The sequence below is a fragment of the Ooceraea biroi genome, chromosome 13 (genome assembly GCF_003672135.1).
Source record: "Ooceraea biroi isolate clonal line C1 chromosome 13, Obir_v5.4, whole genome shotgun sequence".
Lineage (NCBI taxonomy): Eukaryota > Metazoa > Arthropoda > Insecta > Hymenoptera > Formicidae > Ooceraea > Ooceraea biroi.
Window position 1 is genome coordinate 670,539 of NC_039518.1, and position 69,829 is coordinate 740,367.

The window sequence follows — 69,829 nt, forward strand, 5'->3', positions numbered from 1 at the left end:
GAATAAATTTTATTCAGTGATGTATTGGCCATTTTGTTCCACTACCTTTCGCCATCTTTCTGGCAACTTTAAGATTTCACGCTCATAGAAGTCCTTCTCCTTATTGACAAAAAATTGAAGCAAGTGATTTTTGACGCCTTCATTTGAATCGAAGTTTACATTGTTCAAAGAATTTTGTAGAGACCGGAACAAATGGTAATCGGATGGTGCCAGATCAGGAGAGTATGGTGGGTGTGGTAGCACATCCCATCCAAGCTGTAAAAGCTTCTGGCGAGTGACCAAACTTGTGTGTGGTCTGGCATTGTCGTGATGGAATACGACACCTTTCCTATTCGCCAATTCTGGTCGCTTCTGCTTGATGGCAGCATCCAATTCATCCAGCTGACGACAATACACTTTCGAATCAATAGTCTGATTGCTTGGTAGTAGCTCGAAAAATACGATTCCCTTCCAATCCCACCATACGGAAAGCATGATCTTCTTTTGATGAATATCTGCCTTGGATGTCGATTGAGCAGGTTCATCTTGCCTGCACCATGATCGTTTTCGCTTAACACTGTTGTAAACAATCAATTTTTCATCTCCAGTTATGATTCGCTTCAAAAATGGTTCATTTTCTTCACGTTTCAACAATGAATCGCAGATGGTAATGCGTCGAATCAAGTCAATTTCCTTTAAATTGTGTGGAACCCAATCGAGCTTTGAAACGAATCCAAGGCGTTTCAAATGATCGTAAACAGTCGAATTCGATAAATTTAACTTTTCAGCAATTTCGCGTGTTGTTATGCGACGGTTTGCATCCACCAGAGCCTTTATTTTCTCGTCATCAGCTTTAATTGGCCGACCTGAACGTGGTGCATCTTTCAAATCGAAATTTCCAGTACGAAATTTCGAAAACCAATTCTGACACTGACGTTCACTCAATACACCTTCTCCGTACACGGCACACAATTTTTTTCTCGCTTGCACTGCATTTTTACCCTTTCGGTAGTAGAAAAGCAAAATATTACGAAAATGCTCACTTTGATTTTCCATGTTTGATGTGATGCCAAAAAAATTACTTGACAGATCGCAACACAATAAGATACTATTGGGTTGTTCGGAAAGTTATTTCGTTTTTTCAAGGAAAAATGAAAGGCGGTTTTTTCATATTTAGAATAAATTTTATTCAGTGATGTATTGGCCATTTTGTTCCACTACCTTTCGCCATCTTTCTGGCAACTTTAAGATTTCACGCTCATAGAAGTCCTTCTCCTTATTGACAAAAAATTGAAGCAAGTGATTTTTGACGCCTTCATTTGAATCGAAGTTTACATTGTTCAAAGAATTTTGTAGAGACCGGAACAAATGGTAATCGGATGGTGCCAGATCAGGAGAGTATGGTGGGTGTGGTAGCACATCCCATCCAAGCTGTAAAAGCTTCTGGCGAGTGACCAAACTTGTGTGTGGTCTGGCATTGTCGTGATGGAATACGACACCTTTCCTATTCGCCAATTCTGGTCGCTTCTGCTTGATGGCAGCATCCAATTCATCCAGCTGACGACAATACACTTTCGAATCAATAGTCTGATTGCTTGGTAGTAGCTCGAAAAATACGATTCCCTTCCAATACCACCATACGGAAAGCATGATCTTCTTTTGATGAATATCTGCCTTGGATGTCGATTGAGCAGGTTCATCTTGCCTGCACCATGATCGTTTTCGCTTAACACTGTTGTAAACAATCAATTTTTCATCTCCAGTTATGATTCGCTTCAAAAATGGTTCATTTTCTTCACGTTTCAACAATGAATCGCAGATGGTAATGCGTCGAATCAAGTCAATTTCCTTTAAATTGTGTGGAACCCAATCGAGCTTTGAAACGAATCCAAGGCGTTTCAAATGATCGTAAACAGTCGAATTCGATAAATTTAACTTTTCAGCAATTTCGCGTGTTGTTATGCGACGGTTTGCATCCACCAGAGCCTTTATTTTCTCGTCATCAGCTTTAATTGGCCGACCTGAACGTGGTGCATCTTTTAAATCGAAATTTCCAGTACGAAATTTCGAAAACCAATTCTGACACTGACGTTCACTCAATACACCTTCTCCATACACGGCACACAATTTTTTTCTCGCTTGCACTGCATTTTTACCCTTTCGGTAGTAGAAAAGCAAAATATTACGAAAATGCTCACTTTGATTTTCCATGTTTGATGTGATGCCAAAAAAATTACTTGACAGATCGCAACACAATAAGATACTAAATGACGTCTGAAATGTCAGTTGTCAAAATATAAAACGAATTTGCCCCGTTAAATATCGAGGAACGCGACTAACGACATCTCTTTGTGAAAAACGAAATTACTTTCCGAACAACCCAATAGCTAGAAAAATTTTAATGACTGGACGAAAGGGCGCTGGGATAATGCTCCCAGCGTGCATCTCACATAGTGGCGTCCCTGAGACAGCGTTCGGCGGCTCGGCCTCGCGCGTCGAGCGGTAGTGGGGGAATGATAGGCGTCGCTTCTGAAATCGGCCCGAAAAGGGCAACTAATTCCGAGCACTGCGCTAGACGGACGCTCAATCGCGGAACAAGTTCCAACCTCGAGCCTCGCGCTTCACTTTGCTTCGCCGCATCGCAATCCGCTCGAAAGCCGCCGCACTCGCGACGCACTCGCGGGCGAGATCTCGGCGATTTCCGCGCGGAACGACGCGACGAAGACTTTTGAACCGCCGACCATTATACGCTCGCGGCTTTTTGCGCACGCGCGGTAGTCGCTTCGGTGCGCGGTAACTGCACGCACCGCGCATGCGCGCTAGGTTGGCTGCTCGCGCGTGAGGTTACCGGCGACGGTTCGTCAAACGTAAACAAATAAGCATTCTGTCCACGTAAGTAAACGAGATTTCGTATCGTTCTTCAGAGAAATTTCACGAGGGCCACAAAATCACGCGCCCTACCGGCGACGATGCCGCGAGGTTAAGGGCCTTTGTCTTACGATGTATACGTGGATTTCGGAGACTTCGCGCGGTGCAGCCAGATTCCGTGTGACCTCTCGTTCGATCGTTTACGTGCAGTCTTCCCGTGCGTAACTAGACGTACGAAGCGTTATTTCTCGTTTACGAGTCGCGTCTCGCGTCGATTGTTTTGCGCCTCGTAGGTTATGTTTTGGTCTCGGAGCCCAAGCTGGACCTATTCAAGTGGGATCGCTTTATGATCCTTCTTAGCAACGAACTGTTTGCAGTATAAATGCCAAGCGTCAAGGATGAGTCGGAGGGGGAAGGAGAGGAGATGTCGCACGACAGCAATGACAGTAACCAGAGCTCCGCGTCCTGCGACAGCAGTCCGGAGCACACTGACAGCGATGACTCTTCGGAGATGGACGAGGACGAGTGCGAACGAAGGCGTAACGAGTGCATGGACAACTTGGTGGACCTGGAAAGGCAGTTTACTCTTCTCAAAGAGCAGTAAGTACTTGTCAAGCTTCTGCGATGCAAATTGCTGCGTTGTTTTTACCACTCTCGAGTGATACAAAGCACTCCAAAGTGTCTAACGCGAGCCTGCACATTTACGTGCTTCGTTCATTCCAGGTTGTATCGAGAAAGGATCACGCAGGTGGACAGCAAACTCGGGGAGGTGCGCGTCGGGAAGTCCGAGGAGTACCTGATACCGCTGGAACGATTGAAAGAGAACATGAAGACGAAGACGGAGGTGGCGGGGATACTGAAGCAGTACAGGCTGCAGAACATCCAGAACAAGTTCATGGCTGAGGAGCAGGCCGCCCTGCAGAACTTCGAGAGCGAGAAGGGACTGGTCTGGGACTGCATACACAACGATCTGCAGGATAAGATACGCCGGTTGGAGGAGGACAGGAACAACGTCGACATACACGCGGATCTGTGGCTCAACACGACCGGCAGGAGGCGCAGAAATCACACGGAGAGGAGGCGGGCGGTCTCCGTGGCAGGTCCGTACATCGTTTACATGCTCAATGATGCGGACATACTGGAGGACTGGGCGCTGATAAAGAAGAGCTTGAGTAGCCGGAAACGGAAATAATGTGAACTCGAGATGCGTTATCGAGCCGCTGAGAAATTGCTTCTCGTGTAAGCTCAGCGTTACGCTGCGGTTCAAGTGACCCAAAATGAGATAGCACGTTTTCAACCGTGGCATTCAGCGCACGCTTTGTACAGAGTGCCTTGCAAAGAGAGAGACGTCGAGACATAGTTTTTATGTCTTTGTGATCAGTAGTGCGCGACAATTATGTTGGTAAGTTACACGCGACATGTATTATACATCTAATTCTAATTAATAAGGACGAAAATATTAACAAAAACGACAATAGTCATGTACATCCATTTTGTCAAAGGGGCTGATTGATAAAATTTTACGCCTGCGATGCGCTTTCTTCTTCGTCGTATCCTTGACTTTCTACGCCTGTATCATCCTTCTGTAGTTTCTCTTAAAAAGTTACCCTTATCTCTTTATTTCTCCGTGCAAGCCTAATTTATTGCCTACCTTATCCTTCCTCGAAGTCACGAAAAGGAGTAGCCTATCTCTTCACAATATTTTATTTTACGTATTACCATGTATTATCAGTTCTTTGGCCTCCTGGAATAATCGAGTAAGTGCTTTAAGATATTTAATATTTTGATGGCACGATTTCATGATTTCCCTCTTCTCCGAGTAATAAAAATAACATAAGTAATAATAAATCGAACTTGAATGCTGAAACGATTTAGGAAGTTTATGGCAAGAAATTAAAGGTAACGGTATTTGAAGGTGGAAAAGGAGGAGAGAGTGAAAGTCAAGGAAATAAAGGGTTTAAGGTACATAATGCAGGAGAACAGGAGGGCAAACAACCCGATGATGGAAAGATTCAAAAGAGTGACGATTGCTGTAAAAAAAGGCTTAGGAGAAGTAAGAAAACTATCCTAAGAAAAGGATTATATAAATAAATAATAAATAGTAATAAACAATGTTTTTAATAATAATAACTAATATGATAAGAATTAATATCTTTCTTCAGTATTAATTTAAAATTCAACAAAATTGTTTTGTTGCACTAACTCCGTAACTGCATATTTGTGAACGATTTTCCAACCATTTTCAGTGTTTCGATGAATCTTTCTCGATCTCGCGCGAAAGAGCCACAAAAAGACCCGGGAATAGGGCGGGGATAATTTTAAATGTAATTTTTATTTAGGCTATGTACAACACATACGTACAATACGTTACCCTTGCTTAAAACTATGTTACGCTCGTCCGGTATGCATTTCCACTTAATTTTTAATCTTTCCCTTCGCGACACACACGAACGCGTGAGATGCGTGCGAATCCGTGCTCGGTGCGCGCTCACGCGTGTCGTTTTACCTGTATGCTCATGTATACGCGTGTACGTGTGCCTGTGTGCGTGTGGTGTGTATGCCTGCGATATGCCTCGCGTGTGTACGATATGTTACAAACTTTTTTTAGGAACATTTCTCGTGGAATGCCGCGAGCGGTAATAATAAGATTCGCAGCGAAACTACACGAAAACAATGCGCAGCCGTGTCTGCAGCTTCATCCTCGAGTCGATATATTGATTAGACAGTTATCGAAAAATGACACCAATATAGACGATTGTTGACTGGACAGACTCCGAATATTACGATTGAAAGGCGCCAGGGAGAAGTCGCGGGTCGAGTTCCGATCGCCCCGGATGTTCCTGCAGAGCCGCCGAGAACTGCACTCCCGCACAGAACACGTTTTCCTAGCGCGAGACGGGCGAGATTGCGTGCAATTTTACAGAAACGCACGAGCGCATACCTGTGTCCGAGTATCTCGCGCGACGAATTCAAAAAACCCACCCTGGCCAACCAGCCCGTCGTGCGGCAGCTCGCGCGAGTACTTCCTCGGATCGCTCGGCGTGCATCGCAACGCCTGCCCCGAAAATGACGCGAATCTATTAGGAGTGTGATTTAGTTTTGAGGGTTTTGCAACAGACGGCTGTAGTGCCAGTTTGTTCCAATAGCTGTTTCCGATAACTGTTCTTTCTTACAGTGTTGACATTATCCATGACATTTAGTAGCATTATAGCAATAGATGCAATGACAGTCGTGTTTATATCATCGTAACAATGCAACTTCCGAAAGCTCTTTAGCATTTTCGACGTGCGTTGCTTTTGTTTTTTAATCAAAAGAAAACTGCGGTTGAGGGTTATAGAATTCTTGTGGAAACTTATGGTGATTCTGCCCCATCAATTAAGACGTGTGAATACTGGTTTGGACGCTTTAAAAGTGGTGATACTGACGTGAAGGACAAAGAACGCTCGGGACAACCAAGAAAGCTTGAAAATGCAGATTTGCAAGCATTATTGGACGAAAATCCAACACGATCCGCTTCAGAACTTGCCAGAGCATTAAATGTTGATCGTACAACAGTTACCAAACATTTACATGAAATGGAAAAAATTCAGAAAGAAGGGAAATGGGTTCGACATCAATTATCGGAAAGTGCCATTTGAACATTTGCATTTCGTTGATCGCCAGGAAAAAAAAGAAGAGTCTTGTCTCGGATTGTTACTGGGGATGAAAAGTGGATCTATTTTGATAATCCGAAACGCAGAAAATCATGGGTGGATCCAGGCGAATCATCAACATCCACTCCGAGACGCAATATTCACGGTTGAAAAGTAATGCTCTGTATTTGGTGGGATAGTGTACTATGAGCTGTTAAATCCGCATGAGACTGTCACGGCTGATCGTTATCGACACCAATTGTACAAGTTGAAGCACGCATTGGACCAAAAACGAGCACCAATTGCGAGTAAACGACGGAAAGTGATTCTTCGTGACAACGCTCGACCTCACGTTGCGTTATTAGTGAAACAAACACTATTAGAGCTTGAATAGCAAGTCTTACCGCACCCCGCGTATTCTCCGGACATTGCTCCATGCGATCATTATTTGTTCCGGTGGATGCAACACGCTTTAGAGGATACACACTGTCATAATTTCGAAGAAGTGCGAAAATTCGTCGACGAATGGATCAACTGAAAAGAAGAGTGATTTTATCGTGGTGGAATCCATCTCTTGCCAGAAAGATGGGAAAAAGTTATAGAAAACGAAGGAAAATATTTTGATTAAGGTATTCATTCATTATCATATTTAAATACATGCGTTTTTGAGCAAAAAAACCCTCAAAACTAAATCACACCCCTAATAGTTTTGAGGGTTTTGCAACAGATGGCTGTAGTGTCAGTTTGTTCCAATAGCTGTTTCCGATAACTTGTTTCTTACAGTGTTGACATTATCCATGACATTTAGTAGCATTATAGCAATAGATGCAATGACAGTCGTGTTTATATCATCGTAAAAATGCAACTTCCGAAAGCTCTTTAGCATTTTCGACGTGCGTTGCTTTTGTTTTTTAATCAAAAGAAAACTGCGGTTGAGGGTTATAGAATTCTTGTGGAAACTTATGGTGATTCTGCCCCATCAATTAAGACGTGTGAATACTGGTTTGGACGCTTTAAAAGTGGTGATACTGACGTGAAGGACAAAGAACGCTCGGGACAACCAAGAAAGCTTGAAAATGCAGATTTGCAAGCATTATTGGACGAAAATTCAACAGAATCCACTTCAGAACTTGCCAGAGCATTACATGTTGATCGTACAACAGTTACGAAACATTTACATGAAGTGGGAAAAATTCAGAAAGAAGGGAAATGGGTTCGACATCAATTATCGGAAAGTGCCATTTGAACATTTGCATTTCGTTGATCGCCAGGAAAAAAAAGAAGAGTCTTGTCTCGGATTGTTACTGGGGATGAAAAGTGGATCTATTTTGATAATCCGAAACGCGGAAAATCATGGGTGGATCCAGGCGAACCATCAACATCCACTTCGAGACGCAATATTCACGGTTCAAAAGTAATGCTCTGTATTTGGTGAGATAATGTACTATGAGCTGTTAAATCCGCACGAGACTGTCACGGCTGATCGTTATCGACACCAATTGTACAAGATGAAGCAAGCATTGGACCAAAAACGAGCACCAATTGCGAGTAAACGACGGAAAGTGATTCTTCTTCGTGACAACGCTCGACCTCACGTTGCGTTGTCAGTGAAACAAACACTATTAGAGCTTGAATGGCAAGTCTTACCGCGCCCCGCGTATTCTCCATGCGATTATTATTTGTTCCGGTCGATGCAACACGCTTTAGAGGATACACACTGTCATAATTTCGAAGAAGTGCGAAAATTCGCCGACGAATGGATCAACTCGAAAGAAGAGTGATTTTATCGTGGTGGAATCTATCTCTTGCCAGAAAGATGGGAAAAAGTTATAGAAAACGAAGGAAAATATTTTGATTAAGGTATTCATTCATTATCATATTTAAATACATGCGTTTTTGAGCAAAAAAACCCTCAAAACTAAATCACACCCCTAATAAAAATATAAACGACGCGTAACGACGCGTGCCATCAACGTGCTCGTCGTCATCCCGCGATAACGATGACTCTTTGTCCGCGGGTCTACGTCGCACGTAGTGATCTCTAAGTCAAATACATACGTACAGTTATGCTATACTTATTACAGAGAGTCAAGCGTTTTGCGCGTCTCCCTCTCGCGCGACGCGAAACGCAAGAGGGGTAGAGAGTCACAACACCTTTTTTTTCCTCCACGTCACTTGCGAAGAGAAGATGAGATGACGACGCACATTGCATTGCGAGGGCGGAACTTCGGTGAAGTCCACCGCGCAAAGGGGTGAGTTCCTCTTCCAGGCAGGTCCAGGATTGCCGCGACTCGGGGATCCCCCTGGCACCGCTCAAATTTCGAACGCAAAAACACTGTCAGATACTGCCGTCCCACCGCGCTTTCCCTCCCTCCTCCCCCCGCCTCCCCATCGCGGTCCATCGTTATCCAAAATCGTGGTCAACGTAAGCACACAAATCAATGCCTAATATCATTCACTAAGGGTACGCTTACACTTTTAAAAGGACATTGAAAAATCGCATATGCTAGAGTATCTGCCGATATTACGCTCTCTATGTATCTATATCTTCACCCTTTATGTACAGTCCCGTTCCTCTGCCTCCCCCACTTTTCCCGCCGATTCCCGACGAAAGTGCGGCACGAATCGTTGTTGAAGAGACTGACGGAATGTGGGGTGTGCGTGCCTGTGGTGCGCTTGTGCGCGCGTCGTGCGGCGCATAACGAAAAGCATCGGGATCCGAGAAAAAAAAGAACGGACGTGTTACGTGCGTAGAAAATATACGGATCTCGGCGCGCGACGAACGCCGAGGCGCTCTACGTTCTGTACACGCTAATCGCTAGGACTCACCCTATCGCGAATCTGAAATATGGAACGTCCCGAACATCGTGCACTTCCGTTTGATGAAGGAACATCCCTCTCTCGTGCGGCGTCGTAAAGAAAATTAAATATATTGGGTTGGCCAAAAAGTAATTGCGTTTTTTTCCAATAGATGGACATACATATCTTGAAATGTAACTAACTTCATTCTAAACCGCAAATTCATTATGTAGGTTAACAACTCACAGTTCAAGCTTGTTTTAGAAAAAGAAAGTACACGATTTCGTTAACAATTGTTTGTTTGCCGTCGATTTCAAAATGGAAAATCAAAAAGAACATTTTCCTCATATTTGTTTTATTACTTCCGAAAAGGGAAAAACGCTGTGCAAGCTCATAAAAAGTTACGTGATGTATATGGCGAAGATGCTTTAAAACTGCGGCAGTGTCAAAATTGGTTTACTAAATTTCGATCTGCAGATTTTAATGTAAAAGATGCACCACGCTCAGGAAGGCCAATCGAAATTGATGCTGGCAAAATAAAGGCACTGATCGATTCCAATCGGCGTTTAACGACACGAGAGATTGCTGAGAATCTTAACGTATTGAAATCGAGTGTTGAAAACCATTTAAAATGACTTGATACATTAGTAAGCTCGATATTTGGGTACCACATGAGCTCAAAGAAATTCATCTCACTGAGCGTATTGACATCTGCGATTCTCTTTGAAACGTGAGGAAAATGATCCGTTTTTGAAACGTATGATAACAGGCGACGAAAAATGGATCGTCTACAACAACGTCAAACGAAAAAGATCGTGGAGCAAGCGTGATGAACCTGCTCAAAGCATTGAAAAGCAGATATTCACCAAAGAAAGATTACGCTGTCAGTCTGGTGGGACTTTAAAGGTATTGTGTATTTTGAGCTGCTTGCAAGGAATCAAACCATTAATTCAGACGTATACTGTCGTCAACTGGATAAATTAAATGATGCCATCAAACAGAAACGTCGAGAATTGGTGAATCGCAAAGGTGTTGTGTTTCACCATGATAACGCTAGACCACGTACAAGTCTGGTCACTCGTGAAAAATTGTTGCAGCTTGGATGGGACGTGTTACCACATCCACCATATTCGCCAGACCTGGCACCATCGGATTACCATTTGTTTCGTCTTTGCAAAACGCCTTGAATGGTAAAACCTTGACTGCTGATGAGGATATCAAATCGTTTGGAATTGTTTTTTGTTGAAAAAGATAAGAACTTTTTTGAGCGCGGAATCATGAAGTTGCCTGAAAAATGGCAAAAGATAATCAAACAAAGTGAACAATATATTGTTTAATAAAGTTTTTGCTTCCCATGAAAAATTCGCCTTTTATTTATATGAAAAAAAACGCAATTACTTTTTGGCCAACCCAATATATGGCGAAGATGCTTTAAAACTGCGGCAGTGTCAAAATTGGTTTACTAAATTTCGATCTGGAGATTGTTAATGTGAAAGATGCACCACGCTCAGGAAGGCCAATCGAAATTGATGATGCAAAATAAAGGCACTGATCGATTCCAATCGGCGTTTAACGACACGAGAGATTGCTGAGAATCTTAACGTATTGAAATCGAGTGTTGAAAACCATTTAAAACGATTGGATACATTAGTAAGCTCGATATTTGGGTACCACATGAGCTCAAAGAAATTCATCTCACTGAGCGTATTGACATCTGCGATTCTCTTTTGAAACGTGAGGAAAATGATCGTTTTTGAAACGTATGATAACAGGCGACGAAAATCGATCGTCTACAACAACGTCAAACGAAAAAGATCGTGGAGCAAGCGTGATGAACCTGCTGAAAGCACTTGAAAAGCAGATATTCACCAAAGAAAGATTATGCTGTCAGTCTGGTGGGACTTTAAAGGTATTGTGTATTTTGAGCTGCTTGCAAGGAATCAAACCATTAATTCAGACGTATACTGTCGTCAACTGGATAAATTAAACGATGCCATCAAACAGAAACGTCGAGAATTGGTGAATCGCAAAGGTGTTGTGTTTCACCATGATAACGCTAGACCACGTACAAGTTTGGTCACTCGTGAAAAATTGTTGCAGCTTGGATGGGATGTGTTACCACATCCACCATATTCGCCAGACCTGGCACCATCAGATTACCATTCGTTTCGTTCTTTGCAAAACGCCTTGAATGGTAAAACCTTTACTGCTGATGAGGATATCAAATCGTTCTTGGAATTGTTTTTGCTGAAAAAGTAAGAACTTTTTGAGCGCGGAATCATGAAGTTGCCTGAAAAATGGCAAAAGATAATCAAACAAAATGGACAATATATTGTTTAATAAAGTTTTGTTTCCCATGAAAAATTCGCCTTTTATTTATATAAAAAAACGCAATTACTTTTGGCCAACCCAATATATGGCGAAGATGCTTTAAAACTGCGGCAGTGTCAAAATTTACTAAATTTCGATCTGAGATTTTAATGTGAAAGATGCACCACGCTCAGGAAGGCCAATCGAAATTGATGATGACAAAATAAAGGCACTGATCGATTCCAATCGGCGTTTAACGACACGAGAGATTGCTGAGAATCTTAACATATCGAAATCGAGTGTTGAAAACCATTTAAAACGACTTGGATACATTAGTAAGCTCGATATTTGGGTACCACATGAGCTCAAAGAAATTCATCTCACTGAGCGTATTGACATCTGCGATTCTCTTTTGAAACGTGAGGAAAATGATCGTTTTTGAAACGTATGATAACAGGCGACGAAAAATCGATCGTCTACAACAACGTCAAACGAAAAAGATCGAGCAAGCGTGATGAACCTGCTGAAAGCACTTGAAAAGCAGATATTCACCAAAGAAAGATTATGCTGTCAGTCGGGACTTTAAAGGTATTGTGTATTTTGAGCTGCTTGCAAGGAATCAAACCATTAATTCAGACGTATACTGTCGTCAACTGGATAAATTAAATGATGCCATCAAACAGAAACGTCGAGAATTGGTGAATCGCAAAGGTGTTGTGTTTCACCATGATAACGCTAGACCACGTACAAGTTTGGTCACTCGTGAAAAATTGTTGCAGCTTGGATGGGATGTTACATCCACCATATTCGCCAGACCTGGCACCATCAGATTACCATTTGTTTCGTTCTTTGCAAAACGCCTTGAATGGTAAAACCTTTACTGCTGATGAGGATATCAAATCGTTTTGGAATTGTTTTTGCTGAAAAGATAAGAACTTTTTTGAGCGCGGAATCATGAAGTTGCCTGAAAATGGCAAAAGATAATCAAACAAAATGGACAATATATTGTTTAATAAAGTTTTTGTTTCCCATGAAAATTCGCCTTTATTTATATAAAAACGCAATTACTTTTGGCCAACCCAATACATTTCTCGAGTCCGGAGAATTTTTGATAGCTGAAACGGTCAGAAAATCAGTAAGGTTGGATCCAGCGGAATCATCAACATCCACTCCGAGAACGGCATATCACGGTTGAAAAGTAATGCTCTGTATTTGGTGGATAACGTCTATGATGCTGTTAAACTGCGCATGAGATCTGTCACGTGAGTCGTCTGACACATTGAGAAGTTTGAAGCACGCATGAGCCAAAACGAGCACCATTATGCGAGTAAAAGATTAAGAAAGTGGATTCTGTGACAACGCTCACCTTACGTTGCTGTATTAGTTGAACAAACACTATAGAGCTGAAATAGCAAGTCTTCCCACCCCGCGTATTCTCGCGACATTGCTCCAGTTGCGAATCATTATTTGTTCGGTGGATGCAACACGTCTTTGGATACACCTGTAATAATTTAAGAAGGCGAAAATTCGTCGACGAACTGGATCAACTGAAAAGAGCAGTATTTATCGTGGTGGAACCCATCTCGCCAGAAAGATGGGAAAAAGTTATAGAAAACGAAGGAAAATATTTTGATTAGGGTATTCATTCATTATCATATTTAAATACATACTGCGTTTTTTGAGCAAAAACCTCAAGAACTACAATAACACACCCTTAATAGTTTTGAGGTTTTGCAAACAGATGGCCGATAGTGTCAGTTTGTTCTGCAATAGTTGTTCTGATAACTTGTTTCTTACAGTGTTGACATTATCCATGACATTAGTAGCATATAGAAGTAGATGCAATTTATGTAAAGTCGTTTATCATCATTGTAAAAATGCAACTTCTGAAAGCTCTTTAAGCATTTTCGACGTGCGTTGCTTTTGTTTTATCAAAGAAATGCGTGAGGGTTATAGAATTTTTGGTGGAAACTTATGGTGATTCTGCCCTATCAATTAAGACGTGTAATATAGTTTGGACGTAAACAGTGGTGATACTGAGTGAAGGACAAAGAAACGCTCGACAGACCAAAAAGCTTGAATGCAGATTTGCAACATTATTGAGACAAAATTCAACAGAAATCCACTTCAAGAACTGCCAGAGCATTACAGTTGATCGACAACAGTTACGAAACATTTATGCCATGAAGTGGGAAAATTCAGAAAGAAGGGAAATGGCTCGCATCAATTATTCGAAAGTGCCATTTGAACATTTGCATTTCAAGGATCGCCAGGAAAAAAGAAGAGTCTTGTTCTCGATTGTTACTGGGATGGAAAACGGATCTGATTTTGATATCCGAAACGCGGAAAATCATGGGTGATCCACGGCGAACCATCAACATCCACTTCGAGACGCCATTCACGGTCTAAAAGACACTCTGATATTGCGGAGATAATGTACTATGAGTGTTAAATCCGCATCGAGACTGTCACGTGCTGATCCGTTATCGACATCCAATTGTAACAAGATGAAGCAGATTGGACCAAAACGAGCACCACATGGAGTAACGGACGGAACATGATTCTTCTGTGACAACCTGAGCTTACGTTGGTCGTTTCAGTGAAACAAATACACTATTAGAGCTTGATGGAAGTCTTACTCGCTCCACGTATCTACCATGCGATTATTATTTGTTCCGGAGATGACGTAATACGCTTAGAGGATAACACACCGTCATATCTCGAAGAAGTGCGAAAATTCGCCGCACGCAATGGATCAACTCTGAAAGAGAGATTTTTATCGTGGTGGAATCTATCTCTTGCCAGAAAGATGGGAAAAGTTATAGAAAACGAAGGAAAATTTTATTATTGAGCGTATTCATTCATTATCATATTTAGAAATACATGCGTTTTGAGCAAAAAAACCTCAAACTAAATCACACCCTAATTAAAAATTAAACGAAGCGTCAATCGACGCGGTAAGCATCACGTGCTGCCGTCATCCCGATAACGATGACTCTTGTCCGCGGTCTACGTCGCACGTAGTGATCTCAAGTCAAATGACGCAGTTATGCTATACTTACTTACAGAGAGTCAAGCGTTTTGCGCGTCTCCCTCCGACGCGACGCGAAACAGAGGGGGCAGACACCACACACCAGTTTTTGTTTCCTGCCACTCCAATGTGGAGAAGATGAGATGCGACGACCTTGTCACATCGAGTGGCGGAGGCACTTCGCGAATCGCAACCGTTGGCTGAAAAGCGGGGTGAGTTCCTTCACGAGCGTATGTCACAGGATTGCCGGCGACTCAGATCCTCTGGACACCCGCTCAAATTTCGAACAGCAAACACATGGCAGAGACCAGCTACGGCCACCGCGCTTTCCTCCTCCTTCCCAGCCTCTCCACGCGAATTCCAGTCGGTCTGATCAAGTGGTTCACGGCTTCGAGCAAAACGGTTTCAAATGCCGTGTACATGATTATACGAGGTATCGCTTACACTTTGTAAAAGGACACTTTGTAAAATGCGTCATATAGAGTATCTGCCGATATAACGCCTTCTATGTATCTATATACTTCACCTTAATGTACACGTCCCGTCTTCGGCTCCCTCCCACTACTTTTCCCGCGTTCCGACGAAAGTGTGGTCACGATATCGTTGCTTGAAGAGACTGACGGAATGTGCGTTGATGCGGCGCTGGGTGCATCGGCTGCGCGCGTCGTGCGGCGCATGAACGAAACATGGGATCCGAGAAAACAGAACGACGTGTACGTCGTAGGAAATATACGGATTCGGCGCGACGAACGCCGAGGCGTCTCTACGTTTGTGTACTACGCTAAATGTGCGCTAAGGATCCACCATTCGCGAATCTGACAATAGTGGAACGATCCCGAACACGTGCAAGCACTCTACGTTTTGCAACGGACATCCTCTCCGTGCGGCGTCAACAGAAAACTAGTATATTGCTTGGCTCAAAAGTAATTGCGTTTTTTTCCAATGATGGACATGACATATCTTTGAATAATAGCCTTTAAATCCAAGGCTCATTTCTAACTGATACTAGGTTACAATCCAGTGTAAGCATTGTTTTAGAAAAGAGACACGATTGTTGTATCGAGATTGTGTTGTTTGCCCGATTTCAAAATGGAAAACTAAAGAACATTTTCCCAATATTTTGTTTTAATTACTTTCCGAAAAGGAAAAACGCTGGGCACCAGCTTCATAAAAGGTTACGACTGTACTAGGAGAGAGATGTTAAAACTGCGCACACACATTGATATATAATTAAGTCCAGGCAACCACGTCTCGAGAGCACACGGCCAAAGCGCAATCGCACTGCTCGGCCAAACTTCACGCGAGCGACTTCACACACGTAAGCGCACCCCGGAGAGAAGTTGCGTGCGGATGAGAAATATTAACGTAATTTGGAATCGAGTGTCGCGAAAGACGCTTTAAAAAATGAACACTTGGAAACAGTCCGGGATATCTTTGAGGGTACACCCAACACAGAGCTCAAAGAAAATTCCATCTCAAACTGAGCCGTATTGACATCTGCCGATTCTCTTTTGAAACGTAGGAAAAATGATCCGTTTTTGAACCGTATGATAAAGGCGACGAAAAAATGGAATCGTCTACAAACAACGTCAAACGAAAAGTCGTGGAGGAAGCGTGAGAAACCTGCTTCAAAGCCATTGGAAAAGGCAGATACTTCACCAAAAGAAAGTTACAGCTGTCAGTCTGTGGGACTTTAAAGGTATTGTGTATTTTGGGATGCGTTATCGAGCCGCTGAGAAATTGCTTCTCGTGTAAGCTCAGCGTTACGCTGCGGTTCAAGTGACCCAAAATGAGATAGCACGTTTTTCAACCGTGGCATTCAGCCGCACGCTTTGTACAGAGTGCCTTGCAAAGAGAAGACGTCGAGACATAGTTTTTATGTCTTTGTGATCAGTAGTGCGCGACAATTATGTTGTAAGTTACACGCGACATGTATTATACATCTAATTCTATTAATAAGGACAAAATATTAACAAAAACGACAATAGTCATGTACATCCATTTTTGTCAAAGGGGCTGATTTGATAAAATTTTACGCCTGCGATGCGCTTTCTTCTTCGTCGTATCCTTGACTTTCTACGCCTGTATCATCCTTCTGTAGTTTTCTCTTAAAAGTTACCTTATCTCTTTATTTCTCGCGTGCAAGCCTAATTTATTGCCTACCTTATCCTTCCTCGAAGTCACGAAAAGGAGTAGCCTATTCTTCACAATATTTTATTTTACGTATTACCATGTATTATCAGTTCTTTGGCCTCCTGGAATAATCGAGTAAGTGCTTTAAGATATTTAAATATTTTGATGGCACGATTTCATGATTTCCTCTTCTCCGAGTAATAAAATAACATAAGTTAATAATAAATCGAACTTGAATGCTGAACGATTTAGGAAGTTTATGGCAAGAAATTAAAGGTAACGGTATTTGAAGGTGGAAAAGAGGAGAGAGTGAAAGTCAAGGAAATAAAGGGTTTAAGGTACATAATGCAGGAGAACAGGAGGGCAAACAACCCGATGATGGAAAGATTCAAAAGAGTGACGATTGCTGTAAAAAAAGGCTTAGGAGAAGTAAGAAAACTATCCTAAGAAAAGGATTATATAAATAAATAATAAATAGTAATAAACAATGTTTTTAATAATAATAACTAATATGATAAGAATTAATATCTTTCTTCAGTATTAATTTAAAATTCAACAAAATTGTTTTGTTGCACTAACTCCGTAACTGCATATTTGTGAACGATTTTCCAACCATTTTCAGTGTTTCGATGAATCTTTCTCGATCTCGCGCGAAAGAGCCACAAAAAGACCGGGAATAGGGCGGGGATAATTTTAAATGTAATTTTTATTTAGGCTATGTACAACACATACGTACAATACGTTACCCTTGCTTAAAACTATGTTACGCTCGTCCGGTATGCATTTCCACTTAATTTTAATCTTTCCCTTCGCGACACACACGAACGCGTGAGATGCGTGCGAATCCGTGCTCGGTGCGCGCTCACGCGTGTCGTTTACCTGTATGCTCATGTATACGCGTGTACGTGTGCCTGTGTGCGTGTGGTGTGTATGCCTGCGATATGCCTCGCGTGTGTACGATATGTTACAAACTTTTTTTAGGAACATTTCTCGTGGAATGCCGCGAGCGGTAATAATAAGATTCGCAGCGAAACTACACGAAAACAATGCGCAGCCGTGTCTGCAGCTTCATCCTCGAGTCGATATATTGATTAGACAGTTATCGAAAAATGACACCAATATAGACGATTGTTGACTGGACAGACTCCGAATATTACGATTGAAAGGCGCCAGGGAGAAGTCGCGGGTCGAGTTCCGATCGCCCCGGATGTTCCTGCAGAGCCGCCGAGAACTGCACTCCCGCACAGAACACGTTTTCCTAGCGCGAGACGGGCGAGATTGCGTGCAATTTTACAGAAACGCACGAGCGCATACCTGTGTCCGAGTATCTCGCGCGACGAATTCAAAAAACCCACCCTGGCCAACCAGCCCGTCGTGCGGCAGCTCGCGCGAGTACTTCCTCGGATCGCTCGGCGTGCATCGCAACGCCTGCCCGAAAATGACGCGAATCTATTAGGAGTGTGATTTAGTTTTGAGGGTTTTGCAACAGACGGCTGTAGTGCCAGTTTGTTCCAATAGCGGTTTCCGATAACTGTTGTTTCTCACAGTGTTGACATTATCCATGACATTTAGTAGCACTATAGCAATAGATGCAATGACAGTCGTGTTTATATCATCGTAAAAATGCACCTTCCGAAAGCTCTTTAGCATTTTCGACGTGCGTTGCTTTTGTTTTTTAATCAAAAGAAAACTGCGGTTGAGGGTTATAGAATTCTTGTGGAAACTTATGGTGATTCTGCCCCATCAATTAAGACGTGTGAATACTGGTTTGGACGCTTTAAAAGTGGTGATACTGACGTGAAGGACAAAGAACGCTCGGGACAACCAAGAAAGCTTGAAAATGCAGATTTGCAAGCATTATTGGACGAAAATCCAACACGATCCGCTTCAGAACTTGCCAGAGCATTAAATGTTGATCGTACAACAGTTACCAAACATTTACATGAAATGGAAAAAATTCAGAAAGAAGGGAAATGGGTTCGACATCAATTATCGGAAAGTGCCATTTGAACATTTGCATTTCGTTGATCGCCAGGAAAAAAAAGAAGAGTCTTGTCTCGGATTGTTACTGGGGATGAAAAGTGGATCTATTTTGATAATCCGAAACGCAGAAAATCATGGGTGGATCCAGGCGAATCATCAACATCCACTCCGAGACGCAATATTCACGGTTGAAAAGTAATGCTCTGTATTTGGTGGGATAGTGTACTATGAGCTGTTAAATCCGCATGAGACTGTCACGGCTGATCGTTATCGACACCAATTGTACAAGTTGAAGCACGCATTGGACCAAAAACGAGCACCAATTGCGAGTAAACGACGGAAAGTGATTCTTCGTGACAACGCTCGACCTCACGTTGCGTTATTAGTGAAACAAACACTATTAGAGCTTGAATAGCAAGTCTTACCGCACCCCGCGTATTCTCCGGACATTGCTCCATGCGATCATTATTTGTTCCGGTGGATGCAACACGCTTTAGAGGATACACACTGTCATAATTTCGAAGAAGTGCGAAAATTCGTCGACGAATGGATCAACTGAAAAGAAGAGTGATTTTATCGTGGTGGAATCCATCTCTTGCCAGAAAGATGGGAAAAAGTTATAGAAAACGAAGGAAAATATTTTGATTAAGGTATTCATTCATTATCATATTTAAATACATGCGTTTTTGAGCAAAAAAACCCTCAAAACTAAATCACACCCCTAATAGTTTTGAGGGTTTTGCAACAGATGGCTGTAGTGTCAGTTTGTTCCAATAGCTGTTTCCGATAACTTGTTTCTTACAGTGTTGACATTATCCATGACATTTAGTAGCATTATAGCAATAGATGCAATGACAGTCGTGTTTATATCATCGTAAAAATGCAACTTCCGAAAGCTCTTTAGCATTTTCGACGTGCGTTGCTTTTGTTTTTTAATCAAAAGAAAACTGCGGTTGAGGGTTATAGAATTCTTGTGGAAACTTATGGTGATTCTGCCCCATCAATTAAGACGTGTGAATACTGGTTTGGACGCTTTAAAAGTGGTGATACTGACGTGAAGGACAAAGAACGCTCGGGACAACCAAGAAAGCTTGAAAATGCAGATTTGCAAGCATTATTGGACGAAAATTCAACAGAATCCACTTCAGAACTTGCCAGAGCATTACATGTTGATCGTACAACAGTTACGAAACATTTACATGAAGTGGGAAAAATTCAGAAAGAAGGGAAATGGGTTCGACATCAATTATCGGAAAGTGCCATTTGAACATTTGCATTTCGTTGATCGCCAGGAAAAAAAAGAAGAGTCTTGTCTCGGATTGTTACTGGGGATGAAAAGTGGATCTATTTTGATAATCCGAAACGCGGAAAATCATGGGTGGATCCAGGCGAACCATCAACATCCACTTCGAGACGCAATATTCACGGTTCAAAAGTAATGCTCTGTATTTGGTGAGATAATGTACTATGAGCTGTTAAATCCGCACGAGACTGTCACGGCTGATCGTTATCGACACCAATTGTACAAGATGAAGCAAGCATTGGACCAAAAACGAGCACCAATTGCGAGTAAACGACGGAAAGTGATTCTTCTTCGTGACAACGCTCGACCTCACGTTGCGTTGTCAGTGAAACAAACACTATTAGAGCTTGAATGGCAAGTCTTACCGCGCCCCGCGTATTCTCCATGCGATTATTATTTGTTCCGGTCGATGCAACACGCTTTAGAGGATACACACTGTCATAATTTCGAAGAAGTGCGAAAATTCGCCGACGAATGGATCAACTCGAAAGAAGAGTGATTTTATCGTGGTGGAATCTATCTCTTGCCAGAAAGATGGGAAAAAGTTATAGAAAACGAAGGAAAATATTTTGATTAAGGTATTCATTCATTATCATATTTAAATACATGCGTTTTTGAGCAAAAAAACCCTCAAAACTAAATCACACCCCTAATAAAAATATAAACGACGCGTAACGACGCGTGCCATCAACGTGCTCGTCGTCATCCCGCGATAACGATGACTCTTTGTCCGCGGGTCTACGTCGCACGTAGTGATCTCTAAGTCAAATACATACGTACAGTTATGCTATACTTATTACAGAGAGTCAAGCGTTTTGCGCGTCTCCCTCTCGCGCGACGCGAAACGCAAGAGGGGTAGAGAGTCACAACACCTTTTTTTTCCTCCACGTCACTTGCGAAGAGAAGATGAGATGACGACGCACATTGCATTGCGAGGGCGGAACTTCGGTGAAGTCCACCGCGCAAAGGGGTGAGTTCCTCTTCCAGGCAGGTCCAGGATTGCCGCGACTCGGGGATCCCCCTGGCACCGCTCAAATTTCGAACGCAAAACACTGTCAGATACTGCCGTCCCACCGCGCTTTCCCTCCCTCCTCCCCCCGCCTCCCCATCGCGGTCCATCGTTATCCAAAATCGTGGTCAACGTAAGCACACAAATCAATGCCTAATATCATTCACTAAGGGTACGCTTACACTTTTAAAAGGACATTGAAAAATCGCATATGCTAGAGTATCTGCCGATATTACGCTCTCTATGTATCTATATCTTCACCCTTTATGTACAGTCCCGTTCCTCTGCCTCCCCCACTTTTCCCGCCGATTCCCGACGAAAGTGCGGCACGAATCGTTGTTGAAGAGACTGACGGAATGTGGGGTGTGCGTGCCTGTGGTGCGCTTGTGCGCGCGTCGTGCGGCGCATAACGAAAAGCATCGGGATCCGAGAAAAAAAAGAACGGACGTGTTACGTGCGTAGAAAATATACGGATCTCGGCGCGCGACGAACGCCGAGGCGCTCTACGTTCTGTACACGCTAATCGCTAGGACTCACCCTATCGCGAATCTGAAATATGGAACGTCCCGAACATCGTGCACTTCCGTTTGATGAAGGAACATCCCTCTCTCGTGCGGCGTCGTAAAGAAAATTAAATATATTGGGTTGGCCAAAAAGTAATTGCGTTTTTTTCCAATAGATGGACATACATATCTTGAAATGTAACTAACTTCATTCTAAACCGCAAATTCATTATGTAGGTTAACAACTCACAGTTCAAGCTTGTTTTAGAAAAAGAAAGTACACGATTTCGTTAACAATTGTTTGTTTGCCGTCGATTTCAAAATGGAAAATCAAAAAGAACATTTTCCTCATATTTTGTTTTATTACTTCCGAAAAGGGAAAAACGCTGTGCAAGCTCATAAAAAGTTACGTGATGTATATGGCGAAGATGCTTTAAAACTGCGGCAGTGTCAAAATTGGTTTACTAAATTTCGATCTGCAGATTTTAATGTAAAAGATGCACCACGCTCAGGAAGGCCAATCGAAATTGATGCTGGCAAAATAAAGGCACTGATCGATTCCAATCGGCGTTTAACGACACGAGAGATTGCTGAGAATCTTAACGTATTGAAATCGAGTGTTGAAAACCATTTAAAATGACTTGGATACATTAGTAAGCTCGATATTTGGGTACCACATGAGCTCAAAGAAATTCATCTCACTGAGCGTATTGACATCTGCGATTCTCTTTTGAAACGTGAGGAAAATGATCCGTTTTTGAAACGTATGATAACAGGCGACGAAAAATGGATCGTCTACAACAACGTCAAACGAAAAAGATCGTGGAGCAAGCGTGATGAACCTGCTCAAAGCACTTGAAAAGCAGATATTCACCAAAGAAAGATTACGCTGTCAGTCTGGTGGGACTTTAAAGGTATTGTGTATTTTGAGCTGCTTGCAAGGAATCAAACCATTAATTCAGACGTATACTGTCGTCAACTGGATAAATTAAATGATGCCATCAAACAGAAACGTCGAGAATTGGTGAATCGCAAAGGTGTTGTGTTTCACCATGATAACGCTAGACCACGTACAAGTCTGGTCACTCGTGAAAAATTGTTGCAGCTTGGATGGGACGTGTTACCACATCCACCATATTCGCCAGACCTGGCACCATCGGATTACCATTTGTTTCGTTCTTTGCAAAACGCCTTGAATGGTAAAACCTTGACTGCTGATGAGGATATCAAATCGTTCTTGGAATTGTTTTTTGTTGAAAAAGATAAGAACTTTTTTGAGCGCGGAATCATGAAGTTGCCTGAAAAATGGCAAAAGATAATCAAACAAAGTGAACAATATATTGTTTAATAAAGTTTTTGCTTCCCATGAAAAATTCGCCTTTTATTTATATGAAAAAAAACGCAATTACTTTTTGGCCAACCCAATATATGGCGAAGATGCTTTAAAACTGCGGCAGTGTCAAAATTGGTTTACTAAATTTCGATCTGGAGATTGTAATGTGAAAGATGCACCACGCTCAGGAAGGCCAATCGAAATTGATGATGGCAAAATAAAGGCACTGATCGATTCCAATCGGCGTTTAACGACACGAGAGATTGCTGAGAATCTTAACGTATTGAAATCGAGTGTTGAAAACCATTTAAAACGACTTGGATACATTAGTAAGCTCGATATTTCGGTACCACATGAGCTCAAAGAAATTCATCTCACTGAGCGTATTGACATCTGCGATTCTCTTTTGAAACGTGAGGAAAATGATCCGTTTTTGAAACGTATGATAACAGGCGACGAAAAATCGATCGTCTACAACAACGTCAAACGAAAAAGATCGTGGAGCAAGCGTGATGAACCTGCTGAAAGCACTTGAAAAGCAGATATTCACCAAAGAAAGATTATGCTGTCAGTCTGGTGGGACTTTAAAGGCATTGTGTATTTTGAGCTGCTTGCAAGGAATCAAACCATTAATTCAGACGTATACTGTCGTCAACTGGATAAATTAAACGATGCCATCAAACAGAAACGTCGAGAATTAGTGAATCGCAAAGGTGTTGTGTTTCACCATGATAACACTAGACCACGTACAAGTCTGGTCACTCGTGAAAAATTGTTGCAGCTTGGATGGGACGTGTTACCACATCCACCATATTCGCCAGACCTGGCACCATCGGATTACCATTTGTTTCGTTCTTTGCAAAACGCCTTGAATGGTAAAACCTTGACTGCTGATGAGGATATCAAATCGTTCTTGGAATTGTTTTTTGTTGAAAAAGGTAAGAACTTTTTTGAGCGCGGAATCATGAAGTTGCCTGAAAAATGGCAAAAGATAATCAAACAAAGTGAACAATATATTGTTTAATAAAGTTTTTGCTTCCCATGAAAAATTCGCCTTTTATTTATATGAAAAAAAAGCAATTACTTTTTGGCCAACCCAATATATGGCGAAGATGCTTTAAAACTGCGGCAGTGTCAAAATTGGTTTACTAAATTGCGATCTGGAGATTGTAATGTGAAAGATGCACCACGCTCAGGAAGGCCAATCGAAATTGATGATGGCAAAATAAAGGCACTGATCGATTCCAATCGGCGTTTAACGACACGAGAGATTGCTGAGAATCTTAACGTATCGAAATCGAGTGTTGAAAACCATTTAAAACGACTTGGATACATTAGTAAGCTCGATATTTCGGTACCACATGAGCTCAAAGAAATTCATCTCACTGAGCGTATTGACATCTGCGATTCTCTTTTGAAACGTGAGGAAAATGATCCGTTTTTGAAACGTATGATAACAGGCGACGAAAAATCGATCGTCTACAACAACGTCAAACGAAAAAGATCGTGGAGCAAGCGTGATGAACCTGCTGAAAGCACTTGAAAAGCAGATATTCACCAAAGAAAGATTATGCTGTCAGTCTGGTGGGACTTTAAAGGCATTGTGTATTTTGAGCTGCTTGCAAGGAATCAAACCATTAATTCAGACGTATACTGTCGTCAACTGGATAAATTAAACGATGCCATCAAACAGAAACGTCGAGAATTAGTGAATCGCAAAGGTGTTGTGTTTCACCATGATAACACTAGACCACGTACAAGTCTGGTCACTCGTGAAAAATTGTTGCAGCTTGGATGGGAGGTGTTACCACATCCACCATATTCGCCAGACCTGGCACCATCGGATTACCATTCGTTTCGTTCTTTGCAAAACGCCTTGAATGGTAAAACCTTTACTGCTGATGAGGATATCAAATCGTTCTTGGAATTGTTTTTTGCTGAAAAAGATAAGAACTTTTTTGAGCGCGGAATCATGAAGTTGCTTGAAAAATGGCAAAAGATAATCAAACAAAATGGACAATATATTGCTTAATAAAGTTTTTGTTTCCCATGAAAAATTCGCTTTTATTTATATAAAAAAAACGCAATTACTTTTTGGCCAACCCAATACATTTCTCGAGTCCGGAGAATGTAAACTCGCTTTCAATAAAGTTCTATTAAAAAATTGAAAGGTAAAAGTAGGAGATACAAAAAATTGGCCTGTTCGCGGATGAAAAGCAAGCAGTAGTAAATGGTCCTCATTTAAATGTACAACAATTTTGGTTTCAACAACAAGTCAACATTTATATCGAGGACAGAGCCGCGAGATTAGATTTGTCGACATCAAAGAGAAATGCACGGTATCAGGGGTAACCAGCATATCGATCGTAATGTCGCGGATGGTCGGGAAGTCGATAGGCGCGAATCTAAGCTTGCCGATTTCCGGAATCCGCAGTAAGCATTTACCTCCGCGTACGCGACAACAACTGTTGGAACCGTGTAGTTTGCATCCCGGATAAGCTCGAGACAAGCGCGGCTCTCTGTTTCTCCGTCATCGCGGCGTCATCATGTGCTGTCCAACGTTATTCTCAATGATAGTTCGCAATAGCTCGCGCGATGACGGGCGCAAGAGAGGGAAAAGTAATCGATGAGAGAGCTTTCGCAACGTTTGCTGGCGAGACGCGAGGACACGTCGAAACGCAAAGTGTCGGCCTTGATCGCGCCGAAGCCGAAGAGCGGATGATGAACGCGGAAATCGCGATCCGTGATTCCTCCCTCGTGTGATTCTTCCTCCCTTGCTCTCGCGAAACGGCGAAACGTCGATCGGGCTTCGTCGATCTCGTTGCTTCATTGTCCCTTCTTGCCCTCGTTCTCGTCTTGGACCTCGTCCTCGTCCTCTTCATCTTCCATTACCGCGGCAGCGGCCGGATCTTCCGATCGTGAACGCGCCAGCAGATTCCTGACGAGACCCTCGAGTCGCCATCTCACCTCCGTTTACAATTATGTCTGATACTGTAGCATCGGCGCGGCCAAGTTCGGGTGGTGCGCCGTATTCATTCTCAGAGCCGAGATGCTCTTGTTGTACCACTCGTCCTCCGCTGACATTCCTGAAAATGGAAGAGGAATCTTAGAATCTTTTCACGCGTGTTGCCAGCCCGGTCGTGTTCCCGGATCGAGTGAAATTTAGCATAATGTTTAATCAGGTTCTGAATTATGTACTCCCGTTAAATTAATTCCGCGGCAAAATGTTTAATTCTAAAGAACTGTAACATTAAATTTTAAGCTCAATTTCTTCTTTTTTTTAATAAAATCACGAGAGTGACGCGCCACTCTTTGCGTGGGAAGAGTGCAATCATGTATTTTTGTTCTGAGTGTAAAAATAGATTACATCGAGGTCAGACGTCATTAAGAGTGATTAACATGACACTCGCTGCCTATGCATGACGCTGACAAAGAATTGAACGTTACTCAGCGGTTTTCTTTTCTCTTCCGAAAGAATCCCGGAGTGATTCGATTTAACGACTCTCCGTGGAATACCATCGAGCCCGCTAATCGAGGCCGATTTGTTATCACATTAAGACGTTAAGGAGAGAGGCGTTAAATCGTTAAGGAGAAGCAGCGCAAGACTGCGAGAGCGCAGAGAAAGAGAGAGAGAGAGGCACGTTCTCGTAGCAATCGCGCGTTCACTCGCTCGCTCGCGCCGAGCGAATCCCGTCAGGCGGGCAATTCGCGAATAGTCTTGATTCGATTTAAAAGCGATATTCCATCTCGCGCCGGAAATGGTGTAAGACGGCGCTGGGACGGAAATGGAGAGAGCGTCTTGGAGGCTGCGATGGGGATGAATCGCGCGCACGCGTTCTCTCTCTCTCTCTCTATTCCGTGTACGGGCGTCGGATTCGTGCCATTTCCGCTCCGGATTTTTGCGGAATCATTCGATAATGTCGGGTCAGCGCCCGAGAACGACGCGGGTAGTAGTCGCCAAGAAGCTGGACGAGCAAGCGGACGAAAGCGGACGAGGCCGAAGAAATTAGTTTATGTTCGTTCCATAAGAGATCTCTGCGAAGATTTATTTCGAGAGGAAGAATTGATGCGCGCGTGATTGTCACCGAATAATAATAAAATACATAGTGCTCTTTTTTAACGAAACTAGTTCATCACTTAAAAAGTTGTTTTACTACAATAGTTTTCAAGTCGGATCTGTAAGAGATTTTCATGTTTTCATTTAAGGGGGGAGCCTGCTTTAGAACGTTGAAAATAAGGTATAATTTTACGAATTTGTTTGGAGAAACTATACAGCGGATCATTATAAAACTTTGATGCATTATTAGTACATGTTTAAAGATAAAAAAATTATTTTTTATTTGAATATATCGCCTGTAGAGGTCGTCCTGGAGGCATCTTAGTGCAGCCGGCATTGTAAATTGGTGAGCATTCTCCTGCCTCCAAATTTCATCCAAACTGAAAAATTGAAATATTTTCTCGTTATTTATGAATTCCCATCGTCGATGAACCTTTAATATTCATAAAAACATTAAGTTAAACAATTATTTTTGCATGAAACAGTTCAACAACTTTGCCTAAAAATCGTACTTTTGTGTTCTAAGCTCCACCATTTTGGCACTTTTCAACTTTTTTCTTCTCTCTTTGGTTCATCGACGATGGGAATTCATAAATAACGAGAACATATGTCAATTTTTCAGTTTAGACGAAATTTGGAGGCAGGAGAATGCTCACCAATTTGCAATGCCGGCGACGCGGCTGCACTAAGATTTCTCCAGGACGACCTCTACGAGCGATATATTCAAATCAAAAAATAATTTTGTTTATCTTTAAACATGTACTAATAAATGCATCAAAGTTTTATGATGATCCGCTGTATAGTTTCTCCAAAAACAATTCATAAAATATACCTTATTTTCAGCGTTCTAAAGCAGGCTCCCCCCTTAAGAAACCGCTTTATCCTTTCGCTAACTACAATCGTCATCGGCGAAATGGCTCACACATGTAATCTTGTTTCTTCGACGCAAATCACATTCATGTTTTTCTTACCGAAACAATACAAAGTACACCCACAGAAAAGATTTCTGGACTTAATGCTATTACTCTTTAATCTATCATAAAATAAAATCGCTATAACGACAATCATATTTATTATTGAAAAGAAGCATATTTTAATCTTGAATAGAAAATTCGAAAATCTAGATTCAAATAATCTTGGTGCTATCTCATTAATTTTCTCAGAAGGATTTAGATACAAATTTCTAGCAAGTTCAAAATATTCTTGATTTCAGAATATCGTGAGATCTAAACGACATCTTATTCTATTCTTCTAAGAGAATTTGTAGAATCTGCACAAAACGGCCAATATTTATGTGTTGCAATCGAAAATCGGGAAAGTGTTTCTGTTATTTACAATGAATAAGTGCAAAAGATATGGAAATGTCTTATCTCGAATCTTATTTCTCAAGTAAGTATATTGTATATACTTACTTACATTTCCATACCTTTTAATATTTCTTGTAGAGTATTGCACTTATTCATTGTAAATAACAGAAACACTTTCCCGATTTTCGATCGCAACACATAAATATTGGCCGTTTTATCCGAATAAAGGACGCAGAAGCGCCGAGTCGACGAACGACCGTGAGAAAATGATGCGTCGACATCGACAAAGCCTACTATAAAGTGGCGCTAATATCAAATTATTCTGCATACAAGAATATATAAGCATAAATGTGTACATGTTACTCTTGTCTGAAGACAGTAAGACAATCTTATTTAATTCGAGAGAGAAGAATCGAAATTACTGATTTAAATTAAAAATTGTTTTATTTTCATATTTTTTATACTTGTAATACGATTAAATTAGTCGAGAATATTTTTCGTCTTGTTATCAGAAATCCTTTCTGAGGGTGCACGGATTAATCGCGATGTAATCATTGATTATCACTTGGCCTTCCATTTTCATACTTACCATTGGCATCGATCATAACTCCAAGCTTGTTTGATTAAACTGTTTTGTCCTCCTGTTTTGTTTAGACATAGTTTACGCGATTACGTGACCAGTGTCTTTTATAACTGGTACACGACGCTCGTCAACCCTCTCGCTACACCCACAGAAAAGATTTCTCGACTTAATGCTATTACTCTTTAATCTATCATAAAATAAAATCGCTATAACGACAATCATATTTATTATTGAAAAGAAGCATATTTTAATCTTGAATAGAAAATTCGAAAATCTAGATTCAAATAATCTTGGTGCTATCTCATTAATTTTCTCAGAAGGATTTAGATAAAAATTTCTAGCAAGTTCAAAATATTCTTGATTTAAGAATATTGTGAGATCTAAAAGACATCTTATTCTATTCTTCTAAGAGAATTTGTAGAATCTGCACAAAACGGCCAATATTTATGTGTTGCAATCGAAAATCGGGAAAGTGTTTCTGTTATTTGCAATGAATAAGTGCAAAAGATATGGAAATGTCTTATCTCGAATCTTATTTCTCAAGTAAGTATATTGTATATACTTACTTACATTTCCATATCTTTTAATATTTCTTGTAGAGTATTGCACTTATTCATTGTAAATAACAGAAACACTTTCCCGATTTTCGATCGCAACACATAAATATTGGCCGTTTTATCCGAATAAAGGACGCAGAAGCGCCGAGTCGACGAGCGACCGTGAGAAAATGATGCGTCGACATCGACAAAGCCTACTATAAAGTGGCGCTAATATCAAATTATTCTGCATACAAGAATATATAAGCATAAATTTGTACATGTTACTCTTGTCTCGAGACAGTAAGACAATCTTATTTAATTCAAGAGAGAAGAATAGAAATTACTGATTTAAATTAAAAATTGTTTTATTTTCATATTTTTTATACTTGTAATACGATTAAATTAGTCGAGAATATTTTTCGTCTTGTTATCAGAAATCCTTTCTGAGGGTGCACGGGTTAATCGCGATGTAATCATTGATTATCACTTGGCCTTCCATTTTCATACTTACCATTGGCATCGATCATAACTCCAAGCTTGTTTGATTAAACTGTTTTGTCCTCTTGTTTTGTTTAGACATAGTTTACGCGATTACGTGACCAGTGTCTTTTATAACTGGTACACGACGATCGTCAACCCTCTCGCTACACCCACAGAAAAGATTTCTGGACTTAATGCTATTACTCTTTAATCTATCATAAAATAAGATCGCTATAGCGACAATCATATTTATTATTGAAAAGAAGCATATTTTAATCTTAAATAGAAAATTCGAAAATCTAGATTCAAATAATCTTGGTGCTATCTCATTAATTTTCTCAGAAGGATTTAGATACAAATTTCTAGCAAGTTCAAAATATTCTTGATTTAAGAATATTGTGAGATCTAAAAGACATCTTATTCTATTCTTGTAAGAGAATTTGTAGAATCTGCACAAAACGGCCAATATTTATGTGTTGCAATCGAAAATCGGGAAAGTGTTTCTGTTATTTGCAATGAATAAGTGCAAAAGATATGGAAATGTCTTATCTCGAATCTTATTTCTCAAGTAAGTATATTGTATATACTTACTTACATTTCCATATCTTTTAATATTTCTTGTAGAGTATTGCACTTATTCATTGTAAATCTTTCCCGATTTTCGATCGCAACACATAAATATTGGCCGTTTTATCCGAATAAAGGACGCAGAAGCGCCGAGTCGACGAACGACCGTGAGAAAATGATGCGTCGACATCGACAAAGCCTACTATAAAGTGGCGCTAATATCAAATTATTCTGCATACAAGAATATATAAGCATAAATTTGTACATGTTACTCTTGTCTCGAGACAGTAAGACAATCTTATTTAATTCGAGAGAGAAGAATAGAAATTACTGATTTAAATTAAAAATTGTTTTATTTTCATATTTTTTATACTTGTAATACGATTAAATTAGTCGAGAATATTTTTCGTCTTGTTATCAGAAATCCTTTCTGAGGGTGCACGGGTTAATCGCGATGTAATCATTGATTATCACTTGGCCTTCCATTTTCATACTTACCATTGGCATCGATCATAACTCCAAGCTTGTTTGATTAAACTGTTTTGTCCTCTTGTTTTGTTTAGACATAGTTTACGCGATTACGTGACCAGTGTCTTTTATAACTGGTACACGACGATCGTCAACCCTCTCGCTACACCCACAGAAAAGATTTCTGGACTTAATGCTATTACTCTTTAATCTATCATAAAATAAGATCGCTATAGCGACAATCATATTTATTATTGAAAAGAAGCATATTTTAATCTTAAATAGAAAATTCGAAAATCTAGATTCAAATAATCTTGGTGTTATCTCATTCATTTTCTCAGAAGGATTTAGATAAAAATTTCTAGCAAGTTCAAAATATTCTTGATTTAAGAATATTGTGAGATCTAAAAGACATCTTATTCTATTCTTCTAAGAGAATTTGTAGAATCTGCACAAAACGGCCAATATTTATGTGTTGCAATCGAAAATCGGGAAAGTGTTTCTGTTATTTGCAATGAATAAGTGCAAAAGATATGGAAATGTCTTATCTCGAATCTTATTTCTCAAGTAAGTATATTGTATATACTTACTTACATTTCCATATCTTTTAATATTTCTTGTAGAGTATTGCACTTATTCATTGTAAATCTTTCCCGATTTTCGATCGCAACACATAAATATTGGCCGTTTTATCCGAATAAAGGACGCAGAAGCGCCGAGTCGACGAACGACCGTGAGAAAATGATGCGTCGACATCGACAAAGCCTACTATAAAGTGGCGCTAATATCAAATTATTCTGCATACAAGAATATATAAGCATAAATGTGTACATGTTACTCTTGTCTGAAGACAGTAAGACAATCTTATTTAATTCGAGAGAGAAGAATCGAAATTACTGATTTAAATTAAAAATTGTTTTATTTTCATATTTTTTATACTTGTAATACGATTAAATTAGTCGAGAATATTTTTCGTCTTGTTATCAGAAATCCTTTCTGAGGGTGTAAGCAAAGAATGTATCGTAATTCTGTTCGGATGTGTAACATTACAGCGCCTCGTTCTGCCGTGGCGAAAGGATTGAAAGCGGATCCTCCGGAACACGGACTACCTTAGAATATAGCTTAGCTTTTACGCGGCATCAACTTTTAATCAGCACGCCGAAATATTCATCCCGGTGCAGCGCAAAGACGCGATATCGATCTCGCGCGGAAAAGTGGAGTCGCTTGGAGCGCGAGGTGCTCGCAGGCATCGTACTTGCGAGAATTAAGGGCGTTTGCATAATCCTTGACCCAAATGGGAGCACGACGCGCGGGCTATTCACGCCACATCGGCCGCATCCACGCATGCCACGCTCGCATCCAAAAGAGCGGTGGCGTTGCATTATTTATGACTCACCCATCGCATCTTGTCGCATACCGGTGACGGCCGACATGTTCGACGCTGAATGCGACATGGAGAACGGCTGGGTCATGCTCGGGTAAGACGTCGTGCCCATCTGAAACATCGTCCGTCACGATTAACGATCGCGTCGACAATCCGACGATCTGCAACGACTCTAATTACACCAGACGAAACGTCTACATAAGGAGCCGTCAGACCTAGCTACATCTCGCCGCGTTCCGGCATCATCCTTCTCGAGCGAGGGTGACATCAGTCAGTTCCGCGCTAGATTTGTCATGCAAGAACTCGGTCCTCGGTCTTCCCGAGGACTGGGCTTGTAATGTGCGGGCGGTGTTAATGCCGCGTGTAATTGATCTCAACGGGCGTGCGAAGGAAGGCTGGAAAACGAATCCCGCGATATCAATGGAATTACGTTGTTACGTGCGCCGAGTTTGAGCCGGCCCAGCTGGAACAACCGACCGGGAAAGTAACGCGGTAATTAGCGTGCGTGAAACGTAATTATCGGCTAGGAGCCGCCCTTACATTTCCGCACGCCGGCAGGGGATGATACGCGGAATCGCGCACGGCTTTATTATAAAAATTAACCACACGTTCGGCATCGCGATGGGAGTTATAATGCGACGCGGTGTCCATTTCCTGGCCGTAATCAATTTTTCAACGGCGCGATCCCGCTGTGAGACATCGCGATCCGACAACGAACGCCGGATTCTCGGACGGACTCTACAAAAGACCTCCTCATGACGTGTGCAAAGCGAAATTTGTTCTGCTCGATGCCTGCTCTGCGATCGTTATATACATATATACACGGAGAGTAATTGTTAATTACAAGATCCTTAACTATTAATTATGCATTTCTCTCCGCTTCTCTTTGTGACATGGTAATTGAACGCGGCCGGTATGAAAAATGTTTCGCCGTTTCTTTCGTCAAAATTCAACGAGAGAGCCGCGGACGAAATTTCGCAATTCGAGACCCGTGCGCGAGCTCCTTTTTTTCGGGGAAACCGACGCAAGCTCGTGGATTATTGGCTCAATTAAAGCGGTAGGCATTCGGTAATCCGGCCGACCCAACTAATTAGCCGAAATGCAATTTAGCTATATCGACCGATAGCGATGCGCCGGACGTACGCTCAGGTGCACTCCAATTTAATACCTCGGTTAAAATCATTAACGAGAAACGCGTCGAATTCATTCCCGATACGCGCGGGCCTCCGGAAGCGACTGAACCTACGGTTGCGTCGAAATCCTTGGGTAATTCTGTCCTTCGTGCACTGCATGCTTTCCGCTTTTCGAGGGAAGAAAAACAGCCATTATAACATTTATCCCACAGTAGCTCGAACTGCGAATCGCGCGTCTATTATTACGCTCTGTATCCGCGCGTCTCGAGTTTTTAACAATTTTAAACGAATTTCAAGCTTCGTATCTGATGCTCCCTTCGATGCGTAGCATTCTCACTTAAAGAAGCGTGTAAACTCTCGCGAGAAGATTTTACAGAATGCACTTTTGTGAGAACGTGACGCAAAGAGATATCGCTAAGCAGAAATATTCCTTGATATAGATTATTTACTTGCCGTTATCGAGGGTGTATCTTCGCGCTGGGTGTATTGGTGAGCGTGCAAAGCGGCGGGTATCGATAATAATGAAATTTCGGAAGCGTCCTGCGCGTCGTAAGGGAGCCTCACCTGGGGATAACGATTTATGCCATTTATGCTGTTGTGAGGATGGGGGTAGGGTTGATAACCTCTGCTAGCACCAGGATAGATGTTCCTCATCATGGCACCTTGGCAGGCGGGAATTGGTGTCAAAGCCTTCTGCAGCTGTTTCTCCTGTTTCCGGTATTTCGCTCTTCTGTTCTGGAACCAAACCTGCGAAAGGAATCGACGTAGCGTAAAGAAACGGGCATAATCGTGCATATTAATGTTCACATTATCGTTTAGATTAACATTTAAACAATTACCTTAATTTTGTATTTGATATATTTGCGGTTGTATATCATTTCTATTTGTAATTAAACCTTTTAACATTAACTGCATTCAATCAATTTTTAATTAAATTATACGTCGTATATTACCATCATGATGAGTTTCATGATTTGTTTATCACTTACAATTGCCTCAAAGTGGCTCGAATTCGCTATGAGTGATACAAACGTTTTATTATTATAAATGGTCCTTATTTAGAAACGGAAAATTTATCCGACTTCATTTTTCAAGGCTTTAAATGACATTGTTTTCTTTTTTACAATATTAATTTTATATATTTGCGTTTTTGTGTAAATTGCTAGGAATTCACTTTTATATTTAAATATGTTTGATACCTATATTTACAAATTCTGTAACAAAATGGCGACCAAGAGACCTGCGAAACTTAGGAATTCGGAGCTAAACAGCGCAGCTCCTCCAATCGAAGAAGGGCCACGGAACCTCTTGGCCCGACAAGCACCCTCGCCTTTTTTTCTCACTTCCAGGCCCTAAGTTTACCCCCGGCCTCGCCCGGCGACCCAGGGCGGTTTACCTATCGCCATTTTGCATCGGGCAATTTCCATTGTTTCGCGGGATTAGTAAACCCATATTGGGGCTTGCCCGAGCCGCCACCGACGGACTCACCCCGACACATCCACACCGGCGCGCGTCTCCGCACCCTCGCGTCCCCTCTGGGGCCCCCAACAATCTCTACCCTCGCGCCCCACCCTGCCGCCCAACCGAGCGACCCCTCTTTCCAGCAGCCCCCCCAGGAAAGAGAAAAGCCTGCGGCTTCTCGTCCCGGGTCGGGGTCGGGTTGTTTCCACCCCACACCGGTGACGTCACCGGCGCCACCCGATTGGCCGATGCCGCGGCGGTGACGTCACATCGGGCTCGCTCATTGGCCGACACGTTTTATCGACATTTCTACTGTACACCCTCTCTCATCTCGCCGCAGAAGTGGGTGACACGAACCGGGGTGGCTCGAACGGGTCCCGTTCTCTCGCAAACTCTCTCGTGCTCGCCCTCCCGTTCTCTTTCCCCCTGTCTCTCTTCTCTCCCCGTTCCTCTCTATTTTTCCCTCTCGCGCGCTTCGTATCTTTCCGTCTCGCGTTCTCTTCCCGGCTCTATCGCTCTTTGTGTGGAAGCATGGCGTTTCCGAAGAGTGCCTCGCGAAATATCCGCAGCGATGCTCTCGTATAAACCCGGGAATGGAGAGGAAACATTCACTCCTTCCCTCTCTCTCTCTTTCTCTTTGCAGTTTCGCAAAAAAGAGAGGAGGTTTTACTATAAAGACCCAAACGGTCTCGCGCGTTTATTATTTCTTGAAATGGACTTCGTCTAGTTTTGCGTCTCCATTTCGACTTGCATTAATTCAGTTCTTCTGGAAAGTCTGTATTAATAATTATGAGAGTAAGAATGATATTACCTCTTAATTGAGGAAAGAATTTTATAATTGTTTTAAGTAATCATCTCAGTTAATTATCAGGTAATCTTGTGACGATTCATTAATTAACCCAGTAGCCAAGCGATATCTGACGCGATAAAGGTCGTCACCTACGTCAAGATCTACTTCGCGTCAACCCACGCCGGAAGAAGACCAACGCCTACGCGACAGGAATTAACAGTTCATTAGCAGTGAGATTACTTGATGATCGTACATCATACAGCGTGTAATGACGTGCGATTAAACCATTAAACAAATCTAAACAAATCTCGTGTCACGAGAGACAATGCGAAAGAGACAATTGATTTGATGCACAGCCGCGCGCAAAATTCTGCTAAACTCTATTTCTGAAACTACTAATGAATAATAAACTAATGAAAGCAAAACAAATAGACATGACGTCGACGGTACATCGGGAATCGAAAAATAGACAAGTGCTTTTATAGTTGCGATTGGATTTTATTTGGATTATCTTCTTGCCGCTGAGTTAATTGGAATCGGGGATCACGAGATCGGTTTCGATATTGAATGTCGCGATAAAATGGAGTGAATTTGCAAGAATATTTCGCAATTTATTTATACAACATGAAATCAATTTCAGCAACTGGTTTTTTTCAATTTCCAGTCTTCTTAGAAAAACGGAAAGCTATTGCTTATTTGATTGAATTGAAATTCATCATAAGATCAAATTAAATTTATTCGAATAAGCATCATACATCGAAATTATGTACAGGTCTTGCAACGAAAATAACATGATGTATATATTCGTGTATTTTGTCCAAAAAAGATCAGCAATCTTGCATGGGAAATTGCGCGACGAATGAAGTTTTGCAGTAGAAATTTCTAGACACGCCGGATGGGGGGTGGAGTAATGAAGTCTTATTTAGATTAAGTTCTTGCCGCGAAATTGGCTGGAATCCGAGATTACTCTCGAGTCGAGAGAACCGGATTCGGATATGAAATATTATAGAGAATCGCGGCCGATTATCAGAGCGATGATAATCGGAATTAATATTCCGATTATCATCGCTTTGAATTGAGTCTAGTTGAATCTAGATCCGCGTCGAAAGTGATCGTTGGAAATCCAGCGATCATGAATTACAGCGGAATTAGAGAAATTACCGAGTCTGATATTTCTTTTTAATGGTCTTACATAAATTTGCACGGTGCAGCGGCGGGAATTGTATCGTGCCAATCGGGTTTCGAAGAGGCGCATTTGAAGACTCCTAACAAAGGGCTTGATTAACATTTTCATGGCACGCATGCATCGTCCTAACTCACATGCATGGAAATCGCGGGACGTGCGCCAGCCAAAGTCGCATAATCAATCTCAATCCGCATTGGAATTCTCGCCGCGGGGCGATTTGCAATCGCATAAAACACGAATAATCAGGCGTTATCTTTATACTCTAGTCGAAGCTATTAGTTTTACGTGTATAGAAAACTTTCAATATCATTATGTGGTGCTTTTTTCAAAATGTAGGCTGCGATATATCCCGAGAGTATGAAAAATGATAAAATATTATATCATAATATATAGATTATTGAACATTGCACTTATTTAGTTGTGAAACTTTGCAAAATAGTAATTGTATATTGATCTGCACTTGATTTTTGTCAGCAGGAACGCTCGATAATTTGATAACGACCACGTATAAGCGCTTTTTGTCAATCAAACAGAAAAACAGATAATGGAACATTCGCCATCTTTTGACGCAGACTTCAAGGATGCGTTCTTGTTTAATGCTAAATTTCTGCAACGCTCCTCGTTTCTCGTTACATTTACGTTAAGCCAATCTAGACTGCAAACTTTCGATAATTTTCTCTCCATTCGTTCTCCATCTACGTATTGGGTCATTAAGTATGAAACTTTACAAATGTAAAAGCGCCATCTTTAACATTTGTTACCTCAAATTTGGCGCCAGACGTCAGTATCAGGTTAGGTTAGTGTGATAGATGTATGTTCGCTCTTCAAATGTCATATTTGTTTGTTCAAATATCTTCATTAGTTTTATTGGTGGATTCTTTTTTATAGAACTATGGAAAAGTCCAAAATTCGTGTGATTTATGAATATGAGTTCCGTCGTGGAACCACAGGGTCGGAGACAGCTCGTAATATCAACGCTGTATTTGGTGAAGGCTCAACTACTAAAGCAACGGTGGGCAATTGGTTCAAAAACTTCAGAGATGGAGATTTCAGCCTCGCTAATGAGCCACGTGGAAGACCAAAGACGAAGGTGGATAATGATCACTTGAGAGCCGTAGTAGAGTCCGATCCATCTCAAAGTACGCGTGAATTGGCATCGATATTCAATGTTTCCATACCCACCATATTGGTTCATTTAGCTGCAATTGGTAAGATAAAGAAGTTGGACAAATGGGTCCCGCACGAATCGACCGATGCGCAGCAGGCGCAACGTCTAGAGGCTTCCCTTTCTTTGCTTTCCCGTCACAAAAATGAATCTTTTTTTAATCGAATTGTCACCTGCGATGAAAAGTGGATACTCTGCGACAATCGTAAACGCTCACATCAGTGGTTGAACGCTGATGAACCACCGAGACATCACGCGAAACCCAACATTACACAGAAGAAGCTTATGGTGACTGTTTGGTGGTCCAGGTCAGGTGTTATCTACTACAACTTTATGAAACCTCGTACATCGATAACGGCTGAAGTATATTGCAAGCAACTGGACGAAATGATGCAACAACTTGCTATTAAACAACCGAAATTGGTCAATCGGTCAATGCCAATCCCGTTGCATGATAATGCTCGACCGCACACTGCACGACTGACCGTGGCAAAGCTACGGGAGTTGGAATTGGAAACTCTCCGTCACCCACCATATTCACCAGATCTATCACCTACCGACTATCACTTCTTCCGGAATTTGGACAATTTGTTGGTGGGAAAATTGTTCAATTCTCAACAGGCAGTCGAAACAGCCTTCCGCGACTTCATCGATTCCCGTACTCCTGGCTTCTATAGTAGAGGCATAGACCAACTACCACTAAAATGGCAGAAGTGTGTAGATAACATGGGCGCATACTTCGATTGAAAATAAATCATGTCCATGTGCCAAAAAATGCAAAAGTTTATGTTCTATTTGTAAAGTTTCATACTTAATGACCCAATATGTTCGCTCTTCAAATGTCATATTTGTTTGTTCAAATATCTTCATTAGTTTTATTGGTGGATTCTTTTTTATAGAACTATGGAAAAGTCCAAAATTCGTGTGATTTATGAATATGAGTTCCGTCGTGGAACCACAGGGTCGGAGACAGCTCGTAATATCAACGCTGTATTTGGTGAAGGCTCAACTACTAAAGCAACGGTGGGCAATTGGTTCAAAAACTTCAGAGATGGAGATTTCAGCCTCGCTAATGAGCCACGTGGAAGACCAAAGACGAAGGTGGATAATGATCACTTGAGAGCCGTAGTAGAGTCCGATCCATCTCAAAGTACACGTGAATTGGCATCGATATTCAATGTTTCCATACCCACCATATTGGTTCATTTAGCTGCAATTGGTAAGATAAAGAAGTTGGACAAATGGGTCCCGCACGAATCGACCGATGCGCAGCAGGCGCAACGTCTAGAGGCTTCCCTTTCTTTGCTTTCCCGTCACAAAAATGAATCTTTTTTTAATCGAATTGTGACCTGCGATGAAAAGTGGATACTCTACGACAATCGTAAACGCTCACATCAGTGGTTGAACGCTGATGAACCACCGAGACATCACGCGAAACCCAACATTACACAGAAGAAGCTTATGGTGACTGTTTGGTGGTCCAGGTCAGGTGTTATCTACTACAACTTTATGAAACCTGGTACGTCGATAACGGCTGAAGTATATTGCAAGCAACTGGACGAAATGATGCAACAACTTGCTATTAAACAACCGAAATTGGTCAATCGGTCAATGCCAATCCCGTTGCATGATAATGCTCGACCGCACACTGCACGACTGACCGTGGCAAAGCTACGGGAGTTGGAATTGGAAACTCTCCGTCACCCACCATATTCACCAGATCTATCACCTACCGACTATCACTTCTTCCGGAATTTGGACAATTTGTTGGTGGGAAAATTCTTCAATTCTCAACAGGCAGTCGAAACAGCCTTCCGCGACTTCCTCGATTCCCGTACTCCTGGCTTCTATAGTAGAGGCATAGACCAACTACCACTAAAATGGCAGAAGCGTGTAGATAACATGGGCGCATACTTCGAATGAAAATAAATCATGTCCATGTGCCAAAAACTGCAAAAGTTTATGTTCTATTTGTATGTTTCATACTTAATGACCCAATAGATACACACCATACGCATTTATGGGGGTGGAGAAGGAGGAGTAAGACACGTTGCCCGAAGAGATCCGGTAAAAGGGTGATTCCTTTTATTTGCTTCTTCCCTGGAAGAGCTTTTCGAGAACATACTTGCGCGCGCGTTCGCGTCCCTTAAGGCGCGCACTCTGCAAGAACTGGAAAGCTAAGAGTTCGTAATTCAATAACCGAGCTCTCTCTGTCTCTCTCTCTCTCTCGTTCTCTGCCCCCCCTTTCTTCCCCTCTCACTCGCCACGTTCGTTCATAGAGAACGATAGACCGAGCAAGAAGAAAGAGCGAGATGGCTGTCCCACGGGGAGCGTGGCTCAAAATGTCTGCTACTTTGAGGACCGCGACCGAGAAAACTATCCCCCCGTATGCCTGAGAGAATACTGCACTCTGATAGCTAACCCATATACTAGCCAGAGAAAATGGATACACGAGTAATAGCTTTCATGTTCAAAAAGAAGAAAAGCAGCGACGTCAAGCCCCGTAACCGAATAATATACTGCTACCCGCCCATTTCGGTAATTGTGGACACGTGGCCACAAGACATTACGCACTATAGAATCAACTTGAAAATCCGATTACTTGGATCAGCCAGAACAAAAAGTAGAACTCCTTTCAGAAAAGAGCAGTACAAATAAAATGCGCACGCTAAGATGTAATTATCATAGCTCGTTTTAAATATCTTTTCAAAAGAAATAATGTGTTAAAAACTTTCGAAAACTATAATTAATTTTATAATAATGCACGACACATGGAAATCATTTTTTACACCCAAGAAATATTCCTCTCGGGCTTGCTTTAAAATTGAGAATTTCGATTTATGACGTTTCAGATCGAAGATAATGAAAAAGTTATTTCTATTTTGATGAACTAAACGAAACGTCAAACATTCCGGTGTACTCTACGTAATTGTAATTATTCATGACCTGTCATTCGTGAGCGCGGAAAATAAGGTCAACTAGTGAGGCGGTTGCCGATGATTTTTGCTACTCCGACAAATTTCCCTGTTTCCTGTCAGATAGGAAGCCGATTTTCTCGTAAAACGCCCGGTAGGTAGGCTTCGATCGGAAGTCGAATCGAAGTAAAAAGGTCGAATGAAAACTCGGCTAACTCAATATCGCGAAGAGCTCGGGCCTCTCCTTTCTTTTTCCTCGACGTAATGGGATTTCTTGTGCGGTGATTCGAGAATTATTCTCTTACCACGGTGTTACCCGATTTTTTACTATTATTATCGTTACCGTAACAAAACTTTTGCAATCCACCCGTGCATATTACATCGATGACTTTGTCAATAAAACTGAACAAACATATTTTCCGCTTGCAATTAAGTCAGTCTTCTAATTAATATCGAAAATAAAAAATATCGATAAAATTCACTAAAATCGACATTAAATGTAATAGTAATTAAATCTTAATCATCAAAGCATATTACCATCAAATAACGTCTCGTTATTTATTAGGGGTGTGATTTAGTTTTGAGGGTTTTTTTGCTCAAAAACGCATGTATTTAAATATGATAATGAATGAATACCTTAATCAAAATATTTTCCTTCGTTTTCTATACCTTTTTCCCATCTTTCTGGCAAGAGATGACGATAAAATGACTCTTCTTTTCAGTTGATCCATTCGTCGACGAATTTTCGCACTTCTTCGAAATTATGACAGTGTGTATCCTCTAAAGCGTGTTGCATCGACCGGAACAAATAATAATCGCATGGAGAATACGCGGGGCGCGGTAAGACTTGCCATTCAAGCTCTAATAGTGCTTGTTTCACTGACAACGCAACGTGAGGTCGAGCGTTGTCACGAAGAAGAATCACTTTCCGTCGTTTACTCGCAATTGGTGCTCGTTTTTGGTCCAATGCGTGCTTCAACTTGTACAATTGGTGTCGATAACGATCAGCCGTGACAGTCTCATGCGGATTTAACAGCTCATAGTACCACTATCCCACCAAATACAGAGCATTACTTTTCAACCGTGAATATTGCGTCTCGGAGTGGATGTTGATGGTTCGCCTGGATCCACCCATGATTTTCCGCGTTTCGGATTATCAAAATAGATCCACTTTTCATCCCCAGTAACAATCCGAGACAAAAGACTCTTCCTTTTGCCTGGCGATCAACGAAATGCAAATGTTGAAATGGCACTTTCCGATAATTCATGTCGAACCCATTTCCCTTCTTTCTGAATTTTTCCCATTTCATGTAAATGTTTCGTAACTGTTGTACGATCAACATTTAATGCTCTGGCAAGTTCTGAAGTGGATTCTGTTGGATTTTCGTCCAATAATGCTTGCAAATCTGCATTTTCAAGCTTTCTTGGTTGTCCCGAGCGTTCTTTGTCCTTCACACGTCTTAATTGATGGTGATTCTGCGTCACCATGAGTTTCCACAAGAATTCTATAACCGTCAGCCGCAGTTTTCTTTTGATTAAAAAACAAAAGCAACGCATGTCGAAAATGCTAAAGAGCTTTCGGAAGTTGCATTTTTACGATGATATAAACACGACTGTTATTGCATCTATTGCTATAGTGCTACTAAATGTCATGGATAATGTCAACACTGTGAGAAACAACAGTTATCGGAAACAGCTATTGGAACAAACTGACACTACAGCCGTCTGTTGCAAAACCCTCAAAACTATTAGGGGTGTGATTTAGTTTTGAGGGTTTTTTTTGCTCAAAAACGCATGTATTTAAATATGATAATGAATGAATACCTTAATCAAGATATTTTCCTTCGTTTTCTATAACTTTTTCCCATCTTTCTGGCAAGAGATGGATTCCACCACGATAAAATCACTCTTCTTTCGAGTTGATCCATTCGTCGGCGAATTTTCGCACTTCTTCGAAATTATGACAGTGTGTATCCTCTAAAGCGTGTTGCATCGACCGGAACAAATAATAATCGCATGGAGAATACGCGGGGCGCGGTAAGACTTGCCATTCAAGCTCTAATAGTGCTTGTTTCACTGATAACGCAACGTGAGGTCGAGCGTTGTCACGAAGAAGAATCACTTTCCGTCGTTTACTCGCAATTGGTGGTCGTTTTTGGTCCAATGCTTGCTTCAACTTGTACAATTGGTGTCGATAACGATCAGCCGTGACAGTCTCGTGCGGATTTAACAGCTCATAGTACATTATCCCACCAAATACAGAGCATTACTTTTGAACCGTGAATATTGCGTCTCGGAGTGGATGTTGATGGTTCGCCTGGATCCACCCATGATTTTCTGCGTTTCGGATTATCAAAATAGATCCACTTTTCATCCCCAGTAACAATCCGAGACAAAAGACTCTTCTTTTTGTGCCTGGCGATCAACGAAATGCAAATGTTCAAATGGCACTTTTCGATAATTGATGTTGAACCCATTTCCCTTCCTTCTGAATTTTTCCCATTTCATGTAAATGTTTCGTAACTGTTGTACGATCAACATTTAATGCTCTGGCAAGTTCTGAAGTGGATTCTGTTGGATTTTCGTCCAATAATGCTTGCAAATCTGCATTTTCAAGCTTTCTTGGTTGTCCCGAGCGTTCTTTGTCCTTCACACGTCTTAATTGATGGTGATTCTGCGTCACCATAAGTTTCCACAAGAATTCTATAACCGTCAGCCGCAGTTTTCTTTTGATTAAAAAACAAAAGCAACGCATGTCGAAAATGCTAAAGAGCTTTCGGAAGTTGCATTTTTACGATGATATAAACACGACTGTTATTGCATCTATTGCTATAGTGCTACTAAATGTCATGGATAATGTCAACACTGTGAGAAACAACAGTTATCGGAAACAGCTATTGGAACAAACTGACACTACAGCCGTCTGTTGCAAAACCCTCAAAACTATTAGGGGTGTGATTTAGTTTTGAGGGTTTTTTTGCTCAAAAACGCATGTATTTAAATATGATAATGAATGAATACCTTAATCAAAATATTTTCCTTCGTTTTCTATAACTTTTTCCCATCTTTCTGGCAAGAGATGGATTCCACCACGATAAAATCACTCTTCTTTCGAGTTGATCCATTCGTCGGCGAATTTTCGCACTTCTTCGAAATTATGACAGTGTGTATCCTCTAAAGCGTGTTGCATCGACCGGAACAAATAATAATCGCATGGAGAATACGCGGGGCGCGGTAAGACTTGCCATTCAAGCTCTAATAGTGCTTGTTTCACTGATAACGCAACGTCAGGTCGAGCGTTGTCACGAAGAAGAATCACTTTCCGTCGTTTACTCGCAATTGGTGGTCGTTTTTGGTCCAATGCGTGCTTCAACTTGTACAATTGGTGTCGATAACGATCAGCCGTGACAGTCTCATGCGGATTTAACAGCTCATAGTACCACTATCCCACCAAATACAGAGCATTACTTTTCAACCGTGAATATTGCGTCTCGGAGTGGATGTTGATGGTTCGCCTGGATCCACCCATGATTTTCTGCGTTTCGGATTATCAAAATAGATCCACTTTTCATCCCCAGTAACAATCCGAGACAAAAGACTCTTCTTTTTGTGCCTGGCGATCAACGAAATGCAAATGTTCAAATGGCACTTTCCGATAATTCATGTCGAACCCATTTCCCTTCCTTCTGAATTTTTCCCATTTCATGTAAATGTTTCGTAACTGTTGTACGATCAACATTTAATGCTCTGGCAAGTTCTGAAGTGGATTCTGTTGGATTTTCGTCCAATAATGCTTGCAAATCTGCATTTTCAAGCTTTCTTGGTTGTCCCGAGCGTTCTTTGTCCTTCACACGTCTTAATTGATGGTGATTCTGCGTCACCATAAGTTTCCACAAGAATTCTATAACCGTCAGCCGCAGTTTTCTTTTGATTAAAAAACAAAAGCAACGCATGTCGAAAATGCTAAAGAGCTTTCGGAAGTTGCATTTTTACGATGATATAAACACGACTGTTATTGCATCTATTGCTATAGTGCTACTAAATGTCATGGATAATGTCAACACTGTGAGAAACAACAGTTATCGGAAACAGCTATTGGAACAAACTGACACTACAGCCGTCTGTTGCAAAACCCTCAAAACTATTAGGGGTGTGATTTAGTTTTGAGGGTTTTTTTGCTCAAAAACGCATGTATTTAAATATGATAATGAATGAATACCTTAATCAAAATATTTTCCTTCGTTTTCTATAACTTTTTCCCATCTTTCTGGCAAGAGATGGATTCCACCACGATAAAATCACTCTTCTTTCGAGTTGATCCATTCGTCGGCGAATTTTCGCACTTCTTCGAAATTATGACAGTGTGTATCCTCTAAAGCGTGTTGCATCGACCGGAACAAATAATAATCGCATGGAGAATACGCGGGGCGCGGTAAGACTTGCCATTCAAGCTCTAATAGTGCTTGTTTCACTGATAACGCAACGTGAGGTCGAGCGTTGTCACGAAGAAGAATCACTTTCCGTCGTTTACTCGCAATTGGTGCTCGTTTTTGGTCCAATGCGTGCTTCAACTTGTACAATTGGTGTCGATAACGATCAGCCGTGACAGTCTCATGCGGATTTAACAGCTCATAGTACCACTATCCCACCAAATACAGAGCATTACTTTTCAACCGTGAATATTGCGTCTCGGAGTGGATGTTGATGGTTCGCCTGGATCCACCCATGATTTTCTGCGTTTCGGATTATCAAAATAGATCCACTTTTCATCCCCAGTAACAATCCGAGACAAAAGACTCTTCTTTTTGTGCCTGGCGATCAACGAAATGCAAATGTTCAAATGGCACTTTTCGATAATTGATGTTGAACCCATTTCCCTTCCTTCTGAATTTTTCCCATTTCATGTAAATGTTTCGTAACTGTTGTACGATCAACATTTAATGCTCTGGCAAGTTCTGAAGTGGATCGTGTTGGATTTCGTCCAATAATGCTTGCAAATCTGCATTTTCAAGCTTTCTTGGTTGTCCCGAGCGTTCTTTGTCCTTCACACGTCTTAATTGATGGTGATTCTGCGTCACCATGAGTTTCCACAAGAATTCTATAACCGTGAGCCGCAGTTTTCTTTTGATTAAAAAACAAAAGCAACGCATGTCGAAAATGCTAAAGAGCTTTCGGAAGTTTCATTTTTACGATGATATAAACACGACTGTTATTGCATCTATTGCTATAGTGCTACTAAATGTCATGGATAATGTCAACACTGTGAGAAACAACAGTTATCGGAAACCGCTATTGGAACAAACTGTCACTACAGCCATCTGTTGCAAAACCCTCAAAACTAAATCACACTCCTAATAATTGTATTTCAGAAAACAATTTTAAAAAAAGGAAAAAGTGATACCTAATTGTTTAAAGATTCATCACCATCAAAGTTAAGAGTGAGTTTAAAATAATTTATACGAGTCGAAACAATCGATGACATAATACAACAGAAGAGGAACTGGGCTGAAAATTCTTCATCAGACCGGAAGAGATCACTCGGTACACCCGTAACTGCTTTTATTTTCATTTGCAGTCGTCAAGCAATCGCGGAAAACAGCCTCTCCGACCAAGTTTTGCCTTGCCCCTCTATTAAATTTATTTGCATGCCCGTGTATGTATGCAGCACATACACACATTATACCCTTCTACCAAGTTTCCTGCAAACCTCAGTCGAAATAGCGTAAATGGACGGAAACCATCCGGCGCAAGGTGCACCGCGCGTTTCGCCTGGAAAACGCTCATTCAACGCGCGCTAATATGCGTTTGCGCATTTAGAGGAAATTGCAAATCGCGCTGCGTTAGCATCATCGGGTGGATCTGCACGGAAACTTAAACCGCGACTTTCGTCGGGCGCCCTCAGGGGATATTCCTGTTTAGGGATATTTTCCGATCGCCCCAAGCCGTCGTTGCTGTGGCTAGCGACGTAAAAGTTCCGAGAAAGTTATATATCAATTTGTATCGAGCATGAATTCTTTTTTTATTAGGATTCTCGCCGTCGAAGACAATTAGCGACTTTCGGCAGAATCGATTCGTATTATCTTTTTCATTATTATTACGTGTCACGCGAGGGAGATTATGGCGCGAGAACGAAATTAGTGTATTTTTTTCTTTGTTGGCCGTGAGTCGATGGATCTCGGGCGACGACGTCGCGGATGTAGGTGCCGTCCCTTTAAAAGCTCCCGCGCCAGTCACGGCATTCTGTTTCCTCAAAGATAGCGACACGGGCCGTGGAGGCGGCGGTGGGGGACGAGAGAGAAATAGACGGCGAACGAGGGTGGCAAAGTTGAGATGAGTTGAGCGCGCAGGGGGTTGGGTGACGCTGTACCGGAGGCTGCCATTATATCTGAGCCGCCATTTTAAATTGAATTTTCTCCACCCTAGATAGATCTGAAACGTCTCAGGCTTGCCGGGCTCGCTATTCCTTCCACTACGAGAGACGAGCGACGAGGGCGCGATGGCGCTGGGACGCGGGGGCGGGAGGAGATGTGGGAAGAACGCCGGGGGGAGAGACAAGGACCCCTCTTTCTTGCGCGGCCGCCATCCTGCCTTTTTCTTCCACCGAGAACCCCTGTTTTGCGATGGATACCTTCCTAAACCCGAACCGGTCCCTCGATTCCTCGAGGGGACGACGAAATTTTCCTTCGCCCTTCACGACGCACAAAAATGGTGGACGAAAGTCTTCAAATTTCGCGTGCTTTTATTGCGTCGCGTCGCGTTGCATTAATCTCGCTTCGTATGGAACGCGGATAGGTCGGAATGAAATTAATTATAAACGGACGTTAATTTATGAAACGATTTCACTTTTTTAAAGGATTATAAGGATTTTTTAAAGAATTAAAAAGATAAATAGAGTTACATAGGTTGAAAGGGCTAATTTGAATTCGTTTTGTCGAGAATAACCAATGTGAATTACAAATCTTCAACATACATATTTCTCCAACTATCTATCAATGATGTCAATGATTGCTTAAATCGTGATGTCTCACGCATACATTCGTGGAATATAAACCATAAAACTTGCACGGGAATTCTTTTCTTATTCAACCATATAAAAGCCAACATTTATGTACAAGATGGTGGACGTTAATTTCCCGCATCGTTAGAACGCGAAATTAGATAAGAAATCAGCAGGATCACGGGAACTCTTTTCGCTGTTCCGCGAAGCCCGCCGTTCGGCGGAAGTAGCCGAAACGCGCAAATCCGCGATGACACGAGCGTTAATTACGGCGCGCGCTTTGCCGGTTACGGGTAATTGGCCGATTCTGGGGCAGCCGCGCCGGAAAACCGGCGACTGGAAATGACATTTAAAACTGCGAGCCACCCTCTATCCCTCTCCCTCTCTCTTTCTCTCTTCCTCCGTCTCTCTCGCGTTTGAGGTCGGAGGGAACGCGCGGGCCGTCCGCCGCGCGTTGGTTGCGCGCGTCCTCGCGGCGCGCGGGCCCTCTCGCCGCGGACACTTTGTGCATCGGTTATAACCGGCGAGCGCAGACCGCGTTTCACTTGGCATCGCAGTTTAACAGGGTTAAGTCGCGGCGGTTCCCAGGCTTTTAACTCAAACAACACCCCGCTGCATTATATATCAAAAGAGCGCGACGCATCGGCGACTGTTTTAATATGTACGCCGCTCGCTCCCTCGCTCGCGGAATTCGAGGGTCCGCCACCCCGGGCGGCCTCCCGGTACCACGCGCTTCCTCGACACCGAGCGCTTCCCCGTCGCGGCTCCACTTCCTGTGTCCTCTTCTCCGTCCCTCTCTTCCTCATTAGCGAGCCCTCCACCCTTAATGTCATCACAAACCGCACCACTGTCGGTGGAACTCGCGTTCCCATGCCGAAAAATTAAAAATTTCACCGCTGCAATTCTCCCCCCCTTGCCGCTCTCTTCGTCTTCTACGCGATACACGTAACGTCATGTGAAGCAAGAGATGCGTCTGCAAATGCATCGACGACTGGATCACATCTTTTCCGAGATTTGATCTCCTCGGGGGTTGCCGCGCGCAAATTCCCCGCTCGACGTGGACTCGCCGGGTTACCGAGAAGTATTAGGAGTGTGATTTAGTTTTGAGGGTTTTGCAACAGACGGCTGTAGTGTCAGTTTGTTCCAATAGCTGTTTCCGATAACTGTTGTTTCTCACAGTGTTGACATTATCCATGACATTTAGTAGCATTATAGCAATAGATGCAACAATAACAGTCGTGTTTATATCATCGTAAAAATGCAACTTCCGAAACAGCATTTTCGACATGCGTTGCTTTTGTTTTTTAATCAAAAGAAAACTGCAGCTCACGGTTATAGAATTCTTGTGGAAACTTATGGTGATTCTGCCCCATCAATTAAGGCGTGTGAATACTGGTTTGGACGTTTTAAAAGTGGTGATACTGATGTGAAGGACAAAGAACGCTCGGGACAACCAAGAAAGCTTGAAAATGTAGATTTGCAAGCATTATTGCACGAAAATCCAACACGATCCACTTCAGAACTTGCCAGAGCATTAAATGTTGATCGTACAACAGTTACGAAACATTTACATGAAATGGGAAAAATTCAGAAAGAAGGGAAATGGGTTCGACATCAATTATCGAAAAGTGCCATTGCGAACCGGTTGAACATTTGCATTCCGTTGATCGCCAGGCAAAAAAAGAAGAGTCTTTTGTCTCGGATTGTTACTGGGGATGAAAAGTGGATCTATTTTGATAATCCGAAACGCAGAAAATCATGGGTGGATCCAGGCGAACCATCAACATCCACTCCGAGACGCAATATTCACGGTTCAAAAGTAATGCTCTGTATTTGGTGGGATAGTGTACTATGAGCTGTTAAATCCGCATGAGACTGTCACGGCTGATCGTTATCGACACCAATTGTACAAGTTGAAGCACGCATTGGACCAAAAACGACCACCAATTGCGAGTAAACGACGGAAAGTGATTCTTCTTCGTGACAACGCTCGACCTCACGTTGCGTTGTCAGTGAAACAAGCACTATTAGAGCTTGAATGGCAAGTCTTACCGCACCCCGCGTATTCTCCATGCGATTATTATTTGTTCCGGTCGATGCAACACGCTTTAGAGGATACACACTGTCATAATTTCGAAGAAGTGCGAAAATTCGTCGACGAATGGATTAGCTGAAAAGAAGAGTGATTTTATCGTGGTGGAATCCATCTCTTGCCAGAAAGATGGGAAAAAGTTATAGAAAACGAAGGAAAGTATTTTGATGAAGGTATTCATTCATTATCATATTTAAATACATGCGTTTTTGAGCAAAAAAACCCTCAAAACTAAATCACACCCCTAATAGTTTTGAGGGTTTTGCAACAGACGGCTGTAGTGTCAGTTTGTTCCAATAGCTGTTTCCGATAACTGTTGTTTCTCACAGTGTTGACATTATCCATGACATTTAGTAGCATTATAGCAATAGATGCAACAATAACAGTCGTGTTTATATCATCGTAAAAATGCAACTTCCGAAACAGCATTTTCGACATGCGTTGCTTTTGTTTTTTAATCAAAAGAAAACTGCAGCTCACGGTTATAGAATTCTTGTGGAAACTTATGGTGATTCTGCCCCATCAATTAAGGCGTGTGAATACTGGTTTGGACGTTTTAAAAGTGGTGATACTGATGTGAAGGACAAAGAACGCTCGGGACAACCAAGAAAACTTGAAAATGTAGATTTGCAAGCATTATTGCACGAAAATCCAACACGATCCACTTCAGAACTTGCCAGAGCATTAAATGTTGATCGTACAACAGTTACGAAACATTTACATGAAATGGGAAAAATTCAGAAAGAAGGGAAATGGGTTCGACATGAATTATCGGAAAGTGCCATTTCAACATTTGCATTTCGTTGATCGCCAGGCAAAAAAAGAAGAGTCTTTTGTCTCGGATTGTTACTGGGGATGAAAAGTGGATCTATTTTGATAATCCGAAACGCGGAAAATCATGGGTGGATCCAGGCGAGCCATCAACATCCACTCCGAGACGCAATATTCACGGTTGAAAAGTAATGCTCTGTATTTGGTGGGATAGTGTACTATGAGCTGTTAAATCCGCATGAGACTGTCACGGCTGATCGTTATCGACACCAATTGTACAAGTTGAAGCACGCATTGGACCAAAAACGACCACCAATTGCGAGTAAACGACGGAAAGTGATTCTTCTTCGTGACAACGCTCGACCTCGCGTTGCGTTGTCAGTGAAACAAACACTATTAGAGCTTGAATGGCAAGTCTTACCGCACCCCGCGTATTCTCCATGCGATTATTATTTGTTCCGGTCGATGCAACACGCTTTAGAGGATACACACTGTCATAATTTCGAAGAAGTGCGAAAATTCGTCGACGAATGGATTAGCTGAAAAGAAGAGTGATTTTATCGTGGTGGAATCCATCTCTTGCCAGAAAGATGGGAAAAAGTTATAGAAAACGAAGGAAAGTATTTTGATGAAGGTATTCATTCATTATCATATTTAAATACATGCGTTTTTGAGCAAAAAAACCCTCAAAACTAAATCACACACCTAATAGTTTTGAGGGTTTTGCAACAGACGGCTGTAGTGTCAGTTTGTTCCAATAGCTGTTTCCGATAACTGTTCTTTCTTACAGTGTTGACATTATCCATGACATTTAGTAGCATTATAGCAATAGATGCAATGACAGTCGTGTTTATATCATCGTAAAAATGCAACTTCCGAAAGCTCTTTAGCATTTTCGACATGCGTTGCTTTTGTTTTTTAATCAAAAGAAAACTGCGGCTGACGGTTATAGAATTCTTGTGGAAACTTATGGTGATTCTGCCCCATCAATTAAGGCGTGTGAATACTGGTTTGGACGTTTTAAAAGTGGTGATACTGATGTGAAGGACAAAGAACGCTCGGGACAACCAAGAAAGCTTGAAAATGTAGATTTGCAAGCATTATTGCACGAAAATCCAACACGATCCACTTCAGAACTTGCCAGAGCATTAAATGTTGATCGTACAACAGTTACGAAACATTTACATGAAATGGGAAAAATTCAGAAAGAAGGGAAATGGGTTCGACATCAATTATCGGAAAGTGCCATTTCAACATTTGCATTTCGTTGATCGCCAGGCACAAAAAGAAGAGTCTTTTGTCTCGGATTGTTACTGGGGATGAAAAGTGGATCTATTTTGATAATCCGAAACGCGGAAAATCATGGGTGGATCCAGGCGAGCCATCAACATCCACTCCGAGACGCAATATTCACGGTTCAAAAGTAATGCTCTGTATTTGGTGGGATAGTGTACTATGAGCTGTTAAATCCGCATGAGACTGTCACGGCTGATCGTTATCGACACCAATTGTACAAGTTGAAGCACGCATTGGACCAAAAACGACCACCAATTGCGAGTAAACGACGGAAAGTGATTCTTCTTCGTGACAACGCTCGACCTCACGTTGCGTTATCAGTGAAACAAGCACTATTAGAGCTTGAATGGCAAGTCTTACCGCACCCCGCGTATTCTCCATGCGATTATTATTTGTTCCGGTCGATGCAACACGCTTTAGAGGATACACACTTTCATAATTTCGAAGAAGTGCGAAAATTCGTCGACGAATGGATCAGCTGAAAAGAAGAGTCATTTTATCGTCATCTCTTGCCAGAAAGATGGGAAAAAGTTATAGAAAACGAAGGAAAATATTTTGATTAAGGTATTCATTCATTATCATATTTAAATACATGCGTTTTTGAGCAAAAAAACCCTCAAAACTAAATCACACCCCTAATAAAAATATAAACGACGCGTAACGACGCGTGCCATCAACGTGCTCGTCGTCATCCCGCGATAACGATGACTCTTTGTCCGCGGGTCTACGTCGCACGTAGTGATCTCTAAGTCAAATACATACGTACATTTATGCTATACTTATTACAGAGAGTCAAGCGTTTTGCGCGTCTCCCTCTCGCGCGACGCGAAACGCAAGAGGGGTAGAGAGTCACAACACCTTTTTTTTCCTCCACGTCACTTGCGAAGAGAAGATGAGATGACGACGCACATTGCATTGCGAGGGCGGAACTTCGGTGAAGTCCACCGCGCAAAGGGGTGAGTTCCTCTTCCAGGCAGGTCCAGGATTGCCGCGACTCGGGGATCCCCCTGGCACCGCTCAAATTTCGAACGCAAAACACTGTCAGATACTGCCGTCCCACCACGCTTTCCCTCCCCCCTCCCCCCGCCTCCCATCGCGGTCCATCGTTATCCAAAATCGTGGTCAACGTAAGCACACAAATCAATGCCTAATATCATTCACTAAGGGTACGCTTACACTTTTAAAAGGACATTGAAAAATCGCATATGCTAGAGTATCTGCCGATATTACGCTCTCTATGTATCTATATCTTCACCCTTTATGTACAGTCCCGTTCCTCTGCCTCCCCCACTTTTCCCGCCGATTCCCGACGGAAAGTGATTCTTCTTCGTGACAACGCTCGACCTCAAGTTGCGTTATCAGTGAAACAAACACTATTAGAGCTTGAATGGCAAGTCTTACCGCGCCCCGCGTATTCTCCATGCGATTATTATTTGTTCCGGTCGATGCAACACGCTTTAGAGGATACACACTGTCATAATTTCGAAGAAGTGCGAAAATTCGTCGACGAATGGATCAACTCGAAAGAAGAGTGATTTTATCGTGGTGGAATCCATCTCTTGCCAGAAAGATGGGAAAAAGTTATAGAAACCGAAGGAAAATATTTTGATGAAGGTATTCATTCATTATCATATTTAAATACATGCGTTTTTGAGCAAAAAAACCCTCAAAACTAAATCACACCCCTAATATATTGAAAACTTCTCCGTCCCCCGCTCCCCCCCGGATCAATTCCAGGACCCTCAAAGAATATAGGGTGTCTTGGACCGACATTTGCGCCCGTAATTTCATTTCGCCGCCCCACATGCGCCTTTGATTCGATTACGCGGTGAGTCACGGTCAAAAAGATAGATAGGCGGGAGATAAGTATGCCTGTGCAAATTTTTCGGCGTCGTAGAAACGCGGGGGACGACGCGACATCACATCTCGGCCGCGGGGTGGTAAAAAATGTATTCTTGGCACGCGCACGGGCGTGCGTTATGCATCGCAAACGCGACATCCAAAAGCCAATTACCTTCGCGAGAACCGCGCAACGAGATCCATCGCGAATCACCCTCGTGTCGTTGATCCGGTCGGATTTCGATCTAGGGAGAGTTGATGGCAGATTTGAGCGTCCCCGTGCATACGTGCTCGGCTGGGGAACCAGTGCGATCGCTAATCGAAAGGCTGGGAACGCGCCTTGCACGTGGAACGTCGGTCCCGAAAAATCATTTCTTTTTCATCCGTCGACTGTGACGGCGAAGCGCTGCACTCACCTGAATTCTGGCCTCGTTCAATTTAGTGGTCCTCGCCAATTCCTCCCTGCAGTATATGTCCGGATAATGAGATTTTGCAAACGCTGATTCCAATTCTGCCAGCTGCTCCTGTGAAACAATTGCGAATGCCGTGGTGAAGGCTGGTTTGAGCCACCCGGCAGGAAATTTCGACGCGATACGAAAGATTGAAGCTAATCGGAACGTCGTTATATCGATCAAAGGGTTCGACGTCCTCTGAAGGTAAATGAATATTCTTAAAAGATCTCCCGATAGGGAAAAGAAGAAATAAAAGGGATGTCTTCGATCATCTGCAAAACTGAAGAAATACACAGTTTGCGGAGTATTCCGAGTACGAACCTGTGTAAAGGTGGTCCTGTGTCGTCGCCGGGCTGGTGTTGGACAACTAGCTGTGGTAGGCGTGTGACCAATGTGGGGGCTGGAGGCGCAAGGATCAGGCTTCAACTTTTTAAAAGCACCTTCTGCTCCTGTAAAGAAAAAAGAAAACGATGTAATCCGGACATTTTTGCAAAGTTCACTGATAAGACTTTTCTGAAAAAGTCCCCGTTTTCCTGTAATCCGCTGTTAAACTGCGATAATATTTATCTGTGTCGTCGATGACGACAATAAATAAATTCCAACTTTGTTAATATTGTATTACGCAATTGTATTGCGCGTGTAATTACTTCATAATTCCGCAAATCCGATTACTCACCGATTGCGCTTGAAATTATTTTAATGGCGTATTAGTGGCCATCAAATAATATATTGAGTAGCGGAACTGTCGGATAGATGCCGCATCGACAGCGACGTATCAGGTTGTATCGAGTCTTGTTTGCGTTTAAAGAATAATCTCACTAAACAAGTTCATTTTACGTAACGTGGAACGCTTACGTAAACCGTCCATTAGACTTTCTAAGGGAGCAATCTATTAGGAGTGTGATTTAGTTTTGAGGGTTTTGCAACAGATGGCTGTAGTGTCAGTTTATTTCCGATAACTGTTGTTTCTTACAGTGTTGACATTATCCATGACATTTAGTAGCATTATAGCAATAGATGCAACAATAACAGTCGTGTTTATATCATCGTAAAAATGCAACTTCCGAAAGCTCTTTAGCATTTTCGACATTCGTTGCTTTTGTTTTTTAATAAAAAAAAAACTGCGGCTGACGGTTATAGAATTCTTGTGGAAACTTATGGTGATTCTGCCCCATCAATTAAGACGTGTGAATACTGGTTTGACGCTTTAAAAGTGGTGATACTGATGTGAAGGATAAAGAACGCTCGGGACAACCAAGAAAGCTTGAAAATGCAGATTTGCAAGCATTATTGGACGAAAATCCAACAGAATCCACTTCAGAACTTGCCAAAGCATTAAATGTTGATCGTACAACAGTTACGAAACATTTACATGAAATGGGAAAAATTCAGAAAGAAGGGAAATGGGTTCGACATGAATTATCGGAAAGTGCCATTTGAACATTTGCATTTCGTTGATCGCCAGGCACAAAAAGAAGAGTCTTTTGCCTCGGATTGTTACTGGGGATGAAAAGTGGATCTATTTTGATAATCCGAAACGCGGAAAATCATGGGTGGATCCAGGCGAACCATCAACATCCACTCCGAGACGCAATATTCACGGTTCAAAAGTAATGCTCTGTATTTGGTGGGATAATGTACTATGAGCTGTTAAATCCGCACGAGACTGTCACGGCTGATCGTTATCGACACCAATTGTACAAGTTGAAGCAAGCATTGGACCAAAAACGAGCACCAATTGCGAGTAAACGACGGAAAGTGATTCTTCTTCGTGACAACGCTCGACCTCACGTTGCGGTATCAGTGAAACAAGCACTATTAGAGCTTGAATGGCAAGTCTTACCGCGCCCCGTGTATTCTTCATGCGATTATTATTTGTTCCGGTCGATGCAACACGCTTTAGAGGATACACACTGTCATAATTTCGAAGAAGTGCGAAAATTCGCCGACGAATGGATCAACTCGAAAGAAGAGTCATTTTATCGTGGTGGAATCCATCTCTTGCCAGAAAGATGGGAAAACGTTATAGAAAACGAAGGAAAGTATTTTGATGAAGGTATTCATTCATTATCATATTTAAATACATGCGTTTTTGAGCAAAAAAACCCTCAAAACTAAATCACACCCCTAATAGTTTTGAGGGTTTTGCAACAGACGGCTGTAGTGTCAGTTTGTTCCAATAGCTGTTTTCGATAACAGTGTTGACATTATCCATGACATTTAGTAGCACTATAGCAATAGATGCAATAACAGTCGTGTTTGTATCATCGTAAAAATGCAACTTCCGAAAGAGCATTTTCGACATGCGTTGCTTTTGTTTTTTAATCAAAAGAAAACTGCGGCTGACGGTTATAAAATTCTTGTGGAAACTTATGGTGATTCTGCCCCATCAATTAAGACGTGTGAATACTGATTTGGACGCTTTAAAAGTGGTGATACTGATGTGAAGGACAAAGAACGCTCGGGACAACCAAGAAAGCTTGAAAATGCAAATTTGCAAGCATTATTGGACGAAAATCCAACACGATCCACTTCAGAACTTGCCAGAGCATTAAATGTTGATCGTACAACAGTTACGAAACATTTACATGAAATGGGAAAAATTCAGAAGGAAGGGAAATGGGTTCGACATCAATTATCGGAAAGTGCCATTTGAACATTTGCATTTCGTTGATCGCCAGGCAAAAAAAGAAGAGTCCTTTGTCTCGGATTGTTACTGGGGACGAAAAGTGGATCTATTTTGATAATCCGAAACGCAGAAAATCATGGGTGGATCCAGGCGAACCATCAACATCCACTCCGAGACGCAATATTCACGGTTCAAAAGTAATGCTCTGTATTTGGTGGGATAATGTACTATGAGCTGTTAAATCCGCACGAGACTGTCACGGCTGATCGTTATCGACACCAATTGTACAAGTTGAAGCAAGCATTGGACGAAAAACGAGCACCAATTGCGAGTAAACGACGGAAAGTGATTCTTCTTCGTGACAACGCTCGACCTCACGTTGCGGTATCAGTGAAACAAGCACTATTAGAGCTTGAATGGCAAGTCTTACCGCGCCCCGTGTATTCTCCATGCGATTATTATTTGTTCCGGTCGATGCAACACGCTTTAGAGGATACACACTGTCATAATTTCGAAGAAGTGCGAAAATTCGCCGACGAATGGATCAACTCGAAAGAAGAGTCATTTTATCGTGGTGGAATCCATCTCTTGCCAGAAAGATGGGAAAACGTTATAGAAAACGAAGGAAAGTATTTTGATGAAGGTATTCATTCATTATCATATTTAAATACATGCGTTTTTGAGCAAAAAAACCCTCAAAACTGAATCACACCCCTAATAGTTTTGAGGGTTTTGCAACAGACGGCTGTAGTGTCAGTTTGTTCCAATAGCTGTTTCCGATAACTGTTGTTTCTCACAGTGTTGACATTATCCATGACATTTAGTAGCACTATAGCAATAGATGCAATAACAGTCGTGTTTATATCATCGTAAAAATGCAACTTCCGAAAGCTCTTTAGCATTTTCGACATGCGTTGCTTTTGTTTTTTAATCAAAAGAAAACTGCGGCTGACGGTTATAGAATTCTTGTGGAAACTCATGGTGACGCAGAATCACCATCAATTAAGACGTGTGAAGGACAAAGAACGCTCGGGACAACCAAGAAAGCTTGAAAATGTAGATTTGCAAGCATTATTGCACGAAAATTCAACACGATCCACTTCAGAACTTGCCAGAGCATTAAATGTTGATCGTACAACAGTTACGAAACATTTACATGAAATGGGAAAAATTCAGAAAGAAGGGAAATGGGTTCGACATGAATTATCGGAAAGTGCCATTTGAACATTTGCATTTCGTTGATCGCCAGGCAAAAAAAAGAGTCTTTTGTCTCGGATTGTTACTGGGGATGAAAAGTGGATCTATTTTGATAATCCGAAACGCGGAAAATCATGGGTGGATCCAGGCGAACCATCAACATCCACTCCGAGACGCAATATTCACGGTTCAAAAGTAATGCTCCGTATTTGGTGGGATAGTGTACTATGAGCTGTTAAATCCGCATGAGACTGTCATGGCTGATCGTTATCGACACCAATTGTACAAGTTGAAGCAAGCATTGGACCAAAACCGACCACCAATTGCGAGTAAACGACGGAAAGTGATTCTTCTTCGTGACAACGCTCGACCTCACGTTGCGTTATCAGTGAAACAAACACTATTAGAGCTTGAATGGCAAGTCTTACCGCACCCCGCGTATTCTCTGGACATTGCTCCATGCGATCATTATTTGTTCCGGTGGATGCAAGACGCTTTAGAGGATACACACTTTGATAATTTCGAAGAAGTGCGAAAATTCGTCGACGAATGGATCAACTCGAAAGAAGAGTCATTTGATCGTGGTGGAATCCATCTCTTGCCAGAAAGATGGGAAAAAGTGATAGAAAACGAAGGAAAATATTTTGATTAAGGTATTCATTCATTATCATATTTAAATACATGCGTTTTTGAGCGAAAAAACCCTCAAAACTAAATCACACCCCTAATATATGAGAATCTACACACGCAGAAGAAATCCATCGGATTCAATCAGGAATCTTGAAAAACAGCGACTCGAGTCATTATTCTCACGCTGAATCATCGCGCACTACTCCCGTCACGGCGATTGCCGTATTCCTCCATTGATACGGCCTTAACAAGGGCTCCTTTAGCAAAGGATGACACTGGTACTCCCCGGACAGTCGCCTCGCTGAAGAGGGCGAGCTCGTTCATCGGGAACGTGCGCAAATAAAATTGAAGGGAAGAAGAGTCGTCCCCCATGCCCGAGGACGCGCGTGATTACAATAATTCGATCAAGGATCTTCGTCCTTCCCGCCGTTGAAACGGCGACGGCCTCAGCTACGACTGCCATCGTCGAAAAGAGACTTAAAGGATAGTTTGTTTATTCCAGTCACAATGTGAGTCACTGCCAACCCTCCTTTGCTTCGACATTGCACCCAACGACTACGACTACGGCTACGACGACGACGAGGACGTCGACAACGTAGTGACGCTAATGCATATTCAATGTTACGCCCATGCCCAGAATTTCTAGCGTGGCACGGTAACTCCGGCGAAGCGAGTTTCATTGCCCGAAAATTCGATTTATTCGCACGGTAATGCGCGATTGATAGAGCACGTCGACCACAGATTTGCAGATGAAAGAAATTAGGACATTAACCGTCCGACGACGACATTCGCGGGCGCATAAAATTTGCAATGGCAAATACTCTCTACCATTTACATGACGCGAATTTCCTCGTAGACATCTCAAATTCCACGATACCAGTGGACAGATTGATTATTAAATAGGTCATCAAAGTTCGCGAGTGTATTCCTTGACCGACTTTAAGTCGATTTTCCTTTAACAAAAATTTAATTAGATGCCACTTTTTTCATAAGTTTTTAAATTAGAGTCAGTATTAAATAACTTGGTAATCAAATTTCGAATTAAAACTCTGTAAAACAGTAAAATAAATTATATTTCAAATTAAACAAATAACAAGATTTCTTTTCGTTTATTGTTACTTTTGAAATTTAATTCGCGAGAAACGTTCTTCTTTTCACCGTCAACTCTTTGCAAAAAACCAAGATCTATTAACATTTTCGCCAAAAAATATCGATTTCAAATGAAAAAATATATTTGCAAAACATATTAAGCATTGCCATCTAACTGATCGAGAGTACAAAAACGTCTACTAAATTTTCATAGACAAGCTTCATGAATTGATGCATTAGCCAAGTGCGACTACTCCACTTTCCAACTTTGCCGCAACAAAAGATTTGGAAAAAGGGTGCAAAACGTGCGACGCAAAGCGTACTAAAATGGTTTGTTATTGTAATAAACGTTTTATTTCATCGCAGCTTTCACCGAAGGAATCCTTTGCAATTTCTCGATCGTATTATGGCCGTATGCCGAATGATCGATTTCTCCCTGGTGCTGGATAAAGCCTCTTTTTAGCGAGCATTTTCTCACACGTATGCGCGTACACATCCAGTCACGTTTATACGCGGAGTTCTTATTTCTTGGTATACCTGCGACGTGGTATATATGAACGCTATGTAAGCGCACGATTCAATAGGTACGATAAGCTCTTTATACAATTCCATTCTGATCTTCGCATTATACGCGCTACACTACCGAATCTTTTGACACAATCCAAGTAAATGCGCCGGCGTCGTGTGTTTTCAATTTTCCGTCATTTTACCCTGTAATAAAAATTCTACCCAAATGTGCTAAACAACAAGTGGAGGCCGGCGATTGGCACATTAGCATCTTGCGAATTAAAGGCCAAAGAAATAAAATAATGCACGTATAGACATACGACAGTCATTCTTACGTCTCGCGTAGTCGCGGAATGAAGAAATCAAAGGATCAGATGCAAGCGGCATCGTAAATAACTTGCACAGGCGTTTATTATTGGCAAAGTGCCGCTTCAATTTTAAAGGCGTATTGCTTGCGCGAACCATTTCTTAGCTTCCAAGATGAGCTCTTGGAGCTATTTTATTCGTGACCGGTCGTATCGCGTCGTATTATTCGGAGGAGCACGGCGTCGCAGCGCATCTCGAATAAATACGTCGAAAAATGAATAAAACACAGGCAATAAAGATCTATGACATCAATGTGAAGTCGTCGAAACGGATGCAGTTAAACATTAAGCTTCAGCATGTGCCAGCGCTTGACAATTTCGTCTGCCGTAATAACATCGTAAATAACATCGATCACTGACACAGTCGAACCAAGATGTTCCGGATGATATCTATGAAAGCTTCTATATTCGCATTTCGTTTGTTTCTATGAATGGCTCAATATTAATAAATCATGGAAATGTCGTGAGAAGCAAGTGACTTTCAAATAGATATTCAAGAGATGTTCAAGGCTCTCTACGTAACATGAATACCTTCAATTTTTTCATGTTTCACCTAACGAACAATTTGTCGAAATCGTGTTTGATAACTTGGTATTAATTTACCAAGTAATATCTTGTATTGGCTTATTTATGCTTCTCCAAAGAAAACTAAAAGTTTGAACGACACATGCACGATATATACGGATATATTGGGTTGGCCAAAAAGTAATTGCGTTTTTTTTATATAAATAAAAGGCGAATTTTTCATGGGAAACAAAAACTTTATTGAACAATATATTGTCCATTTTGTTTGATTATCTTTTGCCATTTTTCAGGCAACTTCATGATTCCACGCTCAAAAAAGTTCTTATCTTTTTCAGCAAAAAACAATTCCAACAACGATTTCATATCCTCATCAGCAGTAAAGGTTGTACCATTCAAGGCGTTTTGCAAAGAACGAAACGAATGGTAATCTGATGGTGCCAGGTCTGGCGAATATGGTGGATGTGGTAACATCATGGTAACACATCCCATCCAAGCTGCAACAATTTTTCACGAGTGACCAAACTTGTACGTGGTCTAGCGTTATCATGGTGAAACACAACACCTTTGCGATTCACCAATTCTCGACGTTTCTGTTTGATGGAATCATTTAATTTATCCAGTTGACGACAGTATACGTCTGCATTAATGGTTTGATTCCTTGCAAGCAGCTCAAACTACAGAATACCTTGAAAGTCCCACCAGACTGACAGCGTAATCTTTCTTTGGTAAATATCTGCTTTTCAAGTGCTTTCAGCAGGTTCATCACGCTTGCTCCGCGATCGTTTTCGTTTGACGTTGTTGTAGACGATCCATTTTTCGTCGCCCGTTATCATACGTTTCAAAAATCGATCATTTTCCTCACGTTTCAAAAGAGAATCGCAGATGTCAATACGCTCAGTGAGATGAATTTCTTTGAGCTCATGTGGTACCCAAATATCGAGCTTACTAATGTATCCAAGTCGTTTTGAATGGTTTTCAACACTCGATTTCGATATGTTAAGATTCTCAGCAATCTCTCGTGTCGTTAAACGCCGATTGGAATCGATCAGTGCCTTTATTTTGTCATCATCAATTTCGATTGGCCTTCCTGAGCGTGGTGCATCTTTCACATTAAAATCTCGAGATCGAAATTTAGTAAACCAATTTTGACACTGCCGCAGTTTTAAAGCATCTTCGCCATATATTGGGTTGGCCAAAAAGTAATTGCGTTTTTTTTATATAAATAAAAGGCGAATTTTGCATGGGAAACAAAAACTTTATTAAACAATATATTGTCCATTTTGTTTGATTATCTTTTGCCATTTTTCAGGCAACTTCATGATTCCGCGCTCAAAAAAGTTCTTATCTTTTTCAGCAAAAAACAATTCCAACAACGATTTCATATCCTCATCAGCAGTCAAGGTTTTACCATTCAAGGCGTTTTGCAACGAACGAAACGAATGGCAATCTGATGGTGCCAGGTCTGGCGAATATGGTGGATGTGGTAACATCATGGTAACACATCCCATCCAAGCTGCAACAATTTTTCACGAGTGACCAAACTTGTACGTGGTCTAGCGTTATCATGGTGAAACACAACACCTTTGCGATTCACCAATTCTCGACGTTTCTGTTTGATGGAATCATTTAATTTATCCAGTTGACGACAGTATACGTCTGCATTAATGGTTTGATTCCTTGCAAGCAGCTCAAACTACAGAATACCTTGAAAGTCCCACCAGACTGACAGCGTAATCTTTCTTTGGTAAATATCTGCTTTTCAAGTGCTTTCAGCAGGTTCATCACGCTTGCTCCGCGATCGTTTTCGTTTGACGTTGTTGTAGACGATCCATTTTTCGTCGCCCGTTATCATACGTTTCAAAAATCGATCATTTTCCTCACGTTTCAAAAGAGAATCGCAGATGTCAATACGCTCAGTGAGATGAATTTCTTTGAGCTCATGTGGTACCCAAATATCGAGCTTACTAATGTATCCAAGTCGTTTTGAATGGTTTTCAACACTCGATTTCGATACGTTAAGATTCTCAGCAATCTCTCGTGTCGTTAAACGCCGATTAGAATCGATCAGTGCCTTTATTTTGTCATCATCATTTTCGATTGGCCTTCCTGAGCGTGGTGCATCTTTCACATTAAAATCTCGAGATCGAAATTTAGTAAACCAATTTTGATACTGCCGCAGATTTAAAGCATCTTCGCCATGTACATCACATAACTTTTTATGAGCTTGCACAGCGTTTTTCCCTTTTCGGAAGTAATAAAACAAAATATGAGGAAAATGTTCTTTTTGATTTTCCATTTTGAAATCGACGGCAAACAAACAATTGTTAACGAAATCGTGTACTTTCTTTTTCTAAAACAAGCTTGAACTGTGAGTTGTTAACCTACATAATGAATTTGCGATTTAGAATGAAGTTAGTTACATTTCAAGACATGTATGTCCATCTGTTGGAAAAAAACGCAATTACTTTTTGGCCAACCCAATAGAATCGATCACTGATTTGCTTCCAACACAAATATGTTACCGTCTACTTAATCAAAACACACTCGATATAAGGAGCAACTGATTTACTGTCGCGTGTCTATAGTGTTCGAGGATTGAATGTGAGTAGAGCTTAATGAAAAATCATCTGAGATCACCGGGATCGCCCAAAAGCGGCTTGATCCTTCGTGAGTGTCCCTATACCAGAGAGGAAGCGCAGACCTTTGGCAGAAGCGTTTCCTCGCTAGCCGGCTTATGTGGTGTAGGATAACGTTCCACAATCACGCGATGACTCTCCACCTTTTAACCCCCGGGCTAAGTACGTCTTAGTTACCGCGCAGTAAAAGCTACCTCTTCCCTCTCTCTCTCTCTCTCTCTCTTTGCTCCTCTCTTTCTCTCTTGATCTTTTTCTCTCTCTACGCGGTAATTCTTCACGCTCGTACATCTTCATTCGCTTCGTCATCTCTTACACATTTTAGATTTTATCACAAAGTGCATCTCCCCGAAACGCTGCTTATAATCAACGAGCTCTCGTCGCGCCACGTAGAAACGTGTCAGTACAAAATGGACTGTATTTTCTTTTTTATCGCGCCTTTTGCGAACTGACGTTGCTCGAATCTGTCGACGGCAAATCTAGCAAGAAAACTTTGCAGAAAACTTCGTACGAGGACAAAAGATCTGCTACTTTTCGAAACAGTGTTGTATAAGATTCGTAAATGCACGGTAGACAGAAAAATAGCCAAACTTCTATTCGCGTAACGGTTTTTGCGAAAGGAGGATGTAATGAAATGATATGCGATAAACGCGATAAACGTATTTGCGCAAACGTCAAATCGTGTTCCCGGATCTTTAAAGACTTGCCTCGTCTCGCAGTAAAATGATAGAATAATATGCCAGGCGGCCTTCTTTCTCTCCACAAAGTGGCAAGAGTTTACGCGACATTTCTCTCTTGGAACATTGCGAATAAAATTCCCGCGATACGGCATGTAAACTTTAATATCGCCGCGCGACAGGTCGGAATAGCATCGGGACCGAAAAGAATTATCACCGCGAAGCACGTTACGAAGTTCCAACTTCGTGGGGATAGCAGCCGCTTCTCTCTCCCGTGTGGCGCACGCGGTATCTCTCATCTATAAATTATAATATGTAAATTGGTGGTAACGCGCAGGGGAGGTCCGGGGCACTCTCGATACGCATTTACGGCGGTAGATAGGTGGTCTGGCAATTACAGCGGCTTACTGTACATACAAATTGCTTTCTCTCTTTAGTACCATTTACCACCCTCTCCGTGGCGGCGGCCGCACCGAAATTCACCGTACCGAGAGTCGCAGTTATGTGATACCAGGCACTACCGAGGAATTACCGAAGTAAGAAGTCGCCCTTGATAGTCTGGCGCGCACAATTTTCTTTTCTGGCCGTGCCCGTGCCAGCCGGGCCGTCGTTTAAGGCTCTCGTTCGTCCTTATGGAATTATTCCCATCTCCCCCCCCACGGTATCTGGTCAACGCACTCTCCCGACCGAGCAGAATGCGATCGTTGAATAAAATATTTCCGTATGCATAGGAAATTTATTTATCTTTATTATAATTTGGCGCCCCTGGTTTTCTCATATTGTAGGATTATCATGTTACACGCGCGCGATACATTCATCTTAATCTTCCTGCAGCGTTACGCAATACGCGAAATTTGAGATTTTGCAAATTTATTTATGATAATACTGCTAAATATTAGGGGTGTGATTTAGTTTTGAGGGTTTTTTTGCTCAAAAACGCATGTATTTAAATATGATAATGAATGAATACCTTAATCAAAATATTTTCCTTCGTTTTCTATCACTTTTTCCCATCTTTCTGGCAAGGGATGGATTCCACCACGATCAAATGACTCTTCTTTCGAGTTGATCCATTCGTCGACGAATTTTCGCACTTCTTCGAAATTATGAAAGTGTGTATCCCCTAAAGCGTCTTGCATCCACCGGAACAAATAATGATCGCATGGAGCAATGTCCGGAGAATACGCGGGGTGCGGTAAGACTTGCCATTCAAGCTCTAATAGTGTTTGTTTCACTGATAACGCAACGTGAGGTCGAGCGTTGTCACGAAGAAGAATCACTTTCCGTCGTTTACTCGCAATTGGTGGTCGTTTTTCGTCCAATGTTTGCTTCAACTTGTACAATTGGTGTCGATAACGATCAGCCGTGACAGTCTCATGCGGATTTAAGAGCTCATAGTACACTATCCCACCAAATACGGAGCATTACTTTTGAACCGTGAATATTGCGTCTCGGAGTGGATGTTGATGGTTCGCCTGGATCCACCCATGATTTTCCGCGTTTCGGATTATCAAAATAGATCCACTTTTCATCCCCAGTAACAATCCGAGACAAAAGACTCTTGTTTTTTTGCCTGGCGATCAACGAAATGCAAATGTTCAAATGGCACTTTCCGATAATTGATGTGGAACGCATTTCCCTTCTTTCTGAATTTTTCCCATTTCATGTAAATGTTTGGTAACTGTTGTACGATCAACATTTAATGCTCTGGCAAGTTCTGAAGTGGATCGTGTTGGATTTTCGTGCAATAATGCTTGCAAATCTGCATTTTCAAGCTTTTTGGTTGTCCCGAGCGTTCTTTGTCCTTCACATCAGTATCACCACTTTTAAAGCGTCCAAACCAGTATTCACACGTCTTAATTGATGGTGATTCTGCGTCACCATAAGTTTCCACAAGAATTCTATAACCGTCAGCCGCAGTTTTCTTTTGATTAAAAAACAAAAGCAACGCATGTCGATAATGCTAAAGAGCTTTCGGAAGTTGCATTTTTACGATGATATAAACGCGACTGTTATTGCATCTATTGCTATAATGCTACTAAATGTCATGGATACTGTCAACACTGTAAGAAACAACAGTTATCGGAAACAGCTATTGGAACAAACTGACACTACAGCCATCTGTTGCAAAACCCTCAAAACTATTAGGGGTGTGATTTAGTTTTGAGGGTTTTTTTGCTCAAAAACGCATGTATTTATAATGATAAGGAATGAATACCTTAATCAAAATATTTTCCTTCGTTTTCTATCACTTTTTCCCATCTTTCTGGCAAGAGATGGATTCCACCACGATCAAATGACTCTTCTTTCGAGTTGATCCATTCGTCGACGAATTTTCGCACTTCTTCGAAATTATGAAAGTGTGTATCCCCTAAAGCGTCTTGCATCCACCGGAACAAATAATGATCGCATGGAGCAATGTCCGGAGAATACGCGGGGTGCGGTAAGACTTGCCATTCGAGCTCTAATAGTGTTTGTTTCACTGATAACGCAACGTGAGGTCGAGCGTTGTCACGAAGAAGAATCACTTTCCATCGTTTACTCGCAATTGGTGGTCGTTTTTCGTCCAATGTTTGCTTCAACTTGTACAATTGGTGTCGATAACGATCAGCCGTGACAGTCTCATGCGGATTTAAGAGCTCATAGTACACTATCCCACCAAATACAGAGCATTACTTTTGAACCGTGAATATTGCGTCTCGGAGTGGATGTTGATGGTTCGCCTGGATCCACCCATGATTTTCCGCGTTTCGGATTATCAAAATAGATCCACTTTTCATCCCCAGTAACAATCCGAGACAAAAGACTTCTTTTTTTGCCTGGCGATCAACGAAATGCAAATGTTCAAATGGCACTTTCCGATAATTGATGTGGAACGCATTTCCCTTCTTTCTGAATTTTTCCCATTTCATGTAAATGTTTGGTAACTGTTGTACGATCAACATTTAATGCTCTGGCAAGTTCTGAAGTGGATCGTGTTGGATTTTCGTGCAATAATGCTTGCAAATCTGCATTTTCAAGCTTTTTGGTTGTCCCGAGCGTTCTTTGTCCTTCACATCAGTATCACCACTTTTAAAGCGTCCAAACCAGTATTCACACGTCTTAATTGATGGTGATTCTGTGTCACCATAAGTTTCCACAAGAATTCTATAACCGTCAGCCGCAGTTTTCTTTTGATTAAAAAACAAAAGCAACGCATGTCGATAATGCTAAAGAGCTTTCGGAAGTTGCATTTTTACGATGATATAAACGCGACTGTTATTGCATCTATTGCTATAATGCTACTAAATGTCATGGATAATGTCAACACTGTAAGAAACAACAGTTATCGGAAACAGCTATTGGAACAAACTGACACTACAGCCATCTGTTGCAAAACCCTCAAAACTATTAGGGGTGTGATTTAGTTTTGAGGGTTTTTTCGCTCAAAAACGCATGTATTTAAATATGATAATGAATGAATACCTTAATCAAAATATTTTCCTTCGTTTTCTATCACTTTTTCCCATCTTTCTGGCAAGAGATGGATTCTACCACGATAAAATGACTCTTCTTTCGAGTTGATCCATTCGTCGACGAATTTTCGCACTTCTTCGAAATTATGAAAGTGTATATCCTCTAAAGCGTCTTGCATCCACCGGAACAAATAATGATCGCATGGAGCAATGTCCGGAGAATACGCGGGGTGCGGTAAGACTTGCCATTCGAGCTCTAATAGTGTTTGTTTCACTGATAACGCAACGTGAGGTCGAGCGTTGTCACGAAGAAGAATCACTTTCCGTCGTTTACTCGCAATTGGTGGTCGTTTTTCGTCCAATGTTTGCTTCAACTTGTACAATTGGTGTCGATAACGATCAGCCGTGACAGTCTCATGCGGATTTAAGAGCTCATAGTACACTATCCCACGAAATACAGAGCATTACTTTTGAACCGTGAATATTGCGTCTCGAAGTGGATGTTGATGGTTCGCCTGGATCCACCCATGATTTTCCGCGTTTCGGATTATCAAAATAGATCCACTTTTCATCCCCAGTAACAATCCGAGACAAAAGACTCTTCTTTTTTTGCCTGGCGATCAACGAAATGCAAATGTTCAAATGGCACTTTCCGATAATTCATGTCGAACCCATTTCCCTTCTTTCTGAATTTTTCCCATTTCGTGTAAATGTTTGGTAACTGTTGTACGATCAACATTTAATGCTCTGGCAAGTTCTGAAGTGGATTGTGTTGGATTTTCGTGCAATAATGCTTGCAAATCTGCATTTTCAAGCTTTCTTGGTTGTCCCGAGCGTTCTTTGTCCTTCACATCAGTATCACCACTTTTAAAGCGTCCAAACCAGTATTCACACGTCTTAATTGATGGGGCAGAATCACCATAAGTTTCCACAAGAATTCTATAACCGTCAGCCGCAGTTTTCTTTTGATTAAAAAACAAAAGCAACGCATGTCGAAAATGCTAAAGAGCTTTCGGAAGTTGCATTTTTACGATGATATAAACTGTTATTGCATCTATTGCTATAATGCTACTAAATGTCATGGATAATGTCAACACTGTAAGAAACAACAGTTATCGGAAACAGCTATTGGAACAAACTGACACTACAGCCATCTGTTGCAAAACCCTCAAAACTAAATCACACTCCTAATAATATACTACCAATTTATGAGAGATACTATAATGCTATGAGATAGATGAATTTTTAGAGTGCACATGTGCACGGTGTATGAATAGCCTGGCAATGACCCACTAGTTATAATGGACGATATTTAATTAATACTGTACCTTCACGTACGCTAGCAGCATCAGCGAATGTGTGTATGTATTATTCAAAACACTCTATACATATGCGCGTTTCTGGCATCGCGCTGAATGCAAAACTGGCAAGATACCGCAGCACTTCGCGCCGAGGTACGCGAGAATTGCGTGATACTGAAAATATCGAGTGCCGCTGAAAAGTGATAGCCTAAATGCACCCTGGATTTCGCGTGCGCCCGAAACTTTGGCAGTCGCTCGCGATCGCTCACAGAGCATTTTATAGCGTGCCTGCGGTAAAGTAAACGTACGAATGATGGCCGTGTACGTTTCAGTCAACACAGAAATTTCATTTAATTTTAACCGTTTATAAATCGTCAGGCGAATTCGGGAAGAGCAGCACGTAAAACGATAATCGCAATTACGGTCAAACGAAGGCTATCAATTTCGCTTCTCGTT

At 41.7% G+C, this 69,829-nt stretch overlaps 2 protein-coding genes across 4 annotated transcripts; one reads left to right on the plus strand and one right to left on the minus strand.

Moving 5' to 3' along the window:
• Window positions 1-2,766: 2,766 nt before the first annotated feature.
• Window positions 2,767-16,424, plus strand: LOC105287313 (breast cancer metastasis-suppressor 1-like protein). 3 transcript variants are annotated; one of them, XM_026974606.1, is made up of 4 exons: window positions 2,767-2,871; window positions 3,225-3,447; window positions 3,571-4,074; window positions 16,359-16,424. In XM_026974606.1, the coding sequence occupies exons 2-3, from the start codon at window positions 3,230-3,232 to the stop codon at window positions 4,037-4,039; spliced, it is 687 nt and encodes a 228-aa protein (XP_026830407.1). In that variant the 5' UTR covers window positions 2,767-2,871; window positions 3,225-3,229; the 3' UTR covers window positions 4,040-4,074; window positions 16,359-16,424. The 3 variants fall into 3 exon arrangements, with proteins under 3 accessions (XP_026830407.1, XP_011351177.2, XP_011351178.2); XM_011352875.2 differs by lacking the exon at window positions 16,359-16,424 and having other exon boundaries at window positions 2,768-2,871; window positions 3,571-4,379; XM_011352876.3 differs by lacking the exons at window positions 2,767-2,871; window positions 16,359-16,424 and having other exon boundaries at window positions 2,898-3,447; window positions 3,571-4,379.
• A 9,438-nt stretch (window positions 16,425-25,862) lies between these two features.
• On the minus strand, window positions 25,863-55,233 carry LOC105287266 (homeobox protein prophet of Pit-1). The gene is made up of 6 exons (XM_026974681.1): window positions 55,221-55,233; window positions 54,687-54,814; window positions 54,330-54,437; window positions 33,966-34,148; window positions 32,281-32,380; window positions 25,863-25,969 (listed from the first exon to the last, which is right to left on the minus strand). The coding sequence occupies exons 1-6, from the start codon at window positions 55,231-55,233 to the stop codon at window positions 25,863-25,865; spliced, it is 639 nt and encodes a 212-aa protein (XP_026830482.1).
• Window positions 55,234-69,829: the final 14,596 nt, after the last annotated feature.

Coding starts and splice junctions, on each gene's coding strand:
- LOC105287266 (XM_026974681.1), bottom strand. Junction 54,438..54,686: donor ACAGGACCACCTTTACACAG/GTTCGTACTCGG, acceptor ATTGTTTCACAG/GAGCAGCTGGCAGAATTGGA. Junction 34,149..54,329: donor TGAACGAGGCCAGAATTCAG/GTGAGTGCAGCG, acceptor TTCCTTTCGCAG/GTTTGGTTCCAGAACAGAAG.
- LOC105287313 (XM_026974606.1), top strand. CDS start 3,230: ATGCCAAGCGTCAAGGATGAGTCGGAGGGGGAAGGAGAGGAGATGTCG. Junction 3,448..3,570: donor TTTACTCTTCTCAAAGAGCA/GTAAGTACTTGT, acceptor CGTTCATTCCAG/GTTGTATCGAGAAAGGATCA.